This window comes from Dasypus novemcinctus, chromosome 5 (genome assembly GCF_030445035.2).
Source record: "Dasypus novemcinctus isolate mDasNov1 chromosome 5, mDasNov1.1.hap2, whole genome shotgun sequence".
NCBI classification, from domain to species: Eukaryota; Metazoa; Chordata; class Mammalia; order Cingulata; family Dasypodidae; genus Dasypus; species Dasypus novemcinctus.
The window spans coordinates 157646602-157718690 of record NC_080677.1 but is presented as its reverse complement, the minus strand read 5'-3'; the positions used below and the strand labels follow the sequence as shown (position 1 = coordinate 157718690).

Below are 72089 nucleotides of genomic sequence, written 5' to 3'. Positions count from 1 at the left end.
GAAGAATATCTTAAATATGACCCTGCAAAAAGTACTAACTATAAGGAAAGTATATATGAGTTGGGTTACATTGAAATTAAGAATTTCATTTAAAAACACTATAAAAAGAGTAAAAAGAAAATCCATAGTATGAGAGAAGGTATTTTGAACTATATAACTGCTAGAGAATGTTTAGAAGTTCTCTGTGACTTTTTCTGTGTGTGTCTCTGCTTTCAGGCCTATGTTTATGAAGGATTCCAGCAAGAGGACCAAGATCCACCCTGGGTCATACCTCACTGAAGCAATCCAATCAAAGACCACCCAATTGAATCCAGTCCAACCCAAGGGCCCAGCACCCACAGGAATGGGTTAGCTCCAAGCACATGATCTTTCCTGGGATTCACAGAAAGCTTCAAATTGTCACAGAGTTGTTTGGTTTGTGTGGTCCCCCAAAACTTGTTGACTGAAGCAAGAATTTTTCAGCAACAATCATCTTTCTACTGTCTTAAAAAAATGGATTAAGATGAAAACCTAACCATTCAGTTACAAGACAAGAAGTTGTTGTGTGGTTCAAAGCTAGATAGGAATTGAACTGTTGCCCAACTGTTGGGCTAAAGCAAATAATTTTCCTATGGTGTCATTCTTGCTTCTCTTTGTGCTGAAGTTTTGTGAGTTTGCAGTGACTCCTAAAATAGCTGCCTCCCTGTTTTCTCCTAGAGTAGAAAATTTTAGAACAGAATATTTCTGTTTCCAGACAAAGCCCCCCTCATTGTGGAGGAAGTGGCTGAATCACATCTACTCACTCGGAGTTGTGTTATGTCCTTGAAATTGTGGATTTTCAAAGAACAACAGCAAAAAGAAACAATAGTGTAACTTTGGGTTATGTTTGTAGAAGTTAGAAGGTAGATATTCTTAATTCAGGGCCAGTAAACTACTGCAGGAATACTACATTCTTGGTTTTACCCATCATAGTTATAAAGATGCTATCATTTTGTGGTGATATATAAAAAATATTGCTAACTGTAAATAGTACTGTAAATAACTGTTAAACTTTTTAACTCCACCTGAAACAAAAGTAAAACTGAAATTACCTCCCTAACACACACACACACACACACTACACACTCTCACACACATACACAACCTTCATCAAAACTACTTCCTACAGACTGGAACAAATGTGGCTCTATATTCTCAGGAAAAAAAGTCTTTTATGGTTCTGTAGGAACATGATTACAATGAGTATTCAAGTAAGAGGAAATTAAAGGGGCCAAAGGATCCTTGGAAGGAAGAATAAATAGCTATAGAGTTAATGGAGGGAATAAATACATGCATTTAGGCCACGACATTGCTAATTTGGAACAAGCAGCCTTCAAATGTTTAAAATAATCGTCATGAAGAAAAGCACATTAAATCAGAGTAACATGGTTTAAATTAGAGTAATGGGGTAAAATTAGGCAAGGATAAATGAAGACTAATTTTGAAAACTTCTTCCAGGGCGACTAATTAGGGTATAAAAATAGCCTTTTTAGGAAATGAATGATATTCCCAAAGACCTTCATGTAGGGCTGATCCCTTTGGCTCGGAGAAGTCCAGGGAGCTAAGCCCTGCCTGTCTGGAGAAGGCCTCCTGCCTCTCATGCATGGCACGGTGCTGCTGCCGGGACAGTTCCTCCACCTCTTCTTTCCCTGCCCTCCAGACGAGTGAGTCAAATCACAAGAGCTGCAGGGGAGGACCAGAAGGCAAGATTTTTATTTTAGTTTACTGTAGTGACAAGAACTCTAGATTGAAGCACTGGAAGTCCTGGATCCTAGACATAGAGAGGTGTGGGATTTAGAGCAAGACACTCTAACTTCAAGAGCCTTTTCCTCACCTGTAAAGTAGGGATAAAATTACATATCTTGTCCACCTCGTTGGGTTGTTGAACATTTCAAATAAATAAAGCATTGTGAAAAGACCCAGTAAAGGATAGAATCCTTACCACTGTCTTCTAGAAAAGCTCTTTGTGGTGCTGTCCCAGCATCCCTTGCCCTCGTCGCAGCTCTGGCCTCACTGTTGGTCCTCAGGACTCCATGGTGGGGCCAGTGGTAGGACGATACTGGGAGAGGAAGAAGCAGAACCAAGTGAGGCCAGCTCAGGGGCCCCGGTTTCCTAGCTACACCCTCAGATAGATTCATACCCTGGAAAGACATTTCTGAAAATGACGGTGCAATCACAGCAATGCCTCTGAACGCTTTCCCCCTTGCTTGGAGTTCTGTCCTTCTGGCCTCTCTGATGCATTTTTAGGATTGTCACGAAGGAGGGCTCTTACTCTGAGGCCATCACCTCCACCAGAAAGGGCACTGCTGAATCAGGAAATGAGTGGACTCCAGTGGAATTGGGTTTACTCAGTATTGCCTGAGACAGGCAGGATGGGGCAGGCCTTTGCGGGTGACATGTCCAATGCACACGTTTTTTATAGGGGTGTGGAGAAGCATGTCCAGCCTTAGTGATCTTGACGCTTTCCTGGGGTGGAGCCCAAGCTTGGCACTGGTTGTTTAGGCTCATGGTTTCTGTGCCTGAGCAGACAGTGGAGGAGTCACTGTAGAAGGGAATTGTCTTATTCTTTCTGGGGAGAGTCACAGGCTAAAGAGGGGATCCCTTTTGGGTTAAGGAATGCTAATCTGTGCGTAGGCACACAACCAAGTCAGAGCCCGCACTGACGAGACCCACTTGCCTCACCACCCCAATGGGGCATCTACCAGCTGCGCTTGTAACCTTTTGGGCCGGAAGATTCTTTGTTATGAGAGGCTGCCCTGTGCACTGCAGGATGTTCAGAAGCATCCCTGACCTCTGCTCACCAGATGCCGGTAGCCAGTAGCACCCCCTCAGTCATGACAACCAGAAATGTCCCCAGACCTTTCCAAAAGACTCCTGAGGGCCCAAATCACTCCCCGTTAAAATCACTGTGTTAACAGTGAACCCAGAGGTGGTTGAGAATTGTGGTTGAGGGTACAAATGCAAGAGGGTCCTTCTGTGAGCCAGAGCAGATATACATCACTATTGCAGGGTGACGGGAATATGGAGAAACATGGGAAAACTACAATTGGTGTGACCTATAGACTGTGGTTAACAGCAATACTATAATATTCTTGCTCAATGCCAAGCTATACTGTGTTGATAATGGAGGTATATAGAAAAAGTGTGCCAAATGTATGCTACAGACCATGATTGGTGGTAATAGTCTGATGATATTATCTCATAATCTGTAACAAATGTTCCACCAGGGTGTAGAGTTGTATGGAAATCTACACATCTGTATGATTGTTTTTCAAGTTCACAATATCTGTAACAAAAATATATTAAAAAAAAATAGTATGGGTTGGGGGAAAAATACACCAAATGTTAGATAAGGAATATAGTTGGTAGTAATATTTTGAGGATGCTCTTGCATAGTTTGTAACAAATGTTTCACACCAATGCAGAGTTGGTAGAGGGATGATGTATGAGACCCCTGTGTGATGTTATGTATATTTATTTTGTAAGCTCGCAATCTTTACTATACACTTATTGTTTATGTGTATTCATGTATGAATGGTATACTTCAATAAAAATTAAAAAATCACTGTGTTAAAACCATTATTTTACTGTGCAAAAATATTATTTCTGCTTCTGGAAATTCACTGTTATGAAAGAAGATGTTTTTTCAAATAAGCAGTAAACAAATTTAAGTTACCACTAATTTTTTAACAAGTCTTTTGATGGCACTTTACTATTTTCAAAATACTTCCATATACAATATTTTGGAAGAGAAATAATAGAGTTTATTATTTATTATGTGCCATCTGCTTGGGGACTTTCTTCAAATACATTCTTCCCTTTAGAGCTCAGAGTATTTCTATATGAGAGTTAGTCCCCCTCCCCATTTTACAAGTGAGGAAACAAGCTTAGTGACATTAAGAAGCTTCCAGGGACCATATAACTAATAAGTGGTAGAGTTAGCAATGGAATCCACGGCTCAGACATCAAGTTTTACTACTCTTTTTTCCCCCCACATCACAGCTGCCCAGGAGACAATGATTTTTTACACTTGAACGTGAAAACAGCAATTATAATCTATGGGTCAGAATTATCAATTAAAGGGGCCCAGGTCATTTTTATGATGGTGTCACATTTCTCCATTGTACAGTTTAAGAGTACAATGTTGCAGGCCAGCATCATCATTAAAAGAAAGTTCAATTCAATGTTCTATGACAGGCAAGTCAAAACAACCAACCCACAGTCTGCCTTGGTCAGTAGCTACGCTACCATCACATTGTGTAGCTGTTTTAGGAGCAGTATAGGGCTGGTAGATAGCAGGGTGCGAGGGCAGCACATGTTACTGAGGATTCGGAGCAAGTGAGGGGTTTTCATTGCAGCCACACAAACAATCTGAACTCAAGTATTAGATACCCCCTCTCCTGAAAGTCATTTGGCCACTGCACCCCCAGGCTCCAGTCCGCCATCACATAGCTCAGTCATCTCTAGATCCTCCCTCTCCTGAGCTCTGCCCTAAATTAGATTGCCTTTGTTTACAGGTGTCCACCTGCTCTTCAGGCTGGGGTCTGCACTGCACATTTTAAGACCCATTCATCGCTTTGCTAAACAAAAGCCCCTCTCCTTGGGAGCTCAACCCCTGCAAAGGCTTTGCAATTTCTGTGTGCTCCTCCCTTCCCTTCCCCCCATTTTCCTCCTGAGCTTTGTAAGTGGAAGAACCCATATGACGTGGACATGGGTCATCTACCCCTTGCCAAGACACATCTTAAAAGGAATCAGTGGTTAGTCAGCATTTGATTCTTTTAATACTTTGTGTTGAAATATAAAATACATGCTGAGAAGTACACCATTCCTAAGTATACCACTTGATTAGTTGTTTTTCTGTTGTTGTTGTTTCTTTTTTTTTAATTCATTTTTATAAACTGAACACACCTGGGTAACAAGCATCTCGAACATGACAACCTCGTTAAAAGCACTCCAGAACCTCTTTTTTAAAATTGTATTTTATTTTTCTCCCCTCCCCATGCCCACCGCCCCAGAAGTCTGCTCTCTGTGTCCATTCGCTGTGTGTTCTTCTGTGCCCGCTTCTATTCTTGTCAGTGGCACTGGGAATCCCTGTCTCTTTTTGTTGTGTCATCTTTGCTGCGTCAGCTCTCCATGTGTGCGGCACCACTCCTGGGCAGGCTGCACTTTCTTTTGCACCGGGCAGCTCTCCTTACGGGGTGCACTCCTTGCACAAGGGGCTCCCCTACGCAGGGACACCTCTGCGTGGCATGGCACTCCTTGCACACATCAGCACTGTGCGTGGGCCAGCTCCACACGGGTCAAGGAGGCCCGGGGTTTGAACCGTGGACCTCCCATGTGGTAGGTGGACACTCTATCTGTTGAGCCAAGTCTGCTTCCCCAGAACCTCTTTATTCTCTCTACCAATCAGTATAATATTTTCTAAAGACACAGGGTTTGTATCTGCCAGCATACGTTATCCAGCTAACAGCTTTGCAATGAATAGTTTGGTCTTACCATCGTGTTGTGTCCCACCAGAAATGTATGTAGGAGACACAGTGGCTTGTATTATTTTGTATATAAGCCATTGAAAATGTCTCCCAGGTCCAGGCCCGGGGTTTCTCAGAGTCCATTAGTCTTCTTTCCTAGGTGGGCTTCTCTCCAAGTCAACAAGAAGCCCTGATTTTTCTTAGGCACCATGGATATTGTCCCATTTTGGGCAGTGATTACAGCTCTCCTGGCAGCGCTCACAACTAAGTTCATGTGAAACTTATTACTCCCTGCTTTAGTCTCTTGGCTGCTAAAACAAATATCGAACCATGGGTAGGCTTAAACAACAGGCGCTTACAGGCTCACGGTTTCAGAGGCTAGCAGGCTGGTCTTCTCCCGGGGCAGGTGCCTTCTGGCCGCCAGCGTCTCTGGAGTCTGTTGGCTTTTCCGTCGCGTGGCAATGCACGTGTTGGCATCTTCTCTGTTCTCTTCCGGATTCTGTTGACTTCCATCTTCTGGCTGCTCCCTCTGGCTTTCTCTGTGTGTGTCTGATTTTCATTCTTCTTATAAAGGCCTCCCATCCCATAATCCGGATTAGAGCCCGATCCGATTGTTGGGCCACAGCTTCACTAAAAGTAACATCATCAGAGGCCCTCGTACAATGGGTTCACACCCACTGAATGCTTAAAATTAATAACATGCTTTTTTTCTGGGGCACATAATTCAATCCCCAACACTCCCAGAGCCGCCACTTCGCATTTTATAGCGTTATGACTCTGTACATCCAGGACCCGGAAATCATGGAATTCTCTACCCCTGTTGGTCTCCTCCCTAGTGGACATTAGAATTATCTAAATAATTACAAAAAACAAAAATAACGAAGATGCTCATGTCCACTCAACCATTTATATCAGAACTCTGGAGGGCTGGGCTCCGGCTTGATGGTTGAAGAGCTCCAGGTACAGTACTACTTCTAAAGTGTACCTAGGGTTGGAAAGCCCTGCCAGTTCTCAGCTTCTCCTTATTGCTCCCTGTGATGTTAATTTCACACATGTCACAGCTCCAGTTGTGTTCTCAAGGTGACCGAATCTAAGCCCAACCCTGGTGTCCGAACCACCTCCCAAACATAGAGTAGGACATCTTTATACTAAGGGACCGTCCTTAAATTGTTAGAAACTGGCAAAACACCCCCTTCATCTCCCGGTTTACTTGCTCAGAGCTGTCGTGGGAACAGTTGCACACGTGTCAGAGTGGCTTTCATCTGGTCATGCTCAGCTGAGGACATGTGCGCTGGCTAAGCAGAGCCACACAGACAAGCTGCTCTCTCTGTCTCTGAAGACGGTTTTACTGCCAACAGTCATGAGTCACTCACCAGCTAGGTTTTTATAGCTGTTGGTCTGCAGTGGAGGTGTGAGGGGGAGAAAGTGTCGAGGAGATTGGGTTGGCTCTCGGGGGAAGTTCAATTGGGATTGAATACAAAGAGATGGTAGGTTTGGCAGAGTCAGGAAGGGCACTTCTTACAGAAAAAAACTCAGGCCTCTAGTCTTTCATTCTACCGTGTGCCTGCTCCTTCTGGCTGGCTCTTTACCCCTGGGAAGTGCTGTGCTATGGCCAGGAGACCTTTCCTGGGACAGGCTGCCCCACAGCGCCTGCGTGAGGGGTGATCCAGGATGGGCAGGGACTTGACAAGTTGTCCCAAAAGGAGACGTGTCACCTAGCCAGGGACTCCCACACTGATATGAAAGCAGCCCTAGACCTCTCCAGCCCTGACTACACCCCTCTCTGCAACTACCAAAAAAAATGGGAAATCCTACCTTTCCTCCTCACCCCCTTCTCTTCTTTATTTTTAATTTTTCCCCTTTTCAGTTTGCCCTTCAAGTTTATTTTAACCTGATATTTTCCTGCATTAGTAGATCGATGTCACTCTGGGTGGTTGCTCCAACTCTAAGCTTCCAAGCAATATCTTTGCTTAGAAGAAATAGTATAACCTTTGGGGAACCGATGTGGCTCAGTGGTTGAGCACCAGCTTCCCACATACAAGGTCCCGGGTTCAATCCCTGACCCAGACACCTCAAAAAAAAAAGGATAACCTTTGATAAAGTTCTTACCCTCAAGCCCCAGCTTTGAAACTGGGCCCAAGGCAAACAGTTCAGGGCAGCCCTCCATTGTAAACCACCTGGGGAATGGCTGACATTGCTAAAGTCCTGCCTGATGCCTGATAGAATCAATAATAATAATAGCCATAATTCTTTGAGGATCTGCTAGTCATCATATTATATAAGCTTCGACAACTCCCTAAAAGGTACAATTCACCTTATTTTAAAAATGAAGAAATCAATGCTCAAAACTTTGAATGACTTGCCTCCGGTCACACAGGTAGTAAGTAAGTAGCTAAACAAAGCTTTGAAACCAGGTCTGTCGGATTAGATCCTGGTAGCTTTAGTAAACAGAATTGATCTTCCATGTCCCTTTTCAAAGGCAAACCTGCTAAATCCTCTCAGGGGCCTGGTGCTTTTCTAATCCTGAATTCCCAGAATCTCTCCCAGTTGCAGCCCAGCTCAGGCCTGTCCTCCTCCTAAGCCTCTCACGGAGGGAGTTATGCTATTTTTGTCTGTCCAGGACCCCGTCCTCTTTTAGGAGACAGCTACCTAAAGCAGTAACAGTTCTCTGCTCTATGCTGAATATGACAGCTCCATATTGTTCTTCCTGGATACCAGTTTCTGAGAGCCATAACCAAACTTGGCTCTGACGGTGGGAATTTTAGGAAAAGAGAGATATGCTGGGAGCTTTTAGAGATTTTTTGAATGGGTCAATCAGTACTCTTTGGATGGCAAGTAAGGGAAACCCAAACCCCACCTGAGTTCATGGGAAAAGAAGGTGAACTAGCCAAACATTGGAAACATCAGAGGGGGAAGTGATGAATACCTAGCTTTAAGAAATTTAGGGTACCATAGAGCACTTGAAATGAAGGAACTAATGCTACATGCCTCAACATACTTAAATCTCCAAAACATAAAGCTGAAAGAAACAAGCAAGTTGCAGAAATATCTGTACAATACAATAAGATTATGAAGTTTAAAAATCTGTAAAATAAGTATAAGGGTACATAAATAGGTAGTAAAAAGAGAAAATCATGTATGGACATGATGAACACTGCATTTATGGTAGTAATTATTCCTGGGGTGAGAGGAAGAGAATGGGATCAAGGAAGAGCACTTAGGAGCTTCAGTTGTATCTTTATTTTTTATTTTTTAAATTTTATTTATTTCTCCCTTCCCTCCCCCCCAAGTTGTCTGCGCTCTGTGTCCATTCATTGTGTGTTCTCCTGTGTCCACTTGTATTCTTGTCAGCAGCACTGGAAATCTGTGTCTCTTTTTGTTGTGCCTGTGGCACCATTCCTGGGCAGTCTGCACTTCCTTTTGTGCAGAGCGGCTATCCTTGAGGGGTGCACTCCTTTTACGAGGGGTTCCCCTACACAGGGGACACCCCTGCGTGGCCGGGTACTCCTTGCGCATCAGCACTGCATGTGGGTCAGCTCCACATGGGTCAGGAGGCCCTGGGTTTGAACCTTGGACTTCCCATGTGGTGGGCGGACACTCTATCTGTTGAGACACATCCACTTCCCTCAGCTGTATCCTTAAACATTTAATGCTTTAAACTGAAAATATCTAAAGCATGATGCCTAAAATTTGATAAAGCTGGGTCATCAGCACGTGATGGCTTGTCATAAAGTGTGAAAGATTTCATAATCCTCTTTAAAAGGGGAATCTTATTTAAAAGAAAGATCTATGGGCACTTAGCTTTGAGTACGGTCAGTTCTGAGGATCAAGAGGTGCTGGCAGGAACTCTCTGTCCCCGTACTTGGCTCGGCTTTCCTGTTTCTGGGTTCTAGTGTCATCGAGGTCTTTCCACGTGATAGCGAGATGGCTTCCAAGAGCTCCAGGCCCATGTCTTAACCTGTTGACATCTCTTGCAAAATGAACTTCTCCCTGACCACAGTTTCAGTAAGAGACTAAAATTTCAGAGTACTGAATCATGTGCCCATCCATGAATTACATCACTCTGACTAGGGGAGTGAGCTGATTAGCTTGACCTAGGTTTATGTGCCACCCCCTGGACCTGCTGAGAAAATGCATTAAGGAAAATAGGGGAGGGATAACTAGAAGAAGGGGAAACAGACTCAGGGTAATAAGAATCTACAGAGATCTACCACAGTGAGCTCCTCCACCAAGAATCTCCTGCCTACGAGACTATAACTGTCTTAGAACAATGCTGGCCATGCTTCCCCAACTAAGTGAAAGTGACTTATAAGAAAGTATAAATCAGTCTCACTTAGGAATGTGTGTGTATTAGGCATATATTGAATATAAAATATATATACAAACTCATAAATAAAATGCCAGAAAATATTCTTAATACGTAAAAACGTAATTCACAAAGATAAATGAAGAGTTGCCTCAGAATTTTATAGTATAACAAAATCCATTAATATAATGCATTGCATTAAGAAGTTACAGGGAAATGGACTTGGCCCAGTGGTTAGGGCGTCCGTCTAACACATGGGAGGTCCGCGGTTCAAACCCCGGGCCTCCTTGACCTGTGTGGAGCTGGCCCATGCGCAGTGCTGATGCGCGCAAGGAGTGCCCTGCCACACAGGGGTGTCCCCCGCGTAGGGGAGCCCCACGCGCAAGGAGTGCGCCCCGTAAGAAGGAGAGCTGCCCAGCGCGAAAGAAAGTGCAGCCTGCCCAGGAATGGCGCCGCCCACACTTCCCGTGCCGCTGACGACAACAGAAATAAGACGCAGCAAATAGACACAGAGAACAGACAACCGGGGAAGGGGGAGGAATTAAATAAATAAATAAATCTTTTTTTAAAAAAAAGAAGTTACGAAAAATAACAATAAACCATTGGTGAAACTCTGGAGCTATTCCCATTAAAATCAGGACAAGATAAAAAGATGCTTGTTATTGTCACCGTTTTAAAATATTTGTTCTGAAACGCTACACTACGCATTAAGGTAGAAAGCAGAAATAAAAAGTATCATAATTAGAAGGTGGGAGAATTGTTCTACCAATAAAAGACCCAAATTAACAGAAGTGGACAGATTCAGTCCAGCTTATCAGCAAGGATAACCCGATCTAAAGGACGAGGAGGACACAGGCTTTCTTTGGAAAAGGAACAGTGGGAGTGTTAGATACAGAGCCAGGTCATTCTAAGAATTATCTCGGAACAGACAACAGAGGAAAAGAAGAACAGGGCTCCGCCCCCAGGGAATGGAGCTGGCAGGAATGGAGCCGGAAGCAGGCTCCAGCCAGCTGGCTTGATCCACGGGGCGATGATACCCTGGCAGGGGAAGCAGCAAAGCCCTGAATCCCTAAGGAGAAGAGAGGCAGGAAGGGACTCCAAACTGGAGCTATAGACACCCTTGACATAAGCGCCCTTAGGTGAGAGCAGCAGAGCAAGAGGTTTTGATATGGTGGGTTGGACCATCATTGGCCCAGAAGTGCAGGCAGCCTTTCCTAAGTGGATACTTCTCTAACTTACAGCTGGTTTGAGAATACTGTCGGACAGGCCCTTGTGTATCAAGGATTGTGAATGACATATAAATAAATCATTATTTTTGAAATACATTAATGAAAGACATTGTGTAAAAGTTTGAGCATTTGACACGGTGGATTATTCTCTTTTTGCTCAGTAGATGTAGCCCTGTGAGTGGACTAGAGGGCCAGAAATGCCAAAAATGTTCAAGGGCCCAGTCTTGGGTAAGAAGGAGTAAGTGTATTCACCCTGTGTCTCCCACTGAATGAAATGATAAAAACTGGACAGAATGCATGGAGCAGCTGTTTGGGCACTCTGAAAATAAAGAGTAGCAGATATATTAGGGAAGAAGACCAGAATTTGAAATACCACTCAACTGGCAGTGAGTTTACCATCTTTTCTTCCCTCTGATTGCCCTGGTCTAAACTTAACGTGCTGAAAGTAGCCAATGGAAGAGAGAAATTCAGGTGAAATCTTCTATCTCTGGCTTGAGGAGTGGGAAAAATAACTTCTAACATCAGAGAGATTGTGGAAACCTATGTCTTTCAGAAGGACACTTGGAAAATCAGGAATGAAGGAAAAGCAACAGAAATGGAAATAGAAGGTTCTTCTTCTTTTGAGTTCTTTAAAGTATGTTTGATGTTCAAAAGCAAACACTTTTATAATGTCTGATGAGGATTTTGATGTATTCAGATGTAACATATAAGACCAGTGTAACATAAAAGGAAGCTTAAAGGGACCTGTATGCTTGTGTGGTGTTTTAAAAGTGTATGTACCCCAGGAAAAAAAAGTTCTTAAATTTAATCCATGCCTGTGGGTGTGAACCCATTCTAAGGAGGACCTTTTGATGAGGCTACTTCAGTTAAGGCGTGGCCTATCTCAATCAGGATGGGTCTTAATCCCATTACTAGAATCTTTATAAGAGAATGAAATTTAAACAGACAGAGAGAGAGAGGTGAAGCCACTGGAGGCAATAAGCTGAACATGGAAGAAAAAGGAGAGCCCAGCAGATGCCGCCATATACCTTGCCATGTGACAGAGGAGCCAAGGATTGCCAGCCTTGGCAATCCACAGAACACCACAGTCGTTGGGGAGAAAGCATCACCTTGATGATACCTTGATTTGGACTTTCCTTTAGCCTCAAAACTGTAAGCAAATAAATTCCCATTGTTTAAGCCAACCCATTTCATGCTATTTGCTTGAGCAGCCTAGGAAACTAAAACAGTTTATAGGATTTTACATTGCCATTGAATTGGTAAAATACTGATTCTAACTATACCGTGGAAAGTTAAGTATGCATATTGTAATCTCTAGAGCAACCACTAAAATCTAGGGAAAAAAGATACAATAAAAATAGACAAATTAAAATTGAATGCTAAAAAGATGTTCAAATAACTGGAAAGAAGTCAGGAAAAGGGAAACAGAAGCATGAAAAATAGAGGGAACAAGAAAAAACCAAACACTAAAATAGCAGACCTAAGTGCAAACATATCAATAGTTATGTTAAATACAAATGGTCTAAATACACAAATTAAAATATAGATTGTCAGAATGGATGAAAAATATTTTTGAACTAACTATGCTGTCCAAAAGAAATTCACTTGAAATACAATGTTGTATCATGCAAACACTATTTAAAGAGCTGAAATGGTTATATAAAAAAATTTTTTTGAGGTGGTAATGAGGACTGAACCCAGGACCTTGGGAGCAGGCATTCAACCACTGAGCTATATCCATTCCCCATGGAATGGCTATATTTTGTCAAAGAATGCCTCAGAGAAATTACCAGGGAAATAATTACAGGGACATTATATAATAATAAAAGGGTCAATTCATCAAGAAGGCAAAACCAGTCTAAGCTTGTATGCACTTAAAAAAGTAATTTCAAAATACATGAAGCAAAACCTGACAGCACTGAAAGAAGTTATAGATAATTATAGTTGGAGACTTCAACAAGAAAATCAGCAAGGATATAAAAGAACTAAAAGCACTATTAAGCAACTGATCCAATTGACATTTCTAGAACATACTATCCAAAAAGAGCAAATATTAATTCTTTTCAAGGACATATGGAACATTCACCAATATAGACCGTATAATGGATCATAAAACAAATCTTAACAAATTAAAAATAACTGGAGTCATACAAAGTATGTTCTCTGACCACAATGGAATTAAACTAGAATTCGAAAGAACTCTCAAAACACTTGAGAACTAAATAACATGTCATAGTCATGTTAGTTAGGTCAAAAGGCACATCTCAGGGAAATTATAAAATGTTTTAAAATAAAATAAAATGAAAAGATAACATACCTTTAATCTAAATCAGTGCTTGGAAGGAGTTTTTTAGCATTAAATGTTTTCTGAGAAACAAGAAAGATTTCAAATTAATAATCTAAACATCTTCCTATGAAACTAGAAAAACAGAAACAAAACAAACCAAAAGCAAGCAGAAGGAAGGGAACAGTAAAGGTAAGAAGAAATATTAATGAAGTTGAGAATGAAAATAAATAGAAAAATATCAATGAAACCAAAAGCCGATTCTTTAAAAAGATCAATAAAATTGATAAACCTTTAGCCAAGCTAACCAAAGAAAGAAGAGAGAAGACACAAATTACCAAAATCAAGGATAGAGGAGATATCACTACAGATCCTGCATACAGTAAAAGAATAAGAAAGGAATAATGAAAACAACTCTACTCACATAATTCTGCAACCTAAATAAAATGGATTAATTCTGTAAAAATCACAAACTCCCAAAACTCACCCAAAATACAAGAGAGAGCCTGAATAGTCCTATAACTATTTTAAACATTGTATTCTCAGTTAAAAACCTTCTGAAACATGTCCAGTCTCAAATGATTTTGCTGTAAACCAAATATGTAAAGAGGAAATAATTCTGATTCTATCCGATCTCTTCCAGATGATACAAGAAGGAGCACTTCTCAACTCATTCTATGAGGTCAGCATTACTCTGATAGAAAACTGGACAAAGGCAGTCCATATAAAGACTAGTACAGACCAATATGCCCCTGAACATAGGTGCAAAAATCCTCAAGAAAGTATTTCAAATGCACAATGGTGATGCCCAGGCTGTGGGGTCACCTGATGTGGCTGGGGAACCTGCAGAAAGTTGTCTGTACCGAAGTCCAAAAAGCCTCTCATCCTAGCTAACCCCATCAGGGAGCATTGCCTGAAGAAGTGTGAGGTGACCTGTATAACAGAGATGATGACGGCTTGCTGGAAGCAGAATGAATTCCACTATGGAGCATGCAGAAAAAAGACCCAGGACTTCTTTGATTGTGCTTCTAAGACTGAGGCAGCTGGCAAGAATGAGATCAATCCAGGAGATCCCTGGGAAGGTCTGGGAGTTCACCTCCTATGAAATTGAATAAGTTTATACCGAGGTTTCCAAACAAACCTTCCATTAGCTCAAAAATTAAAAGGCATTTTCAAGGACTGGGCTTCAGCTTCTGAGACTATGTTAGAGGCATTTTAGAGATATTTGTATTTCCTCCCCTCTGTGAAGTCTTTGTTATGTCACCCATAACAATAAGAATAATTCTAACACTCTTTTCATCCCATCCATTCACTCTATAAATATTGGTTAATGCATCTACTGTGTTTGTAGAATTTTGCCAAAAACCTATGGAACAAGAGATATGATACCAAAGTTGGAGGGGAAAGGAACTGACCATTATTTAATGATTAAATTCAAGTGTTATCAATAGAAACTATGACGTGTTATTAGATCACACAAATTTTGTTAACATAAAATGAGGCTTGCTCTGTAATTAATAAATGAATCCAATACTAAAACAAAGGGGGGAGGGATTTCAAATCTAACACTGTATAAAAGGAATAATACAACAAAATTAGCTGGGGGTTAACTAGGAATTTAAGGCTAGTTCGAAAGTCAAAAATTAATTAATGTAATTCACTCTGTTATAGGCTAAATAGAGAAAACCACTTGTTCATATGAATTGATACAGAAAAAACATTTGACCAGGCTTCTGGTTGACCAAAACAGTGATGCACGATGGATGCGGTTTCCCCTGCAAAAACTAGCAAAAACTGGAAAAATCATCTTCCTAGTAACTCCAGAAAATAATGAAAGGGTTACAGTAACTGGGTGAGTTACTGAATCAAGAAAACATAGCCTTTAAAGGGTAGGAGAGGAAATTGGTGGACTGGTACCATCAAGAAGGTGACATAAGACTTTCCCCAGAAAGTTCCCCTCAGAGACAAATAATAAAAGGGCAAATCCCACTTGCTTAGAACTCTGAAGGATGATAGAGATTTAAAAAGACTCCACAAATGCTGAATCAAAGGGGAAAAAAAAAAAAAAAAGAAGAAGATAGGAGAGCTGCAACTTGGACCTGCCAGTCTGGACCACTCGCCTCCACACAGTCCCACAAGGCTTAAAGTCATACAGCAGCAGCACCCTGCCTGGGCCTCCTGCCTTGGTCATGGACCACAGAGGGGGTCATGTCAGTGATCTAGAACTCCACCGACATTTCTGGAATGAGGCCCCAGGCCTCAAAGACCCAGGGCAGAACCCAAGTGGTCAGTGAGGGCATGCACACAAAAGGACCCCCAGGAAACAAAAGAGACCCCGGCAGAACTGTTGGCAAACCGTGCACACACCCAACCAGGTCTGTAATTGATGGGATGCCTAAGCAAAAAACAAAACAAACAAACAAAAAGGCATTTTTTAAACACTGGCCTAGCAGGCTCCCTGGGACAGAATACCATAAATTGGAAGTTATTGAAGGTAGAAAAGCCTCACAAGAAAAGAAGGAAACCATCCCAGGTCCTCAAGGAGAAAGCATTGCCTTCGTGATGCCTTGGACTTCTACTAGTCTCAAAACTGTAAGCCAATAGATTCCTATTGTTTGTGCCAACTCATTGTATTGAATTTGTTTTAGAAGCCAGGAAACTAACAACACTTTTTGGTACCAGAAAGTAGGGTGCAACTATTTGCAAAGACCTGAAAATGTGGAAAAGGGTTTTGGAATTGGGTAATTAAGTAGAAGCTGGAAAAACTGTGAGGACTTGATAGAAAAAGTTCAGATAGCTTTTGAAGAGACTGTCAGTAGAAATATTAAAAGTACTTCCAATGAGGCCTTGGAAGGAAATGTTGAATGTGTTATCAGAAATTGGAGGAAAGGGGATCCTTGTTAAAAAGTAGCAGAGACCTTGAACTTGCAAGTGAAGAACTTGGATACTTATCTGAGATTTCCAAGCTAAGAGTAGAAGGTGCAGCCTGGCTTTTCTTTCCAGCTTATTGTAAGATTCAAGAGAGAAGAAATAAGCTGAGAATTAAACTCTTAAGCACAACTGAACCTGAAATTGATGATTTTGAAAATTCTCAGGCTATCTGGGTAGCATGTTCTGAGACTGGCTTCCATCTCCCTGAGCTTTCAAGAAGTGAGTCCCCAGAGGACAGGGTTCGATGTGTGGGTTTAATTGAACAGCCCTTTGCTAAAGAGAGGGTGAATGAACACGGATACAGTCAGCCATTGCAGTGGAAGTCAAGACTGGAAATGCAGTTATGAAGGAAGGGTCTGTGGAAAGTTCTTTTGTTTAAAGATTTATACCCCTTGAACTGCATGCAAAGCTAGCAGGGTTTTTGCAAAATTCGTATGAGCAGAACCACTGGCAGCCTGGACTGAAAGGGACAAAGAAGAGACAAACTGAAGGAAGAATGACTTAAGGGCAGACTCATGGAAGCAAAGGTTTGGAGTGAAAAGATCTTCTGGGGCTCACAGAATGAGTCCACCCGTATGTGTGAAAAGCGCAGATTCACTCCTGAGCATGGAGAGAGCAGACCCTTTGCCCCAGTGCTTGGAGGGGGTAGGCCTTGCACCCCATTGTTCAGGGAGAGTGCTGCCACCCAAGTGCATGGAGATTTGGGGGGTTGTGAGCTGGTGTTTCTGCAGAGCTTGGCCACCATTCTGATGCTCAGAAAGTGTGGGGCCTACACCCCAGTATTTGGGGAGAGCATTGCTTTCATGCAAGTGCTCAAAAGATGTGGGGCTGCTGCTCCATCAGGCCGAGAAGACAAAGCATCAAGCCACAGATGACTCTTAGACCTTGAGATCTAATGGAGTTTGTTGTGCATGGTTTTGGAATTTTGGGGGACCCATAAGCCCTGTTTTCCTTCTAACTTCTCCCTTTCTGAATGGGAGCATTTATCCTATGCCTGTACTACCATTATATATTGGAAGAAGATGCCTTGTTTTCAAGGTTTCATAGGTTCATCAAGCAGAGTGGTTTTGCCATAGGAGGGACTCTTAAAAAAAACTGATTTTTTCCCCCATAACTGATTTTGATGAGACTGTTATTTAGCATTGCTCTAAAATGGCTTAAGCCTTTTGGGATGTTGTGATGGAATAAATGTATTTTGCATGTGGGAAGAATATGTCTTTTAGGGTACAGAGTGTGGACTATGGTGGATTGAATTGTGAACCCCAGTCTGGAAATGTTCTTGGTCTTGGTCTGTATTCTGGTGGGTGTGGACCCAATGTAAATAGGATAACTTGGGAGGTGGAGTTGGCCCAGTGATTAGGACGTCCGTACCACATGGGAGGTCCGCGGTTCAAACCCCGGGCCTCCTTGACCTGTGTGGAGCTGACCCATGCACAGTGCTGATGCGTGCAAGGAGTGCCCTGCCACGCAGAGGTGTCCCCCGTATAGGGGAGCCCCATGTGCAAAGAGTGCACCCCTTAACGAGAGCCACCCACTGCGAAAGAAAGTTCAGCCTGCCCAAGAATGGCTCTGTCCACATGGAGAGCTGACACAACAAGATGACGCAACAAAAAGAAACACAGATTCCCATGCCACTGACAACAACAGAAGTGGACAAAGAAGAAGACCCAGCAAATAGAGAGAACAGACAACTGGGGCAGGCGGTGAGGGGGAAGGGGAGAGAAATAAATAAATCTTAAAAAAAAAAAAAAGATAACTTAAAGATGTGTGGTCCAATTGAATCAGTTTGGACTTTAATCCAGATTTCTAGAGTCCTTTATAATCTGAATAAATTCAGATATAGGAGAAAAAGAGCCATGAGTAACTAGAGGCTGGAAGGCAATGAAACACAGAATAAGAGAGAGAAGATACTGCCATGTGATGGAAAAGCCAAGGAACTGCACAGGTCTCTGGCTCATCCCAGAATGCCAGAGTCTTCAGGGAGAAAGCGTTGCCTTGCTGACACTCCAATTTTGGACTTCTCTTAGCTTCAAAACCATGAGCTATTAAATTCCCATTATATAAGCCAACCCATTGTATTGTATTTGTTTTAGCAGCCAGGAGACTAATACAGGATCTAATTTAATTCTTCTGCATGTTTTCCCAGCACAATTTGTTGAGAAGACTATTCTGTTGCCACTGCATGTACCTAGCACCCTTGTCAAAAATCAATTGGCCTTAGATGTGTTGTTCTATATCTGGATTTAATTCTGTTCACTGATCCATTCGTCTATCTCTGTGCCAGTACCACACTCTTTGATTATTGTAATACAATTTGAAATCAGGACGGGTGGGTCCTCCAACCCTGTTCTTCTTTTTCAATATTGTTTTGGCTATTTTGGATATCCTGTAGCTCCATATATACTTGAGGATTGTTTTTTTTCATTTTTGCCACAAAGTCTGCTAGAATTTTAACAGACTTTGCATTGAAATCATATATTGTTTTGGGTAATATTGACATATTAACAAAATTATCTTTTTCAATCCATGAACATGGGATATCTTGCCATTGATTTAGGTCTTCTTGAGTTTATTTTAGCAATGTTTTGTAGTTTTCAGTATCCAAATCTTTTGTAATCTTAAATTGTTTCCTAGATTTTTTATTCTTATAGGTGCTATTATAAATGGAATTGTTTTGTTAATTTCCTCTTTGAAATTTCACTGCTAATTTATAGGAACACAATTGTTTTTTCTGTTTCTTGTACCCTTCCCCTTTCCTTATGTATTGGCTCTAACAATTTTCTCATGGATTTCTTTGGATTTTCTACATATAAGATTCTGTCATCTGAAAATAGAGATAGTTTTACTTCTTCCTTTCCAATTTTGCTACCTTTTATTTTTTTCCCCTAATTCATCTGGCAAAACCAGTACAATATTATTGAAGGGATTGACACATAGATCAATGGAAAACATTGAAATCCCAAAATAGACCCAAACACATATGGCCATTTGCTATTTTACAGAGGTGTAAGAACAATTAAATGAGAAGAGGATATTTTTTGAACATATATTGGACATCCACTTGCAAAAATTGAAACTTTATCTAAACTTCATACCTTATATGAAAATTAATTCAAAATGCATCATAGATATAAACACAAAATATAAAACCATAAAACTTTATGGTGGGAAACGGACTTTGGCCCAGTGGTTAGGGCGTCCGTCTACCATATGGGAGGTCCGCGGTTCAAACCCCGGGCCTCCTTGACCCGTGTGGAGCTGGCCCATGCGCAGTGCTGATGCGCGCAAGGAGTGCCGTGCCATGCAAGGAGTGCCGTGCCATGCAAGGAGTGCCGTGCCACGCAAGGGTGTCCCCCGCGTGGGGGAGCCCCACGTGCAAGGAGTGCGCCCATGAGGAAAGCCGCCCAGCATGAAAAGAAAGTGCAGCCTGCCCAGGAATGGCGCCACCCACACTTCCTGTGCCGCTGACGACAACAGAAGTGGACAAAGAAACAAGACGCAGTAAATAGACACCAAGAACAGACAACCAGGGGAGGGGGGGGAATTAAATAAATAAATAAATCTTTAAAAAAAAAAGAAAAACAACAACTTTATGGTGAAAGCATAGGAGAAAATAATCATGTGAGGTTTGGCAAAGAGCTCTTAGATGTGATACCAAAAGAACTCTCCAAAAAGGAAAAAAATATGTCAATTTTGTACTTCATCTAAATTAAAAACTTTTGATTTGCAAAAGACACTGTGAAGAGAATAAAAAGACAAGTTGCAGATTGGGGGAAAAATATTTACAAATCACATATCCAACAAAGGACTTGTGTATAGAAAATATAAAGAATTCTCAATACTGAATGGTAAGGGGAAAAATGCAATTTAGAAATGGGCCAAAAGACTTGAACAGATAGTTCATCAGAGAGAATATGCGGATGGCAAGTAACATCAGTCAGGGTCCCAGAAAGAAACAAAATCTAATTTGGATATCTCAAGAGACTACAGTGAAAGGACTGTTTATAGCAACAGAGACAGAGTTAGGGCAAACAACGAGGAAAACTCCCCAAGATTAAGGTCAGTAGTGTTACCCGATTTTATTTAGGTTCTTGATTATGCTGCAGAAATGGATTTCAAGAGCATGTCAGGTGAGTTAGGCCAGTAATTTATGCAGCTAGAGAGGGAAGAGAAATGGGAGAAAATAACAGATCAGGGGTCCCAGGTAGAGTGGAAGGTGAAAAGGGATAAAGAGGGTTGATTTATAGGCTACAATTCCCCATTATAGATTATAAATGCCCAACTTTACTTGCGTGGCCACATGGCAGAGGAAAAAACAGTGAGAGTGGTGAGTGGAGTGCAGGAACGGGTCCACAGGAGAGAGAGAGAGAGAGTGTGTTCAGGCCTGGTGTCTACTTTTTGAACCATCAGTCATCCCACCCCTTTGCTAATGGCAGGGGAGGAGTTCCAGCTGTTTATTGTTTTGATTGCTTATTTCTCCCATCAATCTCCCAGGAGGGCCCAATGATAAAGTCCTTGGGAAATATCCAGGGTTTCTCCTGGCTTCCAGAGGAAGTCTTCTTCTGAGTGGCAGAATCCTGGGAAAGCTCTTCCAGCAGCCATCTTGGGGTTGTTGATGTCCACGTGGACTTCTTGCCAGGTTCCAGATCCATCTATTGATTTCCTATCTTACTAGCCTGCTTCATTAGGAAGCCTTTTCCACTCCTACACCTGAAAAGGCAGGGGTTGGAAATGGTGTTACCAGAGTCTAGTGAAAGGAGGGACATGTAATCTACACCTGCGGGGTCAGGTGTGACCCACTGACTAGGAATTGTGGCTCTTGAGGAAACAGCATCATTTGTAGGCTGTAGGTTTAAAGTTTATGCTCCATCCTGTAGGATAGCACCCAAGCTGTAACTACTGACCACACCAGTTTTACTTGTAATTGAAATAATTACTTTAGCTTATTTACATTCCTTTCTGTGATATAGTAGTTGTTATCTTATGTTAACTAAGTGATCTTTGATTGTTATCAAAATCATTACTTCAGCTTATTTACATTCTTTACTTGATACTGTACTTGTTATCTGATGTTAACTGAGTGACTTTTACACTGCCCCATAACAACTCCACCTCCCCTTGTTTGAGTCCCATAAAAACCCTAAACCCTTTAGACTTGGGGGCACAGAGTTGAGCTCTTTCCTCCTGTCTCCTTGCTTGGCTGCCATGCAATGAAACAGTTTCATAAAGTTCTGCTGTCACAGTGTAGACTTCTGTGCACATCGCGCAATGAGCCCTTGCTTGGTAACTAACACAGGATACACTTTCCCTACTGGGAACTTAACTAGGCCCACATTAGGCCATTCCCCAGGCCATCAGACAGCTCTTCTGGGTGATGGAGTATGGTGGAAGCACAAGTGAAGTGCAAGGGCGTACATAAAGTCCACTGCCACATCCTTTTACTGTAAAATGCATTCCTTGGTAGGAAGTGAGACTGTGTGGGTTATAGGAGTACAGAAGGGCTGAGGTCAAAGGGAGAATAACAGCATAATGGCCCTCCTCTCAGCCTGGGCCACGCTGTCCCATGGGCCCTGAAACTGTGTCAAGTTACAGAGCCTCGACTGGTTCCTCCAGCCCTGACCCTGAGCCCTTCCATTGGAGGGGCCAGAGGGGACCAGCAGATGTACTCTCCAGGGCCTTTCTCTCTCACTTCTCTCTCCCAAGCACCCTAGACCTTCACCAAAGCAACTAAACAAGAAAATAAACTTCTCCCTGGCTACATACTAAATTCCCCATGCATATCAGTGAAGACCAGGAGATGCCTGGGAAAGGGAGGGTGTTGTTTTGGAACTTCTGCTCAGCCAGGAGCAGTGGAGCTGTGGGAGAGGAATGCTGCGCGACTCCTCTCACCTGCAGGGCCAGAACCGCACCCACGAAGGCTTGTTACTCTCCAGCGTCGCCAGTGAGTCACGATGCTCCTGGGAGTGCCTGTTGAGGGCACATGAGCTCTGCAGGGAGTGTGTCTATCCAGTCTCCTCTAGATAATAGAGGAGGGAACACATCCCAGCTCATTTTATGAACACTACACGGGGAACAGTTTACCCATGATCCTGAGAGGAACAGCGAAGGGATGAGAAAAGCCAGGGCCTTGAATTGGATATTTCCCCCCTATCTTTGCTATACCTGCCTCTCTGGGGCCCCTGCTGTGGGCACGTGGCTGACAGCTCAGACTCGGGAGGCCTTCCCCATCCCACTTCCCAGAAGTTCCTTTCAGCATCTTCCTCCACTAGGGGCTTGTGCATCAGTCGACCCAAATTTATGATTTTAGGAATATTGCCTTAGATTTTACCTTATGAGCTGATCAATGGAATATTGTGGAAAGGATTAATACTAGAAGATGGATCCTCAGGGGAAAGGATGGTAATCTGTGCCTGAAGCCCAAGAAAGAATTTGACTCTTCCAGGGATTTGAGGATAATAGCTTGAACCGCATATGGGCCAGGATACCCAGGATAGGACGTTGGTTAGAAATGCCATCACGGGAAGTGGACTTGGCCCAGTGGTTAGGGCATCCATCTACCACATGGGAGGTCCGCGGTTCAAACCCCGGGCCTCCTTGACCGGTGTGCAGCTGGCCCATGCGCAGTGCTGATGCGCGCAAGGAGTGCCGTGCCACGCAGGGTGTCCCCCGCATAGGGGAGCCCCACGTGCAAGGAGTGCACCCCATAAGGAGAGCTGCCCAGCGCAAAAGAAAGTGCAGCCTGCTCAGGAATGGAGCCACACACACGGAGAGCTGACACAGCAAGATGACGCAACAAAAAGAAACACAACTTCCCGTGCCGCTGACAACAACAGAAGCGGACAAAGAAGAAGACGCAGCAAATAGACACAAAGAACAGACAACCGGGGTGGGGGGGGATGGGGAGAAGGGGAGAGAAATAAATAAAAAATAAATCTTAAGGAAAAGAGAGACGTACTAACCTATAAAAACAGGAAATCAATAAGCAGATGACATTGTTCCAAATTCCTGAGGTTGACCTGGGGTTTTCATGTCAACAAAGAGTTTCTGAGGCTCTACTTATTCTGGGGTAGGCACTGTATTAGATGCTGGAGACACATAATGAGCAGGAGTGAAATCAATTCCCTGTCTACAGTGTAGAGAGTAATTTGAGGAGAGATGCAATGGGAGGCAGGAAGGCCAGCTGGGAACCTGGTGTAACCCAGCAGGGAGATGCTGGCGAGGACCCTCCTCTAGTGGTGGTAGGGATGAAGAAAAGTGGGTAGGGGCCAGGAAGGCTGAAGGAATTTTTGGGACTAATGGTAGCTGTGGGAAGTGAGGGAAAAGTTGAATGGGTGTTGGTGTCATTCATTAAGAAGGAAATCAGGAGAAAAAGCTGGTTAGAGGAAAAGATAATGAGGTGGTATCAGCCATGCTTCCTAGAGTTACCTGGCCGTACCAATATGAAGATGTCCATTTGGCAGTGTGCATGTTGGCCTGAAGTTCAGGAGAGAAATGTAGGTTGGAGAAATGTAGGTTGGAGAACAACTTTAGGACTCCTTACCTAGAGATCTGGGGAAGACACTTTGAGAATCACTGCCCCATAGCAGGAGAGCTGGGCAATACTGCTGGTGTCATAAACAAGTTGTTGATGCTGTGACCAAGAATAGGCTGGATAGATTTGATTGAGAGGTTTCAAGGGCTATTTTGTGATAAGTTGAAGTCATCTCCTTGATATAACCTTTCAAGATTAGGGATGGCCTCTAGAACATCCATTCATTCATTCAACAGATATTTATTTAGCACACATTATGTACCAGGAACTATTCTAGACACTGAGGATATAGTGGCAAACAAAACAGACAAAAGTCTTTGTCTTCATGAGGTTTCCTTTCTCTTTAGGGGAGGTCAGACAGCAAACAAAGTAGTAAAACACTAGTATATCAGTGCGTAAGGGCTGTGCAGAAAAATAAGGCAGAGAGGAGGTGTAGGCAATGTTGGAGGGGTTTGCAAATTTCAGGAGTATGGACAGGGAGGGGCTCACTAAAGGCCCCTTTTAAACAAAGACCTGAAGGAGGTGGAGGAGCCACGTGGATATCTGGTAAATTAAGTTTCCAGGTATTTTAAAAATTAATTCCTTATTTTATTCTAAATTTTATTTATATGTATTCTTTCATCAATTATCTATTATATGTGGCATTTGCTGCAAATACAAGGAGATAAGAGGAGACAACTAACGTTTATTGAATACCTGCCATGTACCAGACACTTTGATAGGTATTTTACTGGCTGTGTACTTCCACTAAAATTTACAACAGTGAAGGGGACGGTGTAAGACATACACCCCAGCAGTCTTGGGGAAGCGGTTCTCATGAGAAGGAATAGTTGGTCTGAAGTTGCACCATCAGACGTTTGATATACCTGAGCTATCTGAAGGTTCTCTCTCCATTTGAAGAACTGATGTGTGACGTGTATTTGTCAATCTGCAGAGGAAAACCAGCCAGGAAGCTAATGATGCCTGATCATATCATTATAGAGCACTGTAGTTTTCAAAACATCGTCACAAATTGACTCATTTATACCTTCATAGTAATTCTAAGAAGCTGGTATTATGCTAAGAAGTTGTATTAATGTCTGCCTCGGAAACAGTTTCCAGAGGGTAGGTAATGTGACAGACTGGACAGAAGAGCTGGGACTAAAGCTTGGTAATGTATCTGGCTTCAAGCACGGTGCTTCCCCACTGTAGTGCAGCTGTTGAGCAGCTGGTGAAACAAAAGCACTTTATATTCCAGGCTCTGTCTTGTCTCGATGACACAATTTCCCGCGGAGGAGGAAGACCTTGCTAAACCGACGAAGTCACACAATCTGCGCTTGCGCAAAGCGGAACTTGCTCTCCGGAAAGGCTCCTGGGACCGTGGGTCTGCGCAGACGCAGAGCGACCTGCAGGCGGAAGTGGGGCTCGCGGGACTCCGGCGGCCTCGGCACTGGCCGTGAAAGGTGGCAGCGCGGCGCAGTACGCATGCGCGGCAGCTCTACCAGGGGCAGGGTCGAGAGCCGGGCCGGGGCTGCCAGCTGGGTTCGGAGCGGAGCAGGTCAGGATGGACGAGGACGTGCTGACCACCCTGAAGATCCTCATCATCGGCGAGAGTGGGGTGGGCAAGTCCAGGTGAGGCGGGTCCGGACCGCCGGCCGGTCTGGGCGCCGTGACGAGAGCGGCGGGGCTGTGCCTGCGTCCGGGCCGCGACGGGAACGGTCACTGGCAGTGGCGGCGGGCCCGGCCGCGGCTTGGCTCGCGCCCTCGGCCTCCCCGCGCGAACTCCGGGTTCCCGGCCTCGCATGGGCCCAAGTTCCCTGGATCGCTGCTTCCCTCCGCCACTGTCGCACCAAAGAAAAACAATCCCGAGGAGGGCCGCCTCTCGGCCGGCGACGTGCGGCCCGGAGCGCAGGGCGTGGCAGGCGGCCCAGGGCCCGAGTCCGGCCGCGCGGAGGCCTCGCCCCGGGCCCCTTGGGGTTCAGGCCACCCGCACCCCGCGGGTCGCCAGCTGTAACTTTCTCATTGGGGGATTTCTGTAGGGCTCCTCTAAATATGTAATGTCCCACCCAGGAAGTTTCGTGACGCTTTAGATCACAGTCCCGACCTATTTTGGACTCACCCCAGTGTCGCTTCTTTTGTTTAATGAGTCGTCTGTGGAAGAACTCACTGGTGTTCTGCTTAAAACATTCACTTTTGCCCAAGATGTGAGTGCTTAAACTATGGAGCGCCTTTGAAAATAAAATAAATATAGTGGCTGCTTCACTCAGCCACATTATATAGAGATGTCAGGACGAATCTGTACGTGTCTTTTATGTTCTGACCCATAAAATAAAATGAAAATAAAATGAACAAGAGTTAGAGTGGAGGATAAGGTAAGACCTTGGGTGGGTGTACAGGTTGCCAGAGGGTTGCGGTTTCATCCAAGACTCTGAACAAAGGTCTCCAGGTGAAGTCGTCATTGCCACCTAATCATGAGTTGGTTGTATTCTAGGCAGCCTTGATCTTTCAGAAGTATTCAGATTCCAAGGGCACGATGCAATTTCATATTTTAGCTATAATATCTGATATATATTGTCTCTTAACTCATTTTTTAATTACTCCATTGTCTTACTTTTTTCGATAATTAAGGATTTGGAAGTTTATTCTGTAATATGTTCTGAGATTTTATGATTTTTAAACTATGACTACATTTTCAGTTTTCCTCATTTAATATACTCTGCATTTACTGGAGTGAGGGATTTGTACATACTGTGGAATAGATTAATGGAACAATGTAGGCTTGCAAAATAGTATGATTTCTGTTTGTGTGGGGTGAGTGGTTACTTGGCTGATAAGATCATTTTCATGGTCATCTATTGCATGCTTTTGAGTATTGCAAAGTTAGTTGATCTGTTGACCATTGTCTTAATAAAAAATTCCTTAGCTTTGTGACCGGTTTTTTTTTTTTTTTCCTGAGATGTGGCTATCATGTAGGCTAAGGCATATCAAATTGCCTCTTTTGAAGAATGGTCGAATGTCATTTCATATGCTTAACTCGATATACGGTTGGTTTGCACTTTTTCTGAACTATCGTATGGATGACTAGTTAAGTTGTATGAAGAGTTTCTGGAGGGTTAAGTAAAGGTCCTGTGTTGATACAATTAAGGTTCTCCCTTCACATTAAGTTCTCCTAAGTGGATTTATTATTGGTCTTCCTGGTTTGCTCCCCCAAAACAAATTTTTTGACTTGGGCCTAGTCGGCGCTAAACCTTTGCCTTGTGGATTATCAGTGCTCACTCCCAAATTTTAACACCGTTAACTACCTCTTTTAAGAAAGGGTAACATTTTGGGGGAAAGTTGGCTTATTTTTCTAGCTGGGTGTGCATTATTGGTTCCTGTGATGTAGTGTGGAAAACAACCGTGAACACTTTTCTTTCTGAATAAGATGAGAGGAAATGACTCGACTAAAATAGAAGGCAAGTTAGTTCAAAAACATTGTTCATGGATATAAACTTAAAGGGTTGGTCTAACCAATAATTCATTTCCATTTCTTTAAAGTTTTGGAGCTAGTGAAAGTGAGATATCACGTGTGTTGTTGAGAAATTCTTGCACGGCAGAGGATATTTTAACTAGTCCATATTGGTGGATTATTTTTCCAGCTTCTCCCGACTATTGGAGTGTAAAGGGTCTGTGAAAGGCGCCAGGATCAGGATAGAGATGGTATTGCCACTTGGGGGACCTTGTGTGTGGGCCTTATATTTCTTCATTTGAAAAGCGAGCGTTGGAAGAGAAACCTTACCAGCCCTATCTAATGTTAAAACGTTTAAGATTGTTTTGTTCTGAGACTAGGTCTGGTGAAGGAAAGATATGTAGCATCATTATCAGGAGTTGGAAGGGATTATAGAGACCTTCTGTTATCTAAATACTGTCCCTGGTGCACTCCTTCAGTCCTTTTTGGTGAACTTCATTTGTAAATTGAGAAGTGCACATTAGTTATAACCACACCATTTATTATAAATTTGGTCTTCTCTAAGTTGCATGGTGGTAGTTATTCCATTCATCCATAGCTCTGCGTGGAGCTGTATTTTGCTCTTTAACTTTGGAAATATAAAAGCTTAAATATACAATCTATAGAGTAGTGACTCTTAATCATTTTGGGTTGTAGATTCCTTTCAAAATTTAGTAGAGGAAATGGACTCTCTGCTTAGAAAAATGCATCGATAGACTCTCTAATACGTTTTGTGTCCCAGGTGAAGATCTACTGATTTATCCTTAGAGCCTATATTAAAATGTGCACCATACCGATTCCTGCCCTTCCCAAAGAGTACCCTTAATGACTGGATCATTGTAAGGATTAGTAATTGTACAAGAAAACCCCCTGGCTCAGTTACTGGCACATTGTGGATATGCAATAAATAAGAGCCAATAATATTATTACTATTTGTATTATTATTATGTATTATTTTTACTACTACTGTACAAGGTTATGTTCACCTATCTTTTAGTAATAGTTTCTATAGTGACCAAATATAGACACGTTTGTTTTCTATTTTTCAGTAATGGGTAGTTGAAATTTTTGGTGAGATCTAAAATTTAATGTTGGGAAGAGAAGACCTTTGTATAAGCAGCCTTTTAAGAGTGTTAAGAGTCTTATTAGTGCTGTCACCTACCTGATGTGGAAGTAAGTAAAGTGCTTATAATCAAGAGGATTCAAAGTTGAGTTGAAAAATCTAAAATTAGGCGCTTTTCTCTTTTGCTTTACTCTTCTGGTTGGTGCTGGTTTCATCGTCAATACGAGAAAGGAAAACCAAGAAAGGGAGCATTAAATCCTTCAAATGTAATTAATGGCACTGGGTTTGGAAACTACAGGGAGACCATTATGTTTTGCAGTATAGTATGAGGACAAGAAAAATCTGTAATGGCAATAATCACAACCTATAGAAATATTCATATAAAGCTTTTTGCAATTCAGACATCTGATAGCTATTTCCTAGATATTATTAAATGTAACCAGGTCACTCGAACAGTCTTATTCTACTTTAGGAGTTAATAAGAGGGAAGTGATTAATTTGGTAAGTCTAGAGTTTTAACAGACCTTGATAGTATGCTTGAAGAACTTCTGATAATTGACACTTCTGCCTTATATTACATGAAATAATTCTGGGATGTATAAAATCTTAGAGTACAAGTCTAATCTGGGTGTCTTTTGCTTCTGTCCCTTCTTTCTAGTTTGTTTACCATTTCTTAGGTTTAGTTTTTTGTTATCTCTCACCATAACTATGGCAGTTGTCTTCCTTTGATTTTCTTGCATTTTCTGCTGGCATTAACTTTTCCTAATACAGAGCAGTTCTTGTCGTTCCTTGAAAAGCTCTCTACTACCACCGTGATTCCTGTGCCTTCCCTACTGTTTGCCAGCCATTGTGTGCTCTTTCTGTCCTCATTTTTATGTTTTCTTTTGACCTAGGAAATAGTCATACTACTTGTTACAGAAATATTTGGCTTTCCTACCTTTTTGTTTCCACCTGAGTTCAGAATGGATTACACATCAGATTTTTTAAAAAGAAATTAAATTTTTATATTCTGGGAGATTATTTTCCCTCCTTTTGTTTGTATCTGCTAAAGCATGGTATGTTGTTAATATTTTCTCAGAAGGACATACAGTAACGTAAAACAAAACACACACACCTTTTTACACTTGGGGAATTGTGTAAGGAAGCGTGGGGAATATATTTTCTAGTAACTGCTTTGCTCTTGAGATTCTTTAATTACCTTTCCAATAATTTAATTTCTGTGTATACCGGCTCTGAAGCAGTGTTCCTTGGAACAGACATACATCAGTTATTCTTATCTGTGTCTAATAATTTGTGAAAAAATATAACATTTATGAGCATATGTATCAAATGGTTAGAAAGAAAAGTCAGATTCCTAATCTGTCTTTTTAATGTCTCTTCTAGCCTGCTCTTGAGGTTCACAGATGATACATTTGATCCGGAACTTGCAGCAACTATAGGTAAGCCCTTGTTTAAAAATTCAGTTAAAATGTCACATTTTTTGGCCTTCAGGCTGTTTTAGCTAACTCTTTCTACCCTCCTCTGGCCTCTGACCCTATTTCTTCCTTGTCTGTTGAAATCTGAATTGTCTTCTAAGGTTTAACTTTGGTGTCACTAAATCTCTGAAGTTTTTTTTAATTCCACTAATCCAAAATAACTCCCTTATCTCTTGTCTCTTGGCACTGTACTAATTATGGGATTCTCTCTACACATCTTTTGTCTTGTACTTGGGATTGTCTTTTATTTAGCAGCATAGAACAATTATTTGTGTATTTAATGTATGCTGGCCCTATCCTAAGAGAAGGGCTGGGATGTTGACCACCACAGATGTGGTGTCTGTCATTGTGCCCTGAACTCTGTAACAGTATAGAGGTCTGGATTTTGTACTAGTAGCATTTGCTGCAGTGTCAGGCATATATTCTGAACCCAACATATTTATTGGTTTTAATTATTAAAGATTGTTAGGAGCAATAATGCCTAAATGCCTTTTTAAAATGAAATTTAGATTGCCTGAAAGCAGTTTGCCGCACTAGCTCACTAGATTATATGACAAGGTAGAGGTAAATATTATGGTATTTACAAGTTTAGGGAGTAGACAATGATAGAAAGACATCAAAAGACAACTGGGCTTAGTTGAAAGATAGCTGAACTGAGTCAGAACTGGAGAATAGGCTTGGCTCTGCCTCGAACTAACGGTGTGATATTGAGCAAGTCTTTTTTTTTTTTATTAAGTGGTTTAATTGAAATATATTTACACACTGTACAATCCATCTAAAGTGTATAATCAATGGATTTCAGTATAATCACAGGCATTTATCACCACAATTTCAGAACATATTCATTACCGCCAAAAGAAAAACCCCATATTCCTTATACCCCCCAATTATTGACATTTAGCATCAATTCCTTTTTTTTTGTCTTTTCATTTTTTTATTTTTGAAAAGATACTTAGATTACATAAATGTTTCAGAGAATATGTAGGGGATTCCCATATGCCCTGCTCCTCACACCTCCCGTTTTCCAACGTTAGCAACATCTTTCATTAGTGTGGTACATTCATTGCAATTGATACATTTCGGAGCATTGCCACTAAGCATAGATTATAGTTTACATTATAATTTACTCTCTCCCATTGAGCAAGACTTCACTGTATCCATCTTTAAATGGGGAGTTTGGGTGACAAAGAGCATATTTTTCTTCCAGCTCTAAAATGTCATGATTTTATGAGTGGAATAAAGTGGAACTACTCCTAGTTAGTGTTATTGCTAGGGAAAAGAGAGAGTTTCTCTTAACTGGCTTTGTTTTCATTTATTTTGCTGCTTTTTAAAAAAAAAATTATCGTGAAATTTCAAAACTTAAGAGAAAAGTTGTGAAAATAGTACAAACAGTTCTTGTCTATGTTACCCAGATTACCCAAATGTTAATATTTATCACATTTGCTTTATCCTTTCTCTCTCTCTATAAACACTCTGAGTAGTCTTTTTTTCTGAATTGAGAATAAATTACAGACATGATGCCCTTTATCCTTTAAATACTTTAATGTATATTTCCTAAACAATACTACTGTTTACAGACTTTCAGATTTTATTACTTGTCCCATTAATGTACTATATAGCAAAAGAAAAGAATTATTTCAGATCCAGGATCTAATCTAGGATCATACATTGAATTTAGTTGTCATTTCTCTCGTCTCCCTTTTTTTTTTTATTAGGAGGTATCGGGGATTAAACCTTACAGTGGTTGTCAAATGGTGATGTTTCTAAATCCATCATTCCTTCTACATTTCTTATTTGAATTCTTCTGTAAGGAAGAGCTTTTCTTCTTCCTTTCCTTCCTCCCTCCCCTTCCTACCTTCTTCTTTTCTATCAAAGTGAACTCATAGAGCTTCTAAATTATTAATAAATTGTATCAGGTGTTACTTAGCTTTATATGACATATCATTTACAGATTTTCTCTTATGTGTGTGAAAGAGAATAATTTAAAACAGTAGTAATTAAAAATCTATTTTAATTTTGCTCAGAACATGCCTATGAGTGGATAGTGAGGAGGAGAAGAATAGTGACTGGCAGGAAAATAAACCTACCTGAAGTTAAAATTTTGCTAAGGGAGTGATCATATATTTGATCTAAAGCTAACCATCTTTTTAAAACTCATGGAAACTGGGGACTTGAGGACTGACAGATTCTGTGTTATATTTACTTTAAAAAGGTTTTATCTGCTTTAAAAAACAAATGCTAAGATGGTAGCATACTGTTGAATATATATAATTTTTTCCCCCTGGGATGGCTCCCTTATCTGTTTGCTCTTTGTTTCTGCTCATTGTCTGCTCGTGTCTGTCTGCATTTTCTTTAGGAGGCACTGGGAACTGAACCTGGGACCTCCCATGTGAGAGGTGGGAGCTCAACTGCTTAAGCCACATCCACTCCCCCTAAATGTAATTTGTTCTTCAAATGGGCCCTGGGTCTTGAATGTCTAGAGAAAAAGTATCTTTTACATTTAGGTATCAGACTGCTTTCTGTCTTAAACGCTAACCAATACGCTTGAGTTTAAAAAAGAAAAACATTTAGCCCAGAATTGTTAATGGCCTTGTGAAAATTAGTGTTTTGTGCAAAATTAGTATTTTGCCTCAAAGTAAAATAGTGAAGAAAGCTCACTTTTATCTTCCAGTAATGAAGTGTGAAACTTGTTTGTTTTATAAAATTGTATACAAATTTATATTTTGTATGTAATTATATTGTAGTTATTAAATATATTTAGGGTAACTCTTGGACTTTAGTTTTGAAGATGATACTGAAAAGTTGACACTTTGTTCTTCTGCATTCTGGCAGTTAGCTAGAAACAACAAAGAGAGGAAAACATGGTAACACAACCCCCATCTTTTACTTAACCTAGAGGACAGCCACAAAGTAAGTGGAATCACTCCCAAAGCAGTGGACATCAAGCAGGATGCATTGTGGGGAAGTAGAGAAGATGCCACAGTGGAAGAGCTCATAGCCAGCAACAAATTCTTTCTGAAGTTGAGAGGGCCCACCTGAGGTGCCAAATGTAAATTGCTAATGGCAGGTACTTCCTGCATTTGGTTTGATTCTAAGATGTTGGGGAAATGAAGTCAAACAAGGGGTTATACAAATAAGCCATCTTTGCTGGAAGCGTTCTGTCTCTGTAACAGTACGCGAAGAGGTGACTTTTCATTGGGAAAAATCTCATCGCTGCCCATCTCCCTCCATTGGCTGTTGATAGTGAAAACCTAAATGATCTCTCATGCCAAAGTCTTTGCCAGTCCATTACTGGAGTCACCCCATTGCCTTCTATAGCTGGTCTAGGAAAACCTCATCTCCTGCAACAATGAATAATCAAAAGAAATTCAGCTTAATAAAAACATTCAAGAAGAAAAAAGGTAGAAAGGAACAGGAGATACAGATGACACAAAGAATATGCACCTGAAAAATATTGCCATAAAGAAGATGAAAATCTTGACTCTACATTTGGCCATTTTTAGAAAGCTTAATGACTTCTTTACCTCTGAGCACACAAAGTAGTGATAGAAGAGGTCAGTGAAGGGTTGTGTGAGTGTGTGAGAAAACATCTGTGTAAGCTGAGTGAGCTGGAAAAAAGTAAAATCATCACTGATACCAAGGTGAAATTGGAAGATCACAGGAGAATAGAGACTGTGGAAAACAAAAAGGGACATAAAGGCTAGAAAAGGAAAGAGTGGGCAGAATGTACCATAATGAATTAAAAAGTTAAAGAGAAAATATGGTTTTGATAAACAGAAAAGGAGATCCAACATATGCATATTTGAGTTTCAGGAGAAACACAACAAATAATTCAGGAGAACATTTCTGAAATAAATATAAATTCCACTACCCTCCTCCACCCCCTTCTGGTCTCCATCCCCCACATCTCGCCCACCTGCCCTCCTCCCCCACACATGCACAATTGCAAGAGTATTTTGTCCAGTTTTATTGTTATATGAGAATGTTTGAATAAAGAGGATATTAGATTTCATTTTTCTGTTATGGCAAGGCTATTTGGTGGTACTTAATCAGATACTTACCTGAGATGGAACCTGTTGGAGTTTAAGCCTGGAAACAGGATGCTTGTAGAAATTAGTTACACTAACTTTATATAATCTGATTAAATAGGCAAAATTTGCTTAGTATTAAGGTTTAAAATTTTTTTAAATTTACCATTTGTCATAGATAAATTTGAATATAAAAAGAGGGCTTTAGAGTTGAACATAGACTTGCCTTGTGACCTGGAAATACCAATACTAGGTATACATCTAAGAAAAACTGAGAGCAGAGATATGAACAGACATTGGCACATTGATGTTTGCCAAAAGTTGGAAACAACCCAGGTGTCCATCAAGTGATGAATGTATAAACAAATTGTGGTAATACAAACAATGGACTGTTACCCAATGGTAAGAAGAAATGAAGTCGTTAAGCATGTAACAGCATGGATAAAGCTGGAGGACATTATGTTGAGTGAAGCAAGCCAGACACAAAAAGGACAAATACTGTATAATTGTGCTATTATGAGCTAAATATATTGTGTAAATTCATGAAGTTAATAATTAGAATATAGGTCACCAGAATAGAGAAGGATGATAGAGAATGGTAAGCTGAGGGTTAATCTGTGCAGAACTGATAAAAACGTTGTTTGTAAATCTTTGGAAATGATTAGAAATGGTTATTTCCAATCATTTGGAAATGATTAGAAATGGATTAGAAATGGTGAAAGCACATCATGGTGTTAGTAGCAGAGCTATTATATGGGTATGACGGTGGTTGCAGAAAGTCTAAGGTCATGTATGTTATTAGGAGGTAAGCTAAAAACTGTAACGTGGAAATGTGTAAGATAGTAAAAACCTCATGTAAAACATGAATATGGGTGATATAGCATATGTAAGACTTTTTATAAAATATAAATACAAATATACTAGATAGAAGGAAAAAATAACAGCTAAGTATGGTAAGGGAAGCATAGAAAGATTGAGAGTGATGAGTTTTGTTTGTTTCTTTGTTTTTTATTATTATTGGAATAATGAAAGTGCTCTAAGAATGATTGAAGTGAGGAATGCACAAGTATGTGATTACACTGAATACCATTGTACACTTTGGATGGATTTATGCTTTATTAATATGTATCAAAATTGATTTGTTAAAAAAAAGAGGACTTTAAAACTTTTTTCAAATAAAAATTAGAAAATTTTAAGTCAGTTCTCTAGTTATAAAATTTTATGCTCACAACCTACTTCTTAATCTATTATAAAATTTATAATTATTAGAATATGTAAAAAAATTTTTTTGAGGATAATATATTTCAACAAAAGCTAGCAAATTTCGGTTGCTACTTGTTGACTTAGTTAAGTAATTTGTATTTCTTCCTTGATGAGCCTTTAAAAAATCTCCAGAGTTGGGTCCTCATCACTGACCACTTGTTAACTGATGTTTGACTTTTGCCTCTAGTAACAAATGACACCTTCTCTAAAGGCAGAGACCAAATCCCACCACAAGCTACCTTATAGTTTGGGCTTCTTTTTTGATAACCTAACAAAAAGGAAACATAATTGAAATTATTCTAAAGTAGTGTGTTTATACTTGTTTACCTTAACATACATTTGTTAAAGTATTTGGAAATAAGAAGTAATTAAAAAAAAAACAACTTTTTCGTATAATTTTATTCAATCAAATGTTCTGGTTAGAATAAAGTAATGAGAATGACTTTGGCATTTCTCCATTTAGAATAGTGGTAAATGGTCTTTATATTTAAATAGCTTCTTTTTTCTATTTTATGTAGACATTTTATGGAAAGGTTGGGACTTTTTTTCTTTTAATGTGGCTTTTCAGCATTGATAAATGTAATCATAAGATTTTTCTCCTTAAACTTCTTGACATAGTAAATTTGATTATAGACTTTTTGATACTGAAATGTCCTTACTTTCCTAGATAAACCTTCACTTATTTTTTGACATATTTCTGGATTCTGTGGACTAATATTTAATTTAGAATTTTTATTATGTCTATTTTTATACGTAACCATGATCTCTCTCTCTTTTTTTTTTTTTGCCAGGACTTGGTCTTAAAGTTATACTGGTTTATAAAACAAAGGAACATCCCATCTTTTAAAATTATCTTGCCTTGTTTAAATAATACTAGAATCATCTATTCTTTAAAGGTTACATTTCACCTGTGAGTCAACCTTATCCTGACTTTTTTCCATACTCCCCCATTATTAGCATAGGACATCTTTGGCATAGATGCATGAATATTACCATTCCAACCTCTTCAAGTTTTCTGTTTTTTAATTTTTTAATTCTTAGGACAAATTTGAGAGTGTAACTGGGAAAGTATCCATTTTTCATACTTTTTAATTGCACAAAACATTCTTCTAAACTCTTCATTATCTGTGACTATGGCTCTTCTCTCATGTCTAAACCACTATAATTGTGTTATCTGTCTTTTCCTATGGAATGTATTTTGTTTGGGAGATTGCTTTCTCCTCTCTTACTTCTTTATATTTTTTTCATTTTTAAAAATTTATTTAAGTATATCACTCATGTATAAATATACATAAACAGTAAGAGTATAGTAATAGTTGTGAACTTACAAAACATACATAACATCATACAGGGCTCTCATATCTCACCCTACCACCAATACTTGGATTTTTGTGAAACATTTTTAACTAATGATGAAAGAGCATCCTCAAAATATTATTGTTAACCAAAGTATTTTACATTTGGTGTATTTTTTTCCCCAACCTACCCTGTTATTATTGTTTTTTTAATCTCTTTTGTACATGAATGTACTTAAACAATAAATATATAGTAAAAGTTGTGAACTTAAAAAGCAAACACGCATAATATCATATAGGCATCCCATACATCAACTCACCACCAACATCTTGCCTTGTTGTGAGATATCTGTTACAAATTATGAAAGAATATCATCAAAATCTTACCAAAGTCCATATCTTACATTTGGTGTACTTTTTCCCCAACCCACCCTATTACTATTTTTTAAAATATATTTTTATGACAAGTTGTGAATTTACAAAACAATCATGCACATGTGCAGAATTCCCATACAATACTCCTCTATCAACACACCATATCATGGTGGAACATTTGTTACAGATTATGAGATAATATCATCAAATTGTTACCACTAACCATGGCCCATAGGTTAAATTTGGCACACTTTTTCCATACTCCCCCATTATCAGCATAGTACATCTTTGGCATAGATGCATGAATATTACTGTATTGCTGTTAACCACAGTCTGTAGGTCACTCCAGTTGTATTTTTCCCATACTTCTCCACATTCCCACCACCCTGCAGTAGTGACATACATCTGCTCTTAACTCACAGAGGACACTTGATTCTGTACCATCAATGACAATTCTCACCCACCTCTGGGTTTACTGTGTTATTCAGTCCATAGATTATTCTATAGCTTTCTTTCATTTATATCCCTACACTACCCTTTCCAGCCACTTTCCCATTTATAAATCGTTAACTCACTTTAAGGTGTTACCATCAACTGTATACATTTCCACACTTTTAAAGTAAAGTTAATTAAAACTTCTACATACATTAAGCATCAGTAGTCTATCTCAGTCTTATCACCTTTAAGAATCCACTCCTTCCACCAGGTCTTGAAGAGGTTTTCCTACATTTTCTTCTAGAGTCTTTATTGTTCTGTTTTTATATAGTTAGGTTTTTTGATACATTTGAGTTACTTTTTGTATAAGGTGTGAGATAGAGGTCCTCTTTCTTTTGGCTATGGTTATCCGGTTCTCCCAGCACCATTTATTGAATGGACTCTTGTGCTCGAGCTGTGTGGGTTTGACAGCCATGTCAAAAATCACTTGATGTGAGGGTCTGTTTCTGAACCAACAGTTTGGTTCCATTGGTCTATGTGTCTATCTCTATGCCAGTACCATGCTGTTTTTGCCACTGTAGCTAGGTAATATAATTTAAAGTCCAGAAGTGAGAGCTCTCTAATTTCACTTTTCCCTTTTAAGATGTTTCTGGCTATTTGGGGCCCCCTATCCTTCCAAATAAATTTGATAATTGTGTTTTCCATTTGTTTTAAAAATGCTGGTGGAATTTTTATTGGGATTGCATTGAATCTCTATAAATCAATTTGGGTAGAATTGACATCTTAATGATATTTAGTCTTCCAATCTGTGAGTATGGACCATTCTTCCAATTACTTAGGTCTTTTTTGATTTCTTTTAACAATGCATTGTAGGTTTCTGAATACAAGCACTTTACATCCTTGGTTAAGTTTATTCCTAAATATTTGATTCTTTTAGTCGCTGTTGTAAATTGAATTTTTTTCCTTCCTCCTCAGAGTGTGCATTACTAGTGTTTTTTTTAAGTCTGTTTCATCTGATATAAGTATAGCTACTTTTACATTTTTGTTGTTGTTACTGCATGTGTGGAATATCTTTTTCCAGTCTTTCACTTTCAGTCTTTTGGTATTCTTGGGTCTAAGGTGAGTCTCTTCCAGACAGCATATAGGTGGCTCATATTTTCTTACCCAGTCTGCCAGTCTGTCTCTTCTGATTGGGGAGTTTAATCCATTAACTTTCAGTGTTATTACTGTAAAGGCAGTTGTTATTTCACTCCTTTTGACCTTTGATTTTTATCTGTCATGTTTTATTTTCACCACTCTTTTGAGACTTTTGTTACTTTTACAGATAGACTCTTCCTCTCTAGGCTTTCTTCCAAGCCTCTCTCTGTCTCCTGTCTTTTCTTTTCAAACTGTAGCACACCCTTTAGTATTTCCTGCAAAGCCTGTCTCTTGTTTACAAACTCTCTTGGTTTCTGTTTATCTGTGAATATTCTGAACTCACCCTCATTTTTGAAAGGCAATATTGCCAGATATAAGATTCTTGGCTGGAAGTTTTCTCTTGCAGTGTCTTAAATATATCATACCACTGTCTTCTCGCCTCCATGGTTTCTGATGAGATATCGGCATTTATCTTATTGGGTATTCCTTACATGTTATACATTGCTGCTCTCAGAATAATCTCCTTGTCTTTGGCATTTGACATTTTGATTAGTATGTGTGTTGGAGTTGGTCTATTTGGATTTCTTTGGATAGGAGTATGTTAATGCTTCTTGGACACAGATATCTATGTCCTTTCCCCCTTCTCTTCTCCTCCTGGGACACCCATGGCACATATGTTTGCCTGTCTTCTTTGTGCTCATGCAGTGTCTTCTTAATATCCTTAATCTCATCAGCCGTTTCATTGAATTTATTAAGGAGTTTTGTTTGACCACCTATGATTAGTTGTTTCAACTTCATCTCCTTTATGTCATCTGGAGGCTTATCTTGTTCCTTTAACTGGGCCATGTCTTCCTGTTTCTTGGTATGAATTGTAATTTTTTTGTTGCTGTTTTGGCATCAGGCTTACTAGATGTACTTATTCTGGGTGCTGTTTCTCTCTTTAGGGTAAGCCTTTCTTGCCCCTTCTCCCTTGCTGCTTGTATAGTAGGAGCCAAGGATGTAGTTGGTCCTGTAAGCTGTGGAGGCTAAGCTGCCTGTGTTGCCCCAGGGACTGATGAAACTTCTTCCATCCTAATCCTTTGCCATGGATAGGGACAGAGCCACAGCTGTGTGTAATAATCCAAGTCATGCAGGCCTAGACTGTAGTTGCCTAGAGAGACTGATGAAAATTCTTGCCCCTTCCTCCCCTGTCTGGGGTGTAGGTGGAGCTGCAGGTGTAGGCAGCCATCTGTGCTGTGCAGGTCCAAAATGACCATAATCGCCCTGGTAGACTTCCAGCTCTTCAGTCTGTGCTGACTGAATGTACCTGCAGTAACCAGGAGAATCTGGTGCAAGCCCCACCAACTTCCCCCTTGCAAGAGGTGGCTGAAGCCTAGGCCAGGGCTGCAGGCTGATCTTAGTGGAAAGAATCCAGTCCCTACTGTCACTGTGAATTTCAATCAGCCCAGCTTCCCTTCATGCTGGGGGAAAGTCAAAATGGTGGCCACCACCCTCTCTCCAACTCGGACAGGTTCAAACCCCAGCTGTACCTAGGGCTATACTTTAGCCAGCTGAATTTACTAATCAGTACCTGAAGTTGGTGGCCAACAGTCTCTTCCTCCCCTGTGTTTGGGAAATGGAGCCTCCAACTCCAGCCACAGAATAAATAGCTCCTGCAGCAGCTTGCGGTGCCAGAGTAGGATAAGCACTGGCCTCTGCCATGTGGCCTAGTGCAGGTCCCCCCAGCTTTCTTCCTGCCAGAGGTGGGGCTGTGGCTTAGGCTAGAGCTGCAATCAGAGCTGGATGGAAAGAAGCCGGACCCTACCTGCAGTGTGATTTTCAGTCTTCCCCGCTTCCCCTCATGCTTGGGTGGAGCCAAAATGGTGGCTACTAGCCTCATTCTGAGTTGGACAGGTTCAAACTTTAGCTGTTCTTAGGATTATACTTTAGCCCACCGAATTTATTCATCAGTAGCTGAAGTCAGTGCCCAACTGTCTCTTCTTCCCCTGTTTTTTTGGCAAGTGGAGCCTCCAACTCCAGCCACGAAATAGCTCCTGAGGTGTCTTGTTCCACCAGTGGAGGAAGGGTGCCAGCCTGCAGGCGTGGAGCGCTCTAGCCTAGGAATCTTCTCTGCAGGTGGGCTGTCTCCTCCTCCCATTCTTTCAAGGATGTTGCAGGATGCTCTTCTGGTCTGGAGGAGCCCTCAAACAGGTGCCTAAGATAGCTCTGGCTGATTACTAACATCTCTGTAGTGCGAGCTGACTCCAGGAGCTCCTTACTCTGCCACCATCTTGCTGGTTGTCCTGGTTTATTTTGTCAAATTTCTTAAGATGAGTTAAGGTTCCCTTACTTTATTTATGTATTTATTTATTTTTTCTATCTAGTTGCATCATTGTTTTTTTGGTGCATCGCTTCTCCGCGAGGGGGCCTGTACCTCACCGTGCAGGTCTGGGACACCTTTTTTCTTTTTTTTTTTTTTTACCAGGAGGTCTCGGGAACCAACCCGGATCCTTCATATGGTAAATGGGAGCTCAGTTGCTTGAGCCACAGCCACTTTCCTTGGTTCCCTTATTTTAATGTTTATTCTTTAATAATGATGTCTTCCAAGAATAAATTTTACTGTATTTTGGTATGGCATGATCTTTTTCATTGTTTTCTGGATAGTTTGTCAGCTTTGCTTTGTTCTTTGACCATTTCAGATCTTTGATTTAGAAATATGTTTCTTAATTGCCAAACGCTCCCCCCATTTTTGGTCATTTTATTGCTTATTTATTTGATGATGATTCCCATGGGTTTGGAGTAAGATCTCCCTCTTGTCAGCCTCGTTTCCATCAGCAAGAGTCAAATTGGAGTCTGAGAATTCTGCCACTTTTTGGCAAGACCTCTCTTCACACCCCCTTTCCTCTGCAGACATTTTTTTGAACATAATGTCAAAGAATGCTAAAAACATGAGAGAAGCAGCACAGTTACATTTATCAGTTAATTAAAATGTGAATGGACCCATTTCTCCTGATAATTCATATTTGCAGGTGGAATTGAAAAGTACTTAAGTAAGAATTAAGATGGAAAATAAAGGGGATGATGGGTCAAGTTAATGCAAACAGTAAGAAAGTGGGTGGTAATGTAACAGATGTTTAAGTAGAATTTAAGGTTAATGCACTGAACAAAATAAAGTGGGAGATTATATGATGATATTAATATAAGGTCCAACTGATTAACAAAGCAGCCTGTAGCAGTCATAAACGGACACCAGACATCGATGCTGTATACAAAAGCAAAGCCTAGGCACAGCGCAAGAGAAGAACTTGATAAAATATAATTATAGGAGGATCTTTGTTACATCTCGTTCATATTGAGCTCCAAAAGATCCAAATAAAAGCATGGGGAAATAGAATAATACAAGTGACAAATCTTTTAAATAAATAACTCATTTTTAAAGGCTCATGAAACAGTTACAAAATCAGCCTTGGAATTGGCAACAAAGTAAATCTTAAAAAAGAGGTGGAGATTTTATAATACACTCTCTGATTATTTATTCTTTCAGTAAATATTTTTGGCCTATTATGCTTCTACAATATGAGATGATAGCAGCATTAAACATTTTTTTTGTGTGTGTAGTAAAACTGACTTTTGGATATTCAGTTCTTTGAATTTTAACATATTGTAATGATAATAAATGTATCTCTACTGTCCCTTTATAGCCCCATCTCTATCCCCTGGCAAGCACTGATATGTTCTTCATCTCTAAAATTTTGTCTTTTTGAGAATGCCTTATAATGGAATCACATGGTATGTAACCTTCTGAGACTGCTTTAGTTTAGCAAAATGCCTTTGTGTTTCATTCAAGTTGTTGTCAATCAATAGTTCCTTCTTTCCTTCCTTTTTTTTTTTTCTATTGCTGAGTTGAATTGGATTGTGTGGATATACCATAGTTGATTTTTCTGTTCACCCATTGTAGGATATTTGGGTTGTTTGCAGTTTTTAGTGATTGTGAATAGACCTACCATATACATTTAGGGATAGGATTTTGTATGAATATTAATTTTCATTTCTCTAGAATAAATACCCAGGAGAATTCTGGTTCTTCCACATCCTCACCTACACTTAGTATGGTCAGCCTTTTTAATTTTAACCATTTTAATTGATATGTATTGGCATCTCATTGCTATTTTAATTCACATTTACTTAATGACTAATGATGTTAAGCATCATTTCAGTGTTCTTATTTGTCATCTGTATGCTTTCATTGTGTGTTTTGGAGTCTTTTGCTCATTTTTTAAAAAAATTTTCTTTTCTTTTCTTGGAGTTTTGAGAGTTCTTTATATTCTGCACATTAGTCCTTCATTAGATATATGCTTTGCAATTATTTTCTCCCAATTTGATTTGTCTTTTCATTCTAACAGTGTACACAGAAGAGCAGAAGTTTTTTTTATTTTGATAATCGAGTTTATTAGTATTTTTTCTTTTTGGCTGATTATTTCAGTGTTAATGTCTTTTACCTAACAAAAGGTTGAAATGGTTTTCTTTGTTTTCTTTTCTTACATTTTGGTCAATGATGCATTTTGAGTTAATATTTAGATCATTGCAATGTATGGATTGAAGTTTTTTCTTTATGTACAGCTATCCAGTTATTCCAGCACTACCATTTGAAAAGGTCATCTTTTCTCCACTGAATTGCTTTTGCACATATGTAAGAAAACATTGTCGATACATATATTGACACATACGTGGGTTTATTTCTAGACTCTATTCCATTCATCTATTTGCCTATGTTACTACCTTGATTTCTGTAGCTGTGTAATACTTGAAATAAGATACAGTTTGTTTTCCTAGTTTGTTCTTTGTTTTCAAAGTTGTTTTGGCAATTCTAGTTCCTTTGTATTTCCAAATGAATTTTAGAATCAGGTTTTTGTTTTTTGTTTTTTGATAGCCTGCTTAGGTTTTGATATGAATTGTGTTGAATATATAGATCAATTTGGAGGAAATTGACTTCTTATTATTGAGTCTTACAATCATTGAACAAAGTATATCATACCATTCTTCTTTAGATCTTTAATTTCTTTCAGCATTTTTTGTAGTATTTAATGTGTAGGTTTTTCACACTGGCAGATTTATTCCTAAGTATTTCATAGTTTTTGATGTAAATGGTATTTAAAAATTTCCCCCCATTTCCTGCTGTTCATTATTAATGTATAGAAATACGGCTCTTGTTGTTTATGTTATTTTGTATCCTGGAACCTTGCCATTGATGCCTTTTAGTTCTTTTTCTTACCTTATTGCCTGACTAAAAATCTCCAGTAAAATGGGTGAATAGAAGTGGTGAGAACTGATGTCTTTACTTTGTTTCTGATATTAAAGGGGAAAACATTCAATCTTTTACCATTGGGATGATGTCAACTATTTGTTTTTTCTAGATACCCCATTGTTAGGTTGAAATTTCCTTCTATTCCTAGTTTGCTGAGAATTTTTATCAGGAATGTGTGCCAAATTTTGTCAAATGCTTTTTTTTCTGCATCTATTGAGATGATCATAGGATGTTTCTTTTTTAGTTTGTTAATATGGTGAAGTGCATGATGATTTTTAAGTGTTACAGCAACATTGCATTTCTGGGAGTAATCACACTTGGTCATAATGTTTTGTCCTTTAATACACGTTTGGATTCATATGGTAAAATTTTGCTTAGGACTTTCATCTTTGTTCATGCAAGCTATTGGTTTGTAATTTTCTTTCTTTTTAGTGTCTTTGTCTGGTTTTGGTATCAGGGTAGTGTAGGAAATCATAGAGTGACTCAGGAGGTACTTCTCTGCAGTTTTCTAAAAGAGTTTGTTTTAGGAAGAAATATTATTTCTTCCTTAAATGTTTAGAATTCATCATCTGGGCCTGGAGATTTTTTCATGGGCAAGTTTTTAACCTTGGTTCAATTTCTTTAATAGATAACAGATATTTAGGTTATCTATTATTTTCTTAAGTCAATTTTGGTAGCTTTTTATCTTTGAAGGAAATTTCTTATTTCATCTGAGTTGTCAAATTTATTGGTATAAACTCATTATAACGTTCCTTCTTACCCTTTTAGCATCTATAGATTCTGTAGTGGTGTGATCTCTCACTCTTCATAATGGTAATGTTTTTCCTCTGTCTTTTCTGATCAGTTTGGCTAGAAGTTATTGATTTTTTTTCTTAAATAACTACTTTTATGGGTTCATTGATTTGCTTTATTATTGTTTTTCTCTTTTGAATTATTGGTTTCTGCTTTGATCTTTATTATTTCTTTTCTTCTGCTTGTTTTGGATTTAATTTGATCTGTTTTTTTTTTTTTTTTTTTCCTCTGACTTGAGTTGGAAACGGAGGCCATTGATTTGACACCATTTTTGTTTTCCCATATAGGTATTTATTGCTGTAATTTTCTTGAGTACTGCTTTAGTAGCAACCATATGTTTTGATACCTTGTGTGTTTTTTTTTCCTTCAGAATACTTTCCTAATTGGTTATGATGTCCCTTGATGTAGTTTTCTTCATGTGCTTGGGGTTCATTGAATTTCTTGGATTTATGGGTTTGTGTCTTTAATCAAACTTGAAAAAAAACTTAACCATGATTTCTTCAAATAGATTTGCTCTTCATCCCTCTTTCTCCTTTTTCGTGGACTCCAATTGCTTGTATATTAGGACTCGTAGTTCACTGATGCTTTCTCATTTTCTTTCTCTTTTTTTTCTCTGTTTCATTTTGGATAATTTCCATTGCTATGACTTCAAATTCACTAAATCTTCTCTTCTGCAATAGAGAACCTGTTAATTATATTAACTGATCTGTTAATATTATCTCAGATATTGTCATTTTCATCTCTAGAGGTTTGCTTTCGGTCTTTTTTATTTTTCAGGTCTACTTAACTTTGAACATAAGGTACACAGTTACAACTCTTTTTAATGTCCTTGATTGCTAATTCTAACAACTGTTTTAGATATGAGTCAGTTTCTATTGGTTGATTTTTCTCCACTTTATTTTTTATTTTTATTTTTTTTAAAGATTTATTTATTTATTTAATTTCCCCCCCTCCCCTGGTTGTCTGTTCTTGGTGTCTATTTGCTGCGTCTTGTTTCTTTGTCGCTTCTGTTGTCGTCAGCGGCACGGGAAGTGTGGGCGGCGCCATTCCTGGGCAGGCTGCTCTTTCTTTTCACGCTGGGCGGCTTTCCTCATGGGCGCACTCCTTGTGCGTGGGGCTCCCCCACGCGGGGGACACCCTTGCGTGGCACGGCACTCCTTGCGCGCATCAGCACTGCGCATGGCCAGCTCCACACGGCTCAAGGAGGACCGGGGTTTGAACCGCGGACCTCCCATATGGTAGACGGACGCCCTAACCACTGGGCCAAAGTCCGTTTCCCGATTTTTCTCCACTTTAATAAGGCAAATGCTTCCAGCTGGTAAGTTCTGGTCTCTCATTCAGAAGTATCTCTGTGGTTGGGGTAATATCTTTGGTAAATTCTTATGCTCCACTTAACTCTTATTTAAAAGGCTATATGGGTGATATTCTCTAATTATCTAAATAACCTTTATAAAATAGGCAAGTGTGCCTAAAAAGATTCCTGCAAAGAAACTGAGTTAAAGATTATATTAAAAGTACAAGCACAAATGAATAACAAGATAAACACTGAGAAGACAGATCTGCTGCTGCTTTTATGAGCTGTTTGTCAACCACATGAGGAGGATGAAAAAATGGTTTGATCGATCTCATAGGAAGTTGGCAAAATAAAAATCATTGCTGTCACCAATAAAGACAAATTATCGGCCCCTTGCCAAACAGAAGAACAGACTTGGTCAAGAAGCATTTTCAGCAAATGAGAGCCAAAGTTCTCAATTGCTGCTTGTGAGACTCACCAGAAGACCTAAGGAAAGGTGGTTAGGAACTTCAGGGGTTTGGATCCAGGCCAGGTGCCCTGTTGACTTTGATGGTAGGACTCCAGAGGACACTGTCTGCCATGGGTGATATCTGGAACTTCCAGATATAAAATGTCAAAAGTATAACCTGAAGATAACTGAGCTAATTATCCACATGCAAATTACTTACATGACAGAGACAGCCATTAGCCTGTTGGCAACCAGCATCTGTGAAAACAGGACTTGTAAAAGAGAGAAGGAAGGGGAGATGGAGGGGGAGAAGGGTGTGAGGATAACACAGACATTCTGGAAACAGTGAGTTTCATTTTTCTTGTCTTGGGTAAACTAATTAGCTGGTAGCTAGCAAAGAGGCCAGTCTGCCCTTGAGCATACTGTCTGGGGTTATTAAGAAAACAATTTAGTTCTTTATATACTGTCTGAAAAACCTTGAGAATATAACTGTAGACTCTGTGTGACAGGTTCTCTTTATGTCATGTCTGCTAATAGCCTTCATTTAGTACCTCCACCTTAACGGCTAGTCTGAACCATTTCTTACATCAGAATTTTCTTGGCTTTATTTTTAAACAATTGAAAGGAAATGTAAATAATTTCGTATTGTTTATATAGAAGGGTCTACTTTTTAAGTGACATACTTCTTTATCTGAACCTGTTGAATACAAGGTAATTTAGTTTGTGGGATTTGTTTGTTTCGTTGTTTGCCATAAAGAAACTTCACACTTAGTGTTCCCTGGACTTTGTAATTAGCAGTGTCCCTTCTCTGATGGTTGCCTAATCCTTCGAGGCAGGGCTTTATCAAGTCCTTTATCATCCCAGCTGGGGGTACCAAACAAATTTTTTTATCTTGGCTGTACAGAAAGACCTGGCATAATGTACGTTTGAATGTGCATTTTTATTACCTAATTTGTGAGAAATGGATCACCGGAAAGCATCCAAGAATTACTAATGCATTCCCATATTGGTGACAGGTGTTCTATTAAACATTTAGTATATGAGGGGGCTGTTCATTTTAATCGGAGCTGTTCTGAATTAATTGTGACAAGCTAATAAGATCTTGTGAAAGTTTCTTTCCAAGCTTCTTGAGCTAATGTTTTCCCTCTGGCCATTGGGGTAGGCTGCACATTATTTTTGATACTCTTTAAAGACATGTTGGCAGTTACTGTTCATTTAAGCCAGATGGCATGTGTCAACTCCTTTCCTGGAAAGGGAGAGGTTTTTTGGGCTGCTGTAGTAAAACCTTATGTGACTTCTTATGAAGCTCTTCTCTTTACATAAATTAGGACTTATAAAACTTTTCACAGAACTTTGGGCTCCTCGTTCACTTGGGAAGTTTCCTAGAAGGGTTGAGCCCGAACATTTTTATTCAGTATATACGCTCTCCTTTTGAAATTATAGAATATCAAGTGGATCTTTGATTAGATTATATAAAACTTTTTGTTTTTTTAGGAATAAAACAAAACAATTCAAAACTATGAGGAATGAGTGACACTTTTATATTTGTACTGGTTCTCCAAGCTGCTTACAATTAGGATATGAGTTAGTGATTGACTGTCACTGACAGCACTCTAACACCATGTGAAAATTGTCCTGATCCCCAAATCAGCCGTGATAGTTTTCTCTGCATTAGCACCATGAATGCTAGCTCTTGGCTTTTAATATGCGTAATCAATTATATTTTTCCTTTTTGGAAGAAATACAGGTAGGTGTTTGAATTCTACTAGGGCTTGACTTTTCATTTATCACCATTATAATAAATTTTAAATGGCATAATATCAGTGACACTTTCTTTTATCTTCACATCCAGAAATTTGGAGTGTGAATTTTGGGCATTTGATGAAGCGATTTTTTACTTTCTGGTTTTCTGGGTAGTTGATTTTGAAAGCATATATTATTGGGAGACTTAGCAAAATTTTCATTTTTTCTAGGTGTTGACTTTAAAGTGAAAACAATTTCAGTGGATGGAAATAAGGCTAAACTTGCAATATGGGTAAGAAATTTTAAAGTATATTTTTTATAAATACTCAACTCATACATTTTAAGGAAACATTGATTTTTGTAGTATTCTAGAGTTAAATGGACAGTTTGTATTAAATAATGTTTGGGAGATTTGGTATTGATTAAAGAATCAACAGTAAATAGTTATATCGTACAATTGGATAATTAAGCAGGGGCTTGGTGTACTTAAAAGTTTCAACATATATGTTTTCATCAAAATATTTCAAAACATAACATCATTTAAAAAAATCACCTTGTTTGCAGAGAGAATCATTATTGAATTCGTTTCTTTTATAGTTTTAAAAAGACCACATAGACACTACAGCACTCTTGAGGGGTTGGATGGGAAATGAAGTGATACTTAGAAATGAATTTTATTTTTCATGTTTGTTAGTATAAATATTTATATATATTTTTTAAAGAAGAGAGGTTTTCCCTTGTCTACAAGAATAATAATAAAGGTTCATTCTAAAAAGGATAAATGGATGAATAATTGAGATAAATTTATGAAGAAGAAAGTTCATCTTTAACCACTGTTCACATTTTAGTGAATGTCCTTTAAAATTTCTAGGCATTTGCATAGTTACTGTTACACATATGTGTATATGCAATTTCCCATAAAAAAGAGATTATATGTAATGTTATAACCTGTTTGTGCCCCCTCCCCAACCTGAGTACATTTTTCCATGTCAGTGCATACAAGGCCTGTCTGTTTATATAGCTACCTGGTATTCCATCCCATGGCTATACTTTCATTCAGTCATTTCTTGGTGAAATATAATTTATTGTTTAAAATTTTTCATAAATATAAGCAATGCTCTGATAAACTTCCTTACTTATCCATATGTGTACCCTTGTCCTATATTTCCTTTTGATATATTTTTAGAAGTAGAATTGTTAACTCAAAGAATTTGCTCTTTGTCATATACCACACTCTTTCCATTCTGTCAGTTGTCTTTCAAGTCTTGTTTAAGATGAATACATGTTTGTGTTGTGTGTGTATAATATTAACTCTTCATCATTACTCCAGGTCTTTTTTCCTTCCAAGTTTGCCATTTACCTTCAAATCTTTTTTAGGATGAGAGAGGGAGAGAGAGAGAGAGAGAGAAATGCACATTCTAAAGTTTTAATATTCATTTTCTTCATTATATCCCGGTTTCATGTCATACTTAGGATGGCCTTTTCACCCTAAGATTAGAAATCTGTGAATCAACACTTTCCTCTAATTCTACTATGATTTTATTTATACAAATAAAATTAGTTCCTCTCCCCCTTGGAAGCTTCTTCTAGAATCAAATAGGATAATCAAGCAAGCCCTTATCCCCATTGCTTCCTGAAAGTGTTTCACACTTTGTCCTAAATGGCATAGCCTAGGGTTTTATCTTTTATCACCTGTTTTCTTTATCCTTCAGTCACTCCCTCTCCCCACATTCTATTAGTTAGCCTTTGTAGATGCTTTTTAGCCTTTGGTTCTATCATTATCTCTTCTATCTTTATCAATTGTATCTTTAATCTGTCTCTCCTTCCTTCATCAGACAATAAAACCATTGAGTAAAGACTCTGCACCACTTCTTTTAGCTTAACAAAGATACTTTATATTTCAAATACTCTGGTTTTGAAAACAAACACATGCAAAAAATCTAATTTCTGATTATTTTAGCACATACATTTTGTAGTTACAGCCCTGATCCAACAACTATGGCAAAGGCTTATTTTGCCCAACAGTTCACATCTATTTAAACATTTTTATAAGTGAATCCAGTACTGTCAAGACTTTAAACATCTAGCCTAATTAAATATTCACATATAAAGTGTCAAACTCATGTAGTATTTTAATATTAAAAGATTTTTTTTGCTCTAATTTTAACTTTGAAAATTTGAGGCTTTATGGATATTTTAGCTGAAATTGCAGTTCTGATTTTTGTATTATTTCATCAAGGCAGTTTTTGAAGTTGATTGCAGTGAAGACCAGCAGTAATAGAATTCATATTCCATTGCTTTCAGCTAGCTCTGGAAATAAGTTTATATATAGCATTTCATTATGACTTTTTTTTCTATCGTAACAAAACATCTTGGAACTAAAATATTTCACTCTTGATCCTTGCCCCAAACTATTTGTTCTGAGAGTGGAACTATGTTCAAAACAAAAAGCATTCACCGTTGTCCATGCATGGAAAAATGATTAATCATTAGAATTCCAAATTTTCTATTTCCAATATTGAATCTTCTTTTTTAACTCTTCCTTTTTTCCTTTCTCTTTCTCTCTCAAAAAAAGATAACTCTGTAGTACTCAAAGTTAATGTTAAGTACTTAATATGATGAAATTCCAAGAGTTCTGATATATCTGGATAGCGGGTAATTTGAATCCTTTTAATTGATCAATTTTTGTGTGTAAGTGAATAACCAGGATATGTTTCTTATAGTTTTGTTCTTTTAAAATATTCGTGTTTTTTTTTGTTTCTATGAATCTGATTTCCTGTAATAGTTACTGATCAAAGGATATGAACATTTCTAGTTTCTTGATATATGTATTGCCATTTACTGTCTAAAAGTGAAGAATACGTTAACCATCAGCCTCCAGTTGATTTCCCTTGTCTCCAAACTCTAATCTCGAGTTGACAATGAAAAAAGAAAAGATTAGTGGACATCCATGTGATGTTTTATTAAAGATTATTAAATCGAAATATTGGCCTATATCATGTTATCAAATTGATAATTTGGTTTAGATAGCAAGATCCACTTTATGCAGTCTTTAATTTATATGATCATCCTTGAAAAGTTGATTAAAATATTTGTGCAAATTGAATAATTTAAAATATCAGAGCCAGTTTCATGGAACCTTGGGGCAGAAAGAAATTTTTAAAAGAGAAATAATTTTTGCTCGCCACTCATAGGTTTATATTTGGAAAGTTTAATTTTAATTTTGTTCCTTCACTTCAACACGGTGTGGGTGGAGGGACGCAGTGTTTCTGTTCTCTGAAGATTTGGTGAGACTCTGGAAGCAGGGAGTCCTTGTAGATATTTTGCATATATACAAGCATATCTGTAGAAGAGTTGGGGGTCTGCAAAATGGTGCACAAACTTATTTTCCTCTACTGGGGCTGTAAACTACCTGGAATACTCTCTCTTGTTACTCTCTTAAAGTAGTCTCTACTTAGACCAGGCCAAAAAAACTGGCTATTGCTAGAGTCCCTTGTTTTTGTTTTGAAATTCCTCCCCAATCTAGTAAACCTCTTAGAGATTTGTTAAAACCTTTTCTAGATAAAGAAACTTGTTTCTCCCATAGCTAAGTCTACACTTAAAACTGTGGGACTGGTAGCTAAGTAAAGTTCTTCAGGTTCCTTTGCATCAGTGGACAGCATACTTTTTCTTAAAGGGCCAGATAGTAAATATTTAGACCAAGCCTAAAGTGAGCCATACCATTTCTGTCACAAGTACTCAACTCTTTCATAGTGTGGAAGCAGCTGTAGGAAATACATAAATGAACAGGCCACTAAACCTTTATGTCATAAAACTGGTGGTAAGCAGTGACAGCAGTTTGCCTACCACCACTTTAAGTAATCTTAGCCAGCTTGAAGCTGAAGTCCAGGGATGGCAGAGAGAAAACAGAAGGAGTGAGGCCCAGAAGTGAATCCTTTTATGTTAAATAGTTTATTCACTTTTTTCAGTAAACATCCAGCAGCTGTCCTATGTCAAGAAATGCTCTAGGGAGCAGATGTGGCTCAAGCAGTTGAGCACCTGCCTCCCACCTGGGATGTACCAGGTTCAGTTCCTGGTGCCTCCTGAGAAACAAACAAACAGCAAGCAAAGCAAACCCAATAAACCAACTCAGGGAAGCCAATGTGGCTCACTTGTTGAGTGCTGGCTTCCTGGGTTCAATCCCTGGCCCCTAGTACCTCAAAAAAAAAAAAAAAAAAAAAGAATTCCTCTGGGTACTGGGTTTGAAATGGTGATTAAGCAGACAAAGTCTCTGTCCTTTTGGAATTTACATATCCTAGCTAGTGTGCAACATTAATTGTTTGTCAGTACTGATGTATGTCAGAAACAACATGTGGTTTTAGTTTTATGCATTTTCCTAAAAGAAAATATATAGAAAATATTTGAAAAAGTCTAATATAAGAGATTCTTACAACCCTGTTCTTGTCTTTTAAATCAGTCATTTTCAACTTTGATTCTAAATTAGGATCATTTGGGAAGATTTTTAAATTCCTATTGCATCCAAGATCAGTTAAATCAGAATATCTGGGAGTTCGACCCATGCATCAGTATTTTTAAAGTTTCCCATGAAATTTCATTGTATAGCCAGAGTTGAGAACTGCCACTTTCAATGAAGTGGATTTCATGTGTGATAAAAATAATTGTCAGTAGAGGATATATTTAAATTCCAGGTTTTAAATGAGCTTCTGCATGTATATAATTTTTATTAAAAGTCTATTATTTATACTAAGTTTTATTTAATAATAGTTAATTGCTACTTTTAGGATACTGCTGGTCAAGAACGATTCAGAACATTAACTCCCAGTTATTATAGAGGTGCACAGGGTGTTATATTAGGTAAGTTATTTATTTTAATTCACTGTTTAAGAAATATGGCTGTCTTTTGCAGATTGCTAGAATTTTCGGTTTTCCTAGTCTTTTGAGGGTCAATAAGTTTTCGTTTTATTTTTCTTTAGGACTATTATTATATAAAATAATTGCATTTAATATTAATATTAAAACTGGAAATTTCTTTTCAGCCGTTTGTTTAGCAATTAAAAAATAAAGACCATACTAATTTATTTGGTTTAAAAGCACATGTTGATGAGGACATAATTGAGAATTAATCCATATATAGGGAAGCGGACCTGGCTCAACTGATAGAGGGTCCATCTACCATATGGAGGGTCTAGGGTTCGATCCCCAGGGCCTCCTGATGTGTGTGGTAAGCTGGCCCATGCACAGTGCTGCTGTGCACAAGGAGTGCCATGCCACGCAGGGGTGCCCCTGTGTAAAGGTACCCCACGTGCAAGGAGTGCGCCCCGCAAGGAGAGCTGCCCTGCGTGAAAGAAAAGAGATGCAGTTTCCCAGTGCCACCAGATAATGCAAGTGGATACAGAAGAACACACAGTGAATGGACACACAGAGAACAGACAATGGGGGGGGGGGGGGAAGGGGAGAGAAAGAAATAAAATAAAATCTAAAAAATAAAATGAAATAAAAATCCACATGTAGTTGGTTTGTCTTAGAGTATTAATCAAACAAAAAAGCACTAAAAACCAAATGTGGACCCTCTGTAATTTCTTGAACAGTGCTTGTCCTTACTATTCCTGGGTAATTGCTTAAAATGAATATTGATCAGTTGTAGGGAGAATTCCTTTTTTTATGAGGCTTTGGTTTCATTTCTTTTAATTTGACAGTTGTTCTATCATTTTGGATCAGCATCCAAGTTTAGAAAACATGATAAGTTATTAAGTTCTTTATTATATAATTCAGGATGATATAAGATGAAAGTAATAGAGGAAGATGATCAGGATCTTATTAACTAACTACATATTTCAAAGTTGCAAAATCTGATCTTTGGAAGAAACAAACTAACAGTCATATGTGATTAAATTCTTTGCTATTTTGTCACAGATTAGAATTAAATACTTTTTGATTTTTAGATAAACTTCTTTTATCATCATGGATGGGAACAGCTGTTTGTTTTGCTTAACTTATTTTTCACTTATCACCCAGTGTATTTTTATTTTTATAACAGTACGTGTTAATGAGATTGAAGTGTGTGTATGTGCATGTGCTTTTCTGAATACACTCGTTTCTTCCGTCTGCATCAGTAGACATTGGTTGTTAAGCATTGAAGGTTTAACATAAATAGACTTGTCTACATAATCATGTTAGCTCCTAGCTACATATGAAAAGTATATTGTTGCTTCTTATTTCTAATGCTGATTTAATAAATGACTTACCTTTTATTTCAGTCTATGATGTCACAAGAAGAGATACCTTTGTTAAACTGGACAATTGGTTAAATGAATTGGAAACATACTGCACAAGAAATGACATAGTAAACATGCTAGTTGGAAATAAAATTGATAAGGTAAGAAGGCATACACTTGGCATTTTGGCTCTCTTTCTTGAGCTTTTCCTTAATCTTTGCATTCATCTTTTAGGAAAATCGTGAAGTTGATAGAAACGAAGGCCTGAAATTTGCACGAAAACATTCCATGTTATTCATAGGTAGGTATGTGAAGATCTACCCTTTTGTTTTATGAGGCATTTTAAATTGAGTTTTTGCCAAATTTATCTCTTCAGTATATTTATTTACTTCGTAGGTTGCCTTGTGCTATAAAATCTTAACTATAGAACTAGGTTTTTTATTTTTTTCTTTTATAAAAATAGAATAGCATCACTTTTAAAAAACAGTAAAATAGGGTCACATTATGTGAAGTCAGATAAACACACTTAAATTCTGCCCATGAGGTGGTAATGGCGTTCAGTAAGAGCCTGGCATAGGTTGGCTCTGTTATTGGCCCCCTATGTAAAGTTGTGTCTTGCTGGTCCATGTGCAGCAGCAGCACCTGGGAGCTTGTCCCACATTTTCTGAATTAGCATTTATGTTTTTAACAAGATCTTCATGTGATTCCTGTGCTCATTAATGTTTCAGAAGCATGGCAGAGCAGGGATTGGCAAACGATGGCAACCCACCACCTGCTTTGTCAGTTTTATTGGAACACAGCCATGCCTATGCATTTGCATATTGTCTACCTGTTTTTGTGCTACAATGGCAGAATTCAGTAGTTTCAACAGACTGTATGGTCTGCAAAATATTTACTATCTGACCCATATAGAAAAAATTTGCCAGCCTCTGGTCCAAAACAGTGGACTAGGTATGTCAGAATCACCTGGGGAACTTCTTAAAATTACAGGTCCCTGGGCCTTATTGTAGCTCTGAAACAGGGTCTGGAAGGTACTTTATAAAAAATGCCGTAGTTCAGTGGTTCTTAACCTTTTTTGTTCCATGGACCCTTTTGCCAGTCATGCAAAAACCACAGATCCCTTACTAAGTCCACGCAATACTGTGTAATATTTAATAAATGTATCATAACTGCACTAACACGTCCTCACAAGAGTAACGTTTTTTTTTTTTAATTTCAGTTCAAACTCATTGACCCCTTGTTAAGAACCCCTGGTATAAGGGGAGAGAGAGAGAGACTGGTGATGGGGACAATTAGGGCAAGTTCTTTTGAGGCAGTGCCATTTGAGCAGGAATCCATTATGTGACTATCTAAAGGGAGATCATCTTAAACAGGAAAACAGGAAAGATTTCCTGAGGTGGGAACCAGCTTAGTGTGTTGAAGAAAAAGGAAGAAATCTTGTAGGTAGGAGCATCATTTATGCTGGGGGAAGGGTGGTGATGGTGGGAAAGGAGATTAGAAAAGGATGTAGGGGCAGGTCATGTTGGACCTCAGAGTATATGGTTAAGAGATAGATTTTATTCTAAGTGTGGTAGAAATCAGGGGAGTAGTGAGGTGATCTGATATTCTTTAAAAAGATCATTTGTGTAGAAAATAGGCTATGAGAAGTGGAAGCAAGAACCTCGTTACTCTTGGAGTGGTCCAGAATGAGGCTGCTGTTGTTGACAATGGTAGCAGTAGTGGGTGGTGAGAGTTGGCTGATCTGGGAGATATGTAGAAGGCAAAGCTGACAGGAGATGCTGGTAGATAGGGTGTGGAGGATAAGGAGAGAGCAGTCAAGGATACGCTGGGTAATCCTTGGAATATGTGTACTCTGACATTTTCTCTTGAATTTCAGAGGCAAGTGCAAAGACCTGTGATGGTGTCCAATGTGCCTTTGAGGAACTTGTGGAAAAGATCATTCAGACCCCTGGACTGTGGGAAAGTGAGAACCAGAATAAAGGAGTAAAACTGTCACACAGGGAAGAAGGCCAAGGAGGAGGAGCCTGTGGTGGTTATTGTTCCGTGTTATAAACTCTGGGAAATTTCTTCTCTTGCATATTTGATCAGATAGTGACATCCTTCTGTATATAAACTCTTAACTGCTACTTTAGGGACCTTGCAGTTTGCACATATTTGTTTTGTATCATGGCAGTAAATATTTGCAAGAAATCCCACTCACCAGCTTTCCCAGGTAAAACGTTATGGTAAGCATGCCCAATTTGCAGTCAACAGTTTTTTATGTAACATAAAATAGGTGTTCCTTTATGAGTACATTTGATTTTATGAATTACATTTATCATGTAATTTTAAAAAAATCTATCCATCTAGTATATGTTGATACAAGGTCTGCCTTTGGTCTCCTTTTTGCTTGTATCCTCCTGTCAGTTACAGAATTACTTGGTATGTAGAACTAGAAACACTGGGAGGTGTACATGTATCATCAAACCAGTGAATTCTGTCAGGAAAGCATGATTCCACAGCTTTTCTAGGATGTGCACTGTCAGGTTCTTTTTTAGTACTAAGCAAAATTCTCATTACAGTATGTAGCCCCGGCCACTTACAATTAAATCTTTATTCTTTTGATGATGCTTCTAACTAGCATTGGTACATTAAAGCAGCCTGGTTTTACTTTTTAATTTACTTCAGTGAGTAAATTGGTTGCTTACCTGGAGTTTTTATTTCTATTGTATGTACCTTGGGCAAGTGGCCTCTTGGATCAGCCTGGTTAGGCGGTGTTTGGCAGAATGGAAATGAGATTTCCCCCTATTTTGGTTTTAGAAGAACTTGAATAGTGTGTTTATCATAACTCATGTAATATTTACCACTTTTCAAACTGCCACCTTTTTCTTCATAAATATTGGTAGTATTTGTCCAAGTACCTCAACTGTAGCTTGTTTAATGTTTATGAAGACCTGTATCTTACGACTTTGTAAATGGCTAGTTATTAAAAAACCTGTTTCTGTGTTTTGAGGGGTGGGGGAGAAACACTAAATGACATTTCGAGAAAGAAATATTGCTTCCGGGTTCTGATATGTGTGGGAAAATACTGTTGGAGTGAAAATCTTGATCATTTACTGTAATAAGTAACCAATAATTTATCAGAACCAGTGGTACACTAATAAATCTTTTCCACAGTATTCAGTTTTCTAACCTCTTGCTATTGTACATTGTATGTTTTTTGCTCATGCTATTTAGTTTACGTTGATTCCTGATATTTTAAGTCCCAAAATAAGTAGTTTGTCTTTTAAGGTTGGATATTATGATAACCCTCAGAGTCTCTGTAAAAGTTGCCACAGTAAGCGTTTTTGTGGGTCACCTTTGTAGTAAGTGTGTTGCATTTCAGGTCAGGTTCATTATGAAATGTACATCTTCACAGATGAAAGCCTCACATTCTCCTTGGCTTATACTCGTTAAGACTGCATTACACGTGATTAAAGCTTTTATACATTCTGTATGTTTATACTTAATATAAAATATTTACTACTATAATGTTGGAGAAAGGTAGCTAACGTGTACTTACTTTGTTCATGTTATATTAAAACTTTAGATTTGTGTTTGTGGTATCTGTATTAAGACTTTTCTGGTTAATATTTCTTGCTCTTCAGCTATAATAGTCTTTCTGTGCAAATTGGATTGTTAGTTTGGTCAGAATTTGGATACACATGAGTTACTTGAATACAACTTTTAAAAAGTAATTTTGTTTGATAGGTTTATATTGTAACCTTTTATAATTTTTGAATAAATACAATAGCCTGCTTTCCCTAGATGTATTTGTGCAGGAAATATTACACATTTCCCTCTTATTTTCATGAGCTGAGGAACATCTGAATATAGTATTATTTAAATTCTGTTTTGTGATGTGGCTTTCACTGTAATGTTTTGTGCAAATTTACTGTTTCATAGTAGAGGTCTCATAAGTGCGGTTGTTGTCATACCTAAAATCATTCACTTAAATATCTTTTCAGAAGCATTTGAAGTAGTCTTACTAAAGTCCCTTTTGCACATCGTACAAAATAGAACATAGTGTTTTGAGATCTAGGACTACTGATATACCTAAACAAATAAATAGCTGTATTCAATTTATAGTAAGAGTTATAGTTAACATTAATGAAAGCTTCCTTGGTGCCAGATGGTGTTCTAAGTGTGGAATTATCTTATTAAACCACACAGCAATCTTAAGAGATTGCTACTCTTACTATCCTCATTTTAAAGAGGAGATATATTAGATAACTTCCCAAAGATCACATAGCTAATCAGTGATGGATTCCAGTTAGGGCACCTCTGCTTCCGAGCCCATGTTCTTAACCACTGCTCTCTCTCCTATGGCTTCTTACTAGCTTTTTGTTGGAACACAGCAGGGTTAAGATAGTTTCCTGTTTCCTTATGACTCTCTGTTATATGTTTCAGATTTATTATGAAATAAATTCCACCGATGTAAAGCAACTCCATAAATCATTTGATGTAAACATTAAGGTGGTGGAATAGGTGTCGCTTAGTTCTTTTACCTTCTCAGGGTGAAGTGAAGACCCTGTCCTAGAAAGGCACAAAGTGAGAGGATTTATGGCTCCTGAATTTCCTATTTGTAATTGGACATGAGAAAAGAAATGAAGTCAGGAACAATTTCTTTTACATGAAATTGAAATCTGGGGGGTGTTTTCAAGTACGTAATTGTACATGCACACGTGGTGTAGAGCTTTTGATTGAGTGCAGTGGAATTGGACTTAATCTTGATTCATTGTAGTTTGCGCACTCTAGAAATATGCACGATTCTGTACTAAGGATGGTACTGTCCCTGTAGTTCACAAGAGAATCCTTACACCTGAGCTTATCCTACCTATGGGCTAGCACAGACTTACCTCATATCCATTGTATATTTAAATACAGCTTTAGTGTAGACCTTTTCTAAGAGATTTTCAAGTATTTAGACTTCAGGACTATAGATTTATCTAGGTATATCTTTTTTTTTTTCTTTCCCATAATGGGAGCATCTATCAGGTGGGAAAAGTTGGTCAACTTTCATTACATATGGGGCTTTATATTTCACTCTTTTGTTACAAGCTTACTGCTTCATATTTAGGTATCAGTAATATTTCTGATTATAAAAGTGGTATAAAATTTGCTTAAGTGCTTCTTGGTTTACACACACACATATTTCCAATAGTCATGTGACCTCACACGAAAGGTTATGCATTTTTCTTCCTTTTCCCACCTGATAATGCATTATAGATTTTTTTTTTTCCATTTCTTTGATGGCTAGTGACGTTGAGTACTTTTAGTATGTTTATTCGGTATTTCTATTACTTTAATCCTTGCTCACCCTTGTTGTGGGCATTTAGTTGCCAGGCAGCCTCTACTTCCTGCTCCCGCCTCCACCAACCACCTTTTCTTTGAATACCCCTGTCCCCCATCATTGTGCCTGTAGTTTGGGGGATTGTTGCAACCAGCCCTAGAGTTGGTCCAAAGCCACCCTCCCCTGTCTGGCCGGCGTGAATGGTTCTGGGGGAGGTGATGGCCCAGATCAGGCTGCTGAGATATGAGATGTTTGTAGAGTCTTCCTCAGGAGCGACCGAAGAAGACACAGCTTTGGAGACTGGTGTGAGGATTCAGTTTCTGAACTTGCTGAAGCTTATTTATCCAGCATAAAGAGGGCAGGACCCAGGAACCTAAGCTGGAGTCCGAAGTAGCCTGGAGCCTATGGATGCAGTCAAGACCGGAAGTCCCCTATTTCTGGACTGTTTCTTATGCGAGCCAATAAATTCCCTTTTGGTTTAAGGCAGTTTAAGTTGGGTTTTCTTTTTTCTTGAAACCAAACATATGCTGTGTAAGAAAGTGTATGTGTTCTTCTAAGTGCTCTTTGTACATTGAGTTCAATATATTATTTATTTGCATAAGGAAGAAAAAGGAAGCTATCACTTGAAAAGCCACTCTTAAGTAACATTTTAGTGAGGTTGCTTTCATACACTTCTATGGACATATGCAAATAAAACTGTCAATGAGTTAATCTCCCTGTGCTGTCTTAAGGACCCCTTGTGCAGGGTCTTGTGTGCTTGGGTTTCATTTCCCCCATCACCAGACTCTCCCTCTTGCCCCACTCTTTCTGGGGTAATCAATGCTGCTACCTGGGGTATGTGCTCTGCCTGCGTTTCTCCAGGACCCTGTAATCAAATGCAAATCCATCAACATTGTTTTGCAGTCATCTGTACATTCATCTCTGGATGTTGCTTTTCTTACTCAACAATAGATTGTGAAAATCCTTCCAAGCCAACTTCAGTATATCTAACCCACCCATCTGAATGATGGTATAATATTCCATGGTATAATATTGCCACAGAATATTCAGCCATTCTTCTATGAATTGGCATTTATCTTGTTTCCGTTTTTTTCCAGTGCAGATAGTGCTGTAATAAATATCCTTGTGCATGTGTCATTTTATTTCTATGTGAGAGACTTGCCTGAGAGGTGGGCTAAACAAAATGTATATGTTATTTTAGTTTTTTTATCTTTTGTAAATTGCTTTCTGAAAATCTGTCAATTTATACTTCCATTAGCAATATGTGTGCATGTCATTTTCCATGTATTCTCACATTTTAAGATCCATTTGGATCTTTGTAAGGCATAATTTCATTTCTTTAGTTTGCATTTTCTGTGGAACTTTTTTTCCCCCCATGTTTGTAAGCCATTTGGAGTTGCTTTTCTGTGAGATGATTATCCAGATCCTTTGCTGGTTTTTCAGGTCAGTTTTTTGTGGTTGTCTATTATGTTTTATGGCTTCTGAATTTTCTCTTGAATAAGTTTGCCCAACTCTTAGATTGTACATAATTTTCCTAAGCTTCCTCTAGGATTTTAAATTTAATTCTTTAATGCACTGAGTTGAAATACCCCTTTTGTCCTAGATTAAATTCCCATAAATACTGGAATCAATGTTAGGTCTCTGAATTTTAGGGACTGTTAACCATGTAAAGTAATTAATGTATTTTGTGTAATTGGATGGTGGTGTTTTTTAGTCCTATGTAGTTTATTTTATGCTTTAAAAAACATTCTTAGAAGGGCTCCACAGGTTTCATCAGACTGCCATTGGGACCTGTGAAGCAAAAGTAATTATTATAGTGGCTTTAGTGGCTGATAAGGCAAGTCCTTTCTTACTCATTTTCAAAAAAATGTTTGCTTGTCTGAAAGATCCTTTTCCCATCTTTCCATTTTGTAGTTCCTTCTTTTTTTAAAATACTGATATGGAGTTTACCTTTTTTTTTTTAATGTGTTATGGATGCTAATCCTTTGTCAATAATACGTACTGCTAATGTCTTCTCCCAGCCAGTGACTTGTCTCTTGAATTTGTTTGGAATATTACATAATTAAAATTTTCTTAAACCAAAATTTTATTATTTCATTCAGTTTTTTAAAGCTTGGGATTCTAATTGAAATTGTATGGTATTTCTTCATTAATTGTTAATTTAATAAGATTTGCCATTAAGGTACATGGTATATCTTTCTGTCAGGTTTTATATGGTTTTTCAGTAATTTATAGTTTTCTTTATGAGTCCTGTCCTTTATAAAAATTAGTTTTAGGAAATTTTTTTTTTTGGTCACTTCTGTGAATAGAGTAGTTTTTTTCATTTCAGAATCTACTTAGTTATTGCTAATAAAGAAAAACTTGACTTTTCTGTTGTATATCCAGCCATCTAATCAATTTTTTCTAATTTTGTACTTTTGTTTAAACTGGGGTTTCTTTAGTTTCTAGGTAAAATAAAAATACAATTTCTATAGTATAGCTATTTGTAATTTTAAGATATTTATGTATTTATGTAGAGGAAATAGGCATCTGTTTTGTTTCTAATAGTATTTCAAATCTGTTCCCTGACACAGCTTAAAGGCTGTATCATCTTTCATATCTGCTAAGTCCCCCGCCCCAGCTTTGGGGGTAGAAGCAAGAGTGAGACTGGGAGATTGGGTTTCTGCTGCGACTAATTTCGTTTTTGCAAAATTCATTTTAAAAATTGGGACAATTTCTTTTTTTCACTCTGAAACACTTCGTTTAAAAAATGGGTATTGCAAAAAAAAAAAAAAAAAAAAAGATATTGCCTCTTTAATGCACGTTTGCTAGTTGTTAGTGAGTATAGTGGTTGAGAGTGTGGCCTCTTGGAATCAGATTGGGTTCATATCCCAGCCCAGTGACTTGGGTGCTATCTGATCTTCCACCACTTACTTCACCGTCTTGGGCCTCAGTGGTTTCATATTGAAGACTGGGGAGAATACTAGTCTCAACAGTGCCATTAAAAGTTCATATATTTTTAGGAGGTACCAGGGATTGAACTCAGGACTTTGTAAATGGGAAGCAGGCATTCAACCACTTGAGCTGCATCTGTTCTCTCAACAGTGCCATTAAATGCATCAGAGAACGTGGTGTTGTGTTTTAGTGTTAGCTGTTGCTATATCATGCCTTGGTGGGTCTCCTGAGTTGTTCTCTTATTCTTTTAAGTTGATTTTTGATATTCATTTAGAGAAAACCATGCATTTTTTTTTTTCTGGAACAAAATTGGACGTACTCAACTCATTTAGAATTGTTTTTCTGAGGCTGTAGTTTCTCGTTCCATGAGTGCATGTGTATTTTTCCTTAGCAAGAGGTTTGTATACATGGACTTTTTAATGATATTTTTGTTACTTTAGGCAAAAAGATAGTCTAAGAAAGTTTAGTGAAAATAAACGATATGATGATCGCTAAGTAGAGAGGGAGAGTCGATGAATGGAAAGAAGACGCCTGCTGAGAATAGCTCCATGTCCCCCCGTGGATATTGGCAGCAGGCATCCCACAGCCTCAGCACTCTGGAGTACGTGCTTGTAACAGGAACTGCGTGCATTAAGCATGCTATAGCGGGAAATATTAATAGTAGGCTCCTGGCCACAAGACTTTTGTCCTTTTTGGACTTATGTTCCTTTGACCGCATCTTTACTAGGAATTTTAGGCTAGTTAAATATCCCTGTGTGTTATACTCACACCACCTTTCTTCAGGTTAAACACACAACAAACTTCATTTTCTTTAAAACAACACCAGTAAATCTTATAGTACTGGGCAGACTGTATAACCAAGTACTTTTATAAGCATGTCTATTTATACTTCCTCTCGCACGGTTCATTTTTCCATTAACAGTGATACTATTAAGTTACTTACAAAATGGTTTCAGGATTACAATACTGATAGAGCCACCAGCCACAAACCTGTGAAAGAAATGTCAAAATTTATTTGCATTCCTTTTGTCCTTACATTGACCTCACGCATGGATCTACAGTCAGATGTTCAAATTACTTGAACAAATTTGTGATTCTTCAAAAAATGTGGCTTTATTATTAGTTGGGCCTAAGTTGAGATCATATGTTTCTGCTTGTATGCAATTTTAGGGTTTACTTTTTCATGCCTTTTAATGATTTTTGGATATCACATTGTTCAAAAGTCAAATTTGTATATACAGTTGTGTTGCCATTCCCACCTATTCCATTCTGTTCTCATATCTTCACCATATATATGGTCATTATCATTAGGTTCTGGTTTATTTATCCTATATTTTCTTTAGCAAAATTATGCCATTTGTTTCCTGTGTTTTGCAATTACAAATAAAGCTGCAGTGAATAACTTTGGATATAGATTCCAAAGGCAGTCTTTAAAATCATCTCTTTGAAATGTATTTTCCATAGAGTAAGATGAACCCTTTTTAAGAGTACATTTTGATGGGTTTTTAATAAAAACACTTGTGTTACCACCATAATTAAGATATAGAACATTCCCATTACCCCAAAAATTCCCTTCTACATTATTTCTAATTGGTTCCCCTTTTTACTCACACCTCCACTACACCTGGCTGCCAGGAGGTTTTGAGGTGCTCCCAGGCAGATTTGCTCTTGGCTCTGTTATAGTCCCTGTCAGCATATCCTAGACTGTATTTTTCTCATTTATTCATCAGAGGCATCCATCTTTTCTCCATCTTGCATAAATCTAGAAATATCTCAGAATAATGATATTCTTCACTTCCTTTGTTGTTAACATTTATTCAGCAGTTCTTTTAATGAAATGAGTTAAATTTAATTCATTTAATTAACATGGTCTTGGGAGGCCTTAGGAAGCAACTCACGGTTTGGTATACCCTTCAAAGCAAGAAGTAGTCAGTTGTCTTTTTTTTTTTTTTTTTTAATGTTACATTAACAATGTACTTTATTTTTATTTTTAATTTTTTTTATTTCTCTCCCCTTCACCCCTGTTGTCTGCTCTGTGTCCATTTGCTGTGTGTCTTCTGCATCTACTTGCATTACCAGGCGGCACCGGGAATTTGTGTCTCTTTTTTTGTTGCGCCATCTTGCTGCATCAGCTCTCCGTGTGTGCAGTGCCACTCCTGGGCTGGCTGTGCTTTATTTTTTCCCTGCGGGATGGCTCTCTTTGCAGGGCACCCACCCTGTGCGTGGGGCACCCCTACACCAGGCGCCCCTATGTGACATGACACTCCCTGGGCACGGCAGCACTGCATGTGGGCCAGCTCACCACACGGGTCAGGAGGCCCTGGAGATTGAACCCTGGACCCTCCATACGGTATATGGACTATCAGTTGAGTGACGTCCACTTCCCAGTAATCAGTTTCTTTTAACTCTGGAGTTAAATTTTTTAAAATTCATTTTTACATGGAAAGTTTTCATCTTTCCATTTATGGCTTCTGGACTTTCCTTTTAGTTTAAGGGGAACCCCATTCCAAGGTTTTACAGGTATCCTTATAAGTTTTGTAGTATTGCTTTGCTGTTTCCTTGCCATTACATTTAATGATACGAAATCCAGTTGGAATTTATTTCTGTTGGTGTGAGGTGAGTCTAAATTTATATTTTTTCAAAACTGATAAATTATGCCAACAAAATTTATTTAACCCTTTTGCCACTGAATAGAAATTCAATGAGGATTTATTTCATCCCTCCTATTTGCTAGGCCCTATTCTAGACCTTACGGGATTCAGTGGTGAATAAACCAAAGTCAGTGCCCTCATGTAGCTTAGGTACATGATGGAAAACTTAGAGTAAACAAAAGAAATGATTTTTAAAATAAGCAATGAAAGAAAATTGACCGTGGTAACAGGATAAAAAATGAAGTCAGGTCAAGCATGTGACATTTGAGCTGAGACATGAGTGAGCAAGCAAAGATCTGCTATGCATAAATCGGGAAGATGAACAGTCCCGGCAGAGGGACTGGCAAGTGTGAAAGTGTGTTTGGAGCACAGGGAGTGGGCTGGAAAGTGACAGAAGTAGGAAGCAGGGGTCACCACATAGGATGTTAGAGATCCTGGTGAAGAGCGGATGTCATGGTGAGTGTGGTGGGAAGCCACTGGGGATTTTAAATAGAGGACTTGCATCATTCCAGATTAGGGTCAGATGTATATAGTAAAATCTAAAATAGTAGTTGTTGGTGGTGGACGTGGCCCAGTGGTTAGGGTGTCCGTCTACCACATAGGAGGTCTGCGGTTCAAATAACCCCGGGCCTCCTTGACCTGTGTGGAGCTGGCCCATGCACAGTGCTAATGCGCCCAAGGAGTGCCCTGCCATGCAGGGGTGTCCCCTCGTAGGGGAGCCCCGCGCACAAGGAGTGCACCCCATAAGGAGAGCTGCCCAGGAATGGTGCCACACACATGGAGAGCTGACACAAAGAAGATGACGCAACAAAAAGAAACCCAGACAACAAGAGAAGCGGACAAAGAAGACGCAGCAAATAGACACAGAGAACAGACAATGAGGGTTGGGGGAAAGGAGAGAGAAATAAATAATTAAAAAAAATAGTTGTTAACATTTAGCCTTTATTTTCTTATATAGGAGAAGTCCAGAAGTGGCATTATAAGGCCATTTCTGTCCCTAAACTTGCATCTTCAACCCTTCCTCCTGGTCCAAGTTGGCTACAAGAACTCAGTTGTCATATCCACAGCGGGCAGAAGGAAAGAAAGACTAAAAGGCATACTTACTGACTGGGTCAGCTCCCTTTAGGGAGCCTTCCATTTAGATCGTTGACCATGATATAATCAACTGGCCACACCTCGCTGTAAGGGGTGCTGGAAAACCTTGTCTTGGTTAGACACGTTGCTGTTACCAATAGCATAAAAGTTATATTTGTAAGGAAAACTGGGAGGATGGTTATTGGGTAGATAACTTACCTGACTTTGTCATAGAAATGATCTGATGGATGTTTTAAAAAATCATTTGACTGCTATTTGGGGTAAGAGTGGAAACGAGGCGAGTAAGGAGGCTGTTGTAAAGGTCTAGGGGAAGGATGATGGGAACTTGGACCAAAGGTGATAGGGGAGATGGTGAGAAGTAATCGCATCCGAGGGATATCCTGAAAGTTAAAGAAGACTTGCTAATAGATTGAATGAGGAAGATGAGGAAACGAGGAATCTGGGTAATTCCTGGGTGTTCCATTATAGGAAGTACAGAGGGAGAAAAATCATGAACTTTTATTTTGGACTTATTAAATTTGAATTGCCTGTTGGAGATCCAAGAGGAAATTTTGAATATTTAAGTCTGGGACTCTGGGGAGATGAGATCTGGAAATACATTTTTGAGGGTCATGAGCACACAGATGGGATTTAAAGCCAGGGACCCATCTGAGATACAAGAGACTACTGAGGGAGACTAAAGAGAGAAGAAAGTGCTAAGTACTGAGCCCCTAGGACCCTTCACTATTTAAACACCAAAAGGAAGAGGCAGCAAAGGAGCCTGACAAGGAGTTGCCTGGAAAATCAAGAGTGTATGGAATCGTGGGAGACAATTGAAGAGTTTCAAGAAGGGGATGGTTCACAGGGATAATAGTCAATGCTTATTGAAGGCTTCCTGGTAGTCAGGCATTTTCAAAGCACTTTATGTGTATTAAGTCACAGAATCCTTTCAAGACCCTATAATGTAGCATTGTTTTCGTATTGTCCTTTTACAAATGACTGGCACAGGATGTGAAGGGATTTGCCCAAGTTCTCACAGCTGATTCAAGACCAGCAGTCTGGCCCAGAGTACAAAGTGCTTTTAAACACTCTACTCTGCTGCCAAGAGTGGGACCTAAACTAGAGAATCACATTGGATTTGGCAAGACGGAGGCCATTGGTGATGGTGACAGATTTTAGAGGTGTAGTGGGACGAAAGCCTGGTGGGAATGGGTTCAAGAGAGAATGGGATATATCCTGCCATAACCCACTGAATGGACTGGGGGAGAGTGTAAACTACAATGTGAACTATTATCCATGTGGTGCAGCAGTGCTCCAAGATGTATTCACCAAATGCAATGAATGTGTCATAATGATGAAAGAGGTTGTTGATGTGGGAGGAGTGGGGTGGGGTGGGGTTTGGGGTATATGGGACCCTCATATTTTTTAATGTAACATTTTTTGTCATCTATGTATCTTTAAAAAAAATTAAAGATAAAAAAAGGAAAAAAATAGGAAAGAGGGAAGTGCAGGTAGAGAACTCTGCAGCCTTTGCTGGAGTGGAGTAGTAACTAGAAGGGTGAATGAATCAAGGGGGATGGGAGATATTACAGAATGTGTGCGGATGGGAATGGTCAAGAGCAAGAAAGTATTAAAAAGTCATGAGAAGGGAATCTTATAGGAGCAAAGTCCTTGAGTAGGTGAGAAGGGATGGTATATCTGGGGTGTGACTTTAGATAGGAGCAGGGGGAGTGCAGGCCCTGTACAAGACAGGAAGGCTCATGCGAGCACAGACATGGACAAATTTGTAGGTTTGGGGGTAGGCGTTAAGTTACAGTTTCCTTCTGATTGCTTCTGCAAAAAGCAAGATCATCACCGAGGTCAATAGTGGGGAAAGTTGGAGGAAAGAGAAAACAGGAAATAATCGTCTAGGAGAGTTGGGAAAGAAACTTTATTAAGGCAACATAGTAGAACTGACAGTATGTGTAAAACATAGAAGCCAGTCTGAGTGTTTTTCTCCAGGGATATTCAGGTGGGGTCACAGTGAGGAGAAAGCTGAATTTAACAAGGCTGGGATCTTCCCAAGGAAGTGAAATGGGGGATAGATACACAAGTGACTTGAGGGTGAATGCAAAGGAGGAATCTGATAAGGATGCACTATGGAATCTAAACGGGTTAAAGGGGATTCAGGGGAAAGTGAGGCCAAAGGGAAATTGTGGATGAGGAAAAAAGCAGTAGAACCAAAGGATAGGTGTTCCCAATGGGGTCATTGACATTTAAATGGCAAGCAAGCCAGAAAGACAGGCAATGTTAGAAGATGCTTGACATTGAGATTAGGTGGGTCACGAACATTTCTTCAATAAGAGAATAAGTTCCCACATATAGCCAAATCTGTTTCTAGAGTCCTTCTGTTATACCAATGTAGTCCTATGCCAAAATCATAACCATTTTGATTTATGGTAGATTTATAAATCAAGTTCTCCCCTTAGTTTTTGTTTGTTTTTAAGCAACTGTTCTCTTGGCAATCATTTTATCCAGTTACAAAATAAAGTCCTTTGGAATTCTGACAGGAGTGATATTTAATTGATTTATTAATTTGTAGAAAGTAACGTTTTAAGAAGTCCTCTCTACTAGAATCATGGCATATATCTTTCCATTTATTCAGATGTATTTTATGTCCTTCAATACAATTTTAGAGTTTCCTTCATCTTATTTCCTTCATATACACCTAGGCATTTCATTATTTCTCATACTATAGTACCAAAATTATATGTATCAATTTTTTCACTTCCATTTCTCACTTTTTAAAGAAAAATATGTTTATTTATCTTATAAACAGCATCTATCAAATTTGCTATTAATGATATTTTTTTTTCTTAGAGAAGTTGTGGATTTACAGAACAATCATGCATAAAATACAGGATTCCCATATATCCCTGTTATTAAAACCTTGCATTGATATGGAACATTTGTTAAAATTGATGGTAGCACATTTTAAAAATTGTGCTATTAATTGTAGTCCATGTTTAACTCAGGGTTCATTGTGTTGTGTAGTTTTGTGGATTTTTAAATTTTATTCTGTTACCATATACATAATCTATCTCCCCTTTTAATCACATTCAGATTATACTTCAATACTGTAGTTAGGTTTACAATGTAGTGATACCATCAACATCATCCATTACCAAAACATTACCATCATTGCGAATAGGAAACCTGTACATTTAAATCTTAACTTCCCATGCCTTATCCCCATTCCATCACCTGGTAACCTATATTCTAGATTCTGACTCTCTGAATTTGCTTATTACTTCAAATCAGTGAGGTCATACATTATTTGTGTCCTTTTATGGTTAGCTTATTTCACTCAACATTATGTCTTCAAGGTTAATTCATGTTGTTCCATGTACCAGGACTTCATACCTTTTTATGGCTGAATAATATTCTGTTGTAAGTATATACCACATTTTATTTATCCATTGATCAGCTGTTGGACACTTGGGTTGCTTCTATCTTTTGGCAATTGTGAATAATGTCACTATGAACATCGGTGTGCAAATATCTGTTCAAGTCCCTGTTTTCAATTCTTTCGGGTATATACCTAGTAGTGGAAATGCCAGATCATATGGTAGATTATACTTAGCTTTTTGAGGAACCTCCAAACTTCCTTTCACAGTAGCTGCACCATTTTACATTCCCACCAGCAATGAATGAGTGTACCTATTTCTCTGTATATGCTCCAACACTTGTTATTTTATATTTTATTAATAGCAGCCATTCTAATGGGTATGAAATGGTATCTCATTGTGGGTTTGATTTGCATTTCCCTGATGGTTAGAGAGATTGAGTATCTTTGCATGTGCTTTTTGGCCATTTGTATATCTTCTTTGGAGACGTGCCTATTCAAGGCTTTTGCCCGTTTTTAAATTGGATTGTTTGTCTTTCCCTTGTTAGGTTGAAGGATTTCTTTTCATAATCTGGATATTAAAACTTTATTGGTTATGTGGTCCAAATATTTTCTCCAATTTGTGTAGGTTTTCATTAAAAAAATTTTTTTATTGAAGCGTATCACTCATATATGGATATACATAAACAATCAGCATATAGTAAAAGTTGTGAATTTACAAAGTAAACATGCATAACATCATACAAGGGTCCCATAATCACCCCACAACCAACATGTAGGTTGTCTTTTTAATTTCATGATAAAGTCCTTTGAGGCACAAAGGTTTTTTTTTGTTTTTGTTTTTGTTTTTGTTTTCGTGTTGTGGTGAGGTTCCATTTCTTTTTTCTTTTGTGGCTTGTGCTTTGGGTGTAAAGTCTAAGAAAACATTGCCTAACATAATGTGCTGAAAATGCCTCACTGCTTTTTCCCTCTAGGAGCTAGATAGTTCTGGCTCTTATATTTAGGGCTTTGATTTATCTTGTTGATTTTTGTATAAGGTGTGTGGTAGGGTATCCTCCTTTTTTTTTTTTTTTTTCTAATAGAAATCCAGTTTTCCCAGCATCATATTTTGAAGAGACTTTTTTTCCCAATTGAGTCTTCTTTGCCAACTTGTCAAAAATCAGTTGGCCATAAATGTGAGGGTTGATTTCTGAGCTTTCAATTCAATTCCATTGGTCTATATGTCTGTCCTTGTGCCAGTACCATGCTGCTGTGATTACTGCGGCTTTGTAGCAAGTTTTACAATCAGTGTGAGTCATCCAACTTCATTCTTTTTAAGATGACTTTAGCTATTTGGGGCCCCTTACATTTCCATATACATTTGATGATTTACTTTTCCATTTCTGCAAAGAAGGTTGTTGCAATTTTGATTGGGATTGTGTTGAATCTATAAATTGCTTTGGGTAGGATTGACATCTTAACAATATTTAGTCTTCCAATCCATGAACATGGGATGTTCTTCCACTTGTTTAAGTTTTCTTTGGTTTCTTTGAACATGTAGAAGTCCTTCACATGCTAGATTTATTTCTAGTTATTAAAATATTTTGCTATTGTGAATGGAGCTTTTTTCTTGATTTCTTCTTCATATTGTTCATTTCTTGTGTAAGAATACTGGTGTTTGGGTGCTGATCTTGTACCCTGCCACTGTTGAATTAGTTTATTAGCTTTAGGAGCTTTGTAGTGGATTTTTTAAGGATTTTCTGAATATAGGATCATGTCATTTGTAAATTGGGAAAGTTTTACTTTTTCCTTTCCAATTCAGATGCCTTTTACTTCTTTTTCTTGCCTAATTGCTTTGGCAAGAACTTCCAGGACAATGTTTAGAAACAGTGGTGACTATGGGCATCCTAAACTCTTTTAATAGTGTTTCTTTTTTCTAGATGCATATTCATATGTGCAAATAAAGAAAATTTTACCCATTCCTGATTTGATGATAATGGTTTTTAGTATTTTTCCCTTTTATTTCAAGAATTAGTTGTTACTGTTTTCTCATATGAATTTAATTTCATTCTTTTAATAATTTACTTCAACTCTATGTGGAATTACAGGTGAATTTTTTCAAATTATTTTTTTGCCATCTATCGATATAATCAAATGTTTTTGTTTGGTTTAATATAATGAATTACATCGAAGGTTTCCTCTTGCAAAACCATCCTTATATTCTTGGATAAATCTTACTTGTCTGTATTGAATTCTTCTTCAATACCTTGCTAGATTCAACTTATATGTTTATTATAGAATTTGCATCTGTAAACTACTTGGAGGCATGAACTGGGTCTTATAAATTGATCTATCTCCAGTGCCTAGAATAAGGGCTGCCAGCATACGGTTGTGCACCACATAGAACTCTAGGGCCTACATTTACCTTTAACTTTTCATTTTGAAATAATTTTAGATTTACAAGAATTTGCAAAGATGGTAGAGAGAGCTCCCATGTACCCTCCACCCAATTAACCCCAGTAGTTGCACCTTATAGAACTATACTACAATATCAAAACCAGGAATTGGCATTGGTACAAAACATATTGTATTTCTGTACCATTTTATTACATGTGTAGATGGTGTAACCACTACCACAATCAAGATACAGAATAGTTCCATCTGCACAAAGGTTT

General features: G+C 38.6%; 1 protein-coding gene across 1 annotated transcript; it reads left to right on the top strand.

The window, feature by feature from the left end:
* Window positions 1-25113: 25113 nt before the first annotated feature.
* On the top strand, window positions 25114-61475 carry RAB18 (RAB18, member RAS oncogene family). Its single transcript, XM_004470748.5, has 7 exons — window positions 25114-25378; window positions 29680-29735; window positions 48096-48157; window positions 52647-52719; window positions 54123-54241; window positions 54315-54381; window positions 55957-61475. Exons 1-7 carry the CDS (start codon window positions 25311-25313, stop codon window positions 56130-56132), a joined length of 621 nt encoding a protein of 206 aa, XP_004470805.1. The 5' UTR covers window positions 25114-25310; the 3' UTR covers window positions 56133-61475.
* Window positions 61476-72089: the final 10614 nt, after the last annotated feature.

Bases quoted from the DNA above. Each gene is read 5' to 3' on its own strand.
- RAB18 (XM_004470748.5), top strand. From the start codon at position 25,311: ATGGACGAGGACGTGCTGACCACCCTGAAGATCCTCATCATCGGCGAG. The intron at 29,736-48,095 runs GTAAGCCCTTGT...CATTTTTTCTAG, and splicing joins GGAACTTGCAGCAACTATAG to GTGTTGACTTTAAAGTGAAA. The intron at 48,158-52,646 runs GTAAGAAATTTT...TGCTACTTTTAG, and splicing joins AGGCTAAACTTGCAATATGG to GATACTGCTGGTCAAGAACG.